Below are 72089 nucleotides of genomic sequence, written 5' to 3' on the forward strand. Positions count from 1 at the left end.
AAAATGGAGCAGAAAGTCTGGGCAGTGGCCTTAATTCTGGCCCTGCTAAAGACAAGATTGGACTTTTTCTGTGGCAAGACAGAGATGGGACGTCGGAGGGGAACCCCCTTAATTTTACATCATCAATATAACTTCTCATGAAACCTCATCCTCCCATGGGGGCCTCAGGAAATTCTTTTTCTCATGGCACCCCAAGAACTCCACTTCCACCGATATAACAGAGGCATTGAGTTTGGATAAAGGTCCTGTTCCAGAATCGGTCTGTATACAGTAGTTTATCATATTTTCATCTTAATGCTTTCTTGTATTCAAAGATAACCACATGCCCATGGCGGCTGCCCCTCTCCCTGCACACCCAAAGCCAGGTTCACAAGCCAGAGTCTCACTTTCTGAAGCTTTCTGGAAATCCTCCTGGAGGTTTTCCTGGCGATTAAAGGTCTCTGCATCTAAATTTCAGAAAACAGGAAGAAACTCCAGCAATCACAGGCCCTTCTTTCACTTCCACTGGTGTATTTTTGAGTTTGATAACCTTTTCCCATCTCACAATTAAGAGATAATAATTAAGAAATCATTTATTTTTAAATCCTCCCTACAGGCAGATTGTTTCCATTAAAATCATTTAAGTTTTTTTATTTTATTTTAGATATTCTAAGGATTATCACCCTTAAATTATTCCAATCACAAAAACATTCATTAATACTAAACATGGTTTTTAATATATGTTGTGTTCATTTTTCTTCTATCTGTAAGATGCAAAATGACTAACATTTTCCTTATAGATTTTATGAATTTGGGGGTAATATTGAATCACCCTTCACTGCTACTTTTTACATTTTCCAATCGCAGTTTGCTTGACCCTTTCTTGTCCATAGACCCTAAATTATGACCTATTTCTTCAGCTTTTCCTTCAACTCAATATTGAATAGTGACAAATACAGAATCTTGGCCCTCTCCTTTTACTTACTCTGTTGACAGTGAACAAGTTACTCAACTTCTCTAAAACTATTTTTTCTTAACTCATTAAATATTGGTAGTAAAAATTATTTTATAAAATTTTATAAGGATTAAAAACACGGTAATTGTATACAATGCACAGTACCTGGCACAAAGGAACTTGGTAAACACTATACTTTCATGGTCCCTACGCACTCGTGGGTCTGTAATTTACAAGATATTTGTCTTTTGAAAAAAGAAAGAAGCCTGCGAGGCGTGGCTCAGTGGTTGAGCATCGACCTAAGATCCAGATCTTGGTTCGATTCCCAGTCAGGGCACATGCCCGGGTTGTGGGTTTGATCCCCATTAGGGGGCGTGCAGGAGGCAGCTGATCTGTGTCTCTCTCATCACTGATGTTTCTATTTCTCTCTCTCCCTCTCCCTTCCTGTCTCTGAAATCAATAAAAAGACATATTTTTAAAAATGAAAGAAAGAAAACCACTAAATTAGCCTTTTACCAAAATTCATGTATTTTCTTCCCACTCTGGCCAATTCACAAGTAACTGCCGCCTGCCCTTTAACTATCACTGTGATGGTGTTAGCAGGGACGGCTCTGTGTCTGGTTTTGCGATTGGCCTGTCCAAATTAGGCTATTTCTTTGCAAATGTTTCCTCTGATTGCTTTACACCCATGTGTTCTGCCTGCTGTTCTCATTTCCCCAACTCCTGAGCTGATATTACTATTCTTCAAATTGAGGGCACCCTGAGGATGGAAACCTGCAGGGCAGCAGAATGAATTTAATCCCATTCTTAGTTTCTATTTTAAACTGCTCAGCAAGCAAAGAGCAACTCCTTACAGAAGGTGTTGCTCCTGAGACTGAAAGGGTAATGAACTGTAAAACCACATGGCTCAGTCCCCTAAGGCCATTACGGGGTTAACTTCCTACAAACATGGGAACAGTGAGAGTGCCATCTCCTGCTGGTCCTGTCCTTAGATTCCCAGTATAACCAATTCTGTGTCGTAAAAGAAGCCTCCTTTTATTGGGGGAAAATATTAAAATTAAGATGAACAGGAAAAAAGAAAAATTCAGTTATAGAAAACTGATAAGTACTGTTTAATTTTTCCTCCAAGTTATTCCAAAGAGTTGAAACTTTAACCTGGGAAGGTAGATGGAAGGTTTTGCCTGTGGATTGAAAGAGATTACAAATACAGGTTATGCTTTCAACATGTAAGAAGCTCCACACCAGCATTCTTCTTTTTCTTCTGATCTTCTGTTATCAGAGAAAAATGTGCCTCATCTTCCCCATTGCTAATGGGAGTGGGGTTCTTGGGGTACCACTAGAAAAAACATTTCCAGAGGCCCCCACAGGAGGATGCCATTTGGTAGAAAGCTTTATTTCAGTGGGACTTCACCCCTCGATTTACAAAGTCCCATTTCCTTTAGTCCAGTCGTAGAAGTAGTATAGCTGAGGTTTCAGTAAAGCTAGAAGCAAAGCCAGTGTCCAGAGTTTCCTTTCCATGTTGGAGCGGGGTCCAGTTCAGCACCAGGCTAATGGCAGTCCATTAGTCCATCGCATGTGGGGGTCTGCACAGCCGTGGGCCACATGGGAGAATGGCAGGAAGCCAAGCATGAGCCATGAGCCACACTTGTCAAGAGGAACCAAGAACTCCAGTTCCTTTGTTCCAGGGATTAAATATCCCAAATTTCCATGTGCTTGTAGTGGCCATGCCCGTTCTGGCCAATGGCCTCTGTTCCCAGGTGTGATTGACAGACAAGTATCTTCCCTGTGCCATTCTGACTTTACTGGGCATGCACCTGTCTTCCCTTTGCCCAGTCCCTTCCCCCAGTGATTTTCAGGGAACATACCTATAATGTCTGGCCCTACCTTTGTTCCTTTCCTATTATTAATATCTAGTTAATTACAATACTATCACTTTCTGTCTATAATTTTATTTACAGAATTCACCTTCAGTGCAGATACCTACCCTTTATAAAAGGCTAATAGGAATTGTATAAGCACATCAAAGGAAGACACGCCTCATGGAAAAAAATTAAAGCTTTTACTACAAATAAAAGAAAATTAAAAAATAATAGCTCTGGTTCTTTTCCTTTTCTGTACATTGTTTTTTAAATAAAATTTTAGGGACAGTGACAATGACCATTTGCCATGTTATTATGTCAATGTGGCTCTAAAGTCATCTTTTTTTCTCAGAACTTTATGTGCTTTCATCCAATAAAGGCAAGGTGAGAACAAGAGAAAGTTAACTTTGTTCGTTTGTTCTATGGCACAATTTTTGTTACCCTTTGGCTGTTTTTCAAATTGTAATACTGCAATAAATCAAACACTACAAATCTTGCAATGCTATTTCCATTATAGATTGTTCTCAAAGATAACTGTTTTGCTTATGACATGAAATTTCAGAATATTTCTTTTGAAATTTATCTGGGGGACCAAATGGTATCACTTTGAAGAAGTATGTATATATGTCTCATCTGGAAATCTTGACTTTCAGCTATAAGGTTCATTACCACAAGTCTCAGCAATCTCTTCATGAGAAATCCCCAGTAAATCACATCTTCTACTACAGGACCTAACCTGCAGTTTCATTTCTGTAAATAGAATATTTCGGAATATTTATTAGTCTTTGAAGAGAAACCTATTGCTAATGCTAATTTGGCTTTTAATCTGATTTTTCCTATTTCTTATTTATCACTGCTTTACCTGCATTACTAACATGTCATTCACCAGGTGTAAAATTTGTGCTACCTCTAGTAGCTAAATCTAGGTGTATAGCTGTATACACCACAACTGATCCTGTTTAGTCAGGGGAAAAAAGCTGTCTGCATACAAAAATCCATTTCGCTGTTTGATGGAATTAATTTGTCCTAAGAAATCCATAAACCATCAATCAGTCAGCATTTTATGAAGCAATATGCTATCAGTTAAACTGAATGTAAACTGAACATACGATCACAATACCAGAAAAGGCTTAAAATTTATATAAACTTTGAAGGCTAAAAAAATACTTTTCCTTCCACCTTCTAAGTTCTTTTAGCTGGGCTAGTAATTCAAATCATATATAGTAGATTAACAGAAGAAAATCAAATTTTAATACATAGGTACAGGGAATTCACATAAGCATGAAAATTCCAAAGAAAGGAGGTAAAATTGGGTAGATATGTCATTTGGCCAAAGGAGAAGTGGGTGGAGAGGAGTTGGGGGTCTGAGATTTCAAAGGGCATAGGCAATTTACAAGTAGTTGAAGAAGAGCAGAACATACCTGGTAGGGAAATTTTTTTAATAGGTTTAATCTTTATTGTTGACAGTATTACAGATGCTCCCCTTTTTTCCCTCTGACCCAGAAACAATGGGAGATGGGGGTGATCCAGTTAACAGGCCCCTGCTTGGAGCCTCCCAGTCTACCATACTTAGATAGATAGATATAGATAGATAGATGATGATAGATAGATGATAGATAGATAGATAGATAGATAGATAGATAGATAGATAGATAGATAGATAGATAGATAATAAGGCAAGCAAATGTGAATAAGCTAAGATTTCCTTTATGGAGCAGGTTTTTCCATATGAATCTCTTGGGTAGGAAAGGGGGAAAGTCAAACTTTCTTTCTGAGTCTTGTTTCTTAATAACCAGCTTAAAATCAATATCCCAAAAGACTGTTTTAGGGTGGCAAAACTTTGGTCCCCTTCAGACTAAAGAGTTAAGTCAGAACTATTCACAATTAATCAGATTATCAGTGACTACTAAAGTTATTTGTGAGTGAACAAAGGACATTTATTTGATTCCAGTCAATTAATTTAGAATACCATTTGCTAAATTCAGCAAGTCATGTGGGGGAAAAAGAAAAAAGAAAAAGGCAACTAACAACATTTGTTTTGTGCCTCAGCAGGTGTTTCACACATGTTAGCGCCTTTAATCTTCACAACCTTGTAGTGAAGGTATTATTATCTTCAATTTGCGAAAAGGAAACTGGAGCTAAGAGAGGTGAAGTAATTTGCCCAAGGGCATAGTGCTAGGAAATGGTAGATACTGGATTTGTAGTTACGTCTGACTGAAAAAGTTCACACCTTCCCTGTGGCCTGCTGCCCAGGCAGGAAGCAGTTTCGCATCCTTAGCTAATTTGTGGGGTTGCAACCAGGGTACCCTAAAGTGATGCTGTCATGAGTCATCTTGACGTGGTTCCAGCCAGTGTACAAATTGGCAGGTGAGGCCTACTTATATGCAGGAAAAAGATTAAATGGGCCCCCATGAATAAATAATATTTTAAAATATTGAGCTGGAAAATAAGTTCAAAAAACAAATTACTGTGTTTCATTGGTTTTTCTTTTTGAATTGGGGGAAAGATTCACTTGGTAAGTAAATAAAAAGTATCCAGTGACACAGTCTGCCTCCACCTTGGACCCATGGGCTCAGTCTTCACCCTCCTCTCGAATGTAAACCTTTGTTTCATGCAGACCTGTTTGTCATCTTTATTTTGCAAAAGGTAACATAAGATACACATTGTTCTGCACCAAGCTTTTTTTCTCACATGACAAAATATCTTGGAGACATCTTACTGTTAATAACTTATTTAATCAGTCTCCTACGTATAGACATGTCTTTCAAATTTCTTTCCATTTCAATTTTTGTTTCTTTGCTGTACTTTCATTTTTTGTTGGGTAAACTTCTCTTTCAATGAGTAAACTTGTGCCTTCCTCATTTCAAACATGTACAGGCATATCTGTAGGTAAACTCTCAAAGAGGGATTTATGGATCAAAGAGTAAATGAATTTGCAGTTTTCTTACCTAGTAAGTAAATTGCTTTCCTTAGGGATTGTAGCTGCTTGTACTCCCACCTGCCGTGTGTGAGCATTTGATTTTCTCGTGGACTTTAAAAAAAGAGGTTTTTAAAAAATAAAAAATTTGGGGATTTTTTGCCATTCTGGTAGACCATAAAAATGCCTGATAGTGTATTTCTCCCACTATATGCTTTACTGATTATTGTTTGTATATGTGAAAACTACTGTAAATACATATTAATTGTGTTCCTCACTACTTCATTGAAATCTCTCATTGATTACGGTGGTTTTCAGTTGATTTACTTAGACTTTTCCAAGTAGGTGATGGCAGTGTCTGCACAAAGTGATAACTTTACCTTCTTTACATACCCAGCCTTTGCCTTTTTCCTACCTGTGGTGGCGGCTAACTTTAGAGCAACATTAAATAACAGTGGTGACAGTGACTTTTCTTGACTTTTCCTGATGTTAATGGGATGTATCTCATATTTCTTCATTAAGCATTAAGCTGACTTTTATACTGAGAAACATATATTTTATCCTATTTCTATAGTTTTTATCAAGAACTATTGTTGTACCCTGGCCAGGTGGCTCAACTGGTTGGAGCATCGCCCCATAGGCCAAAAGGCGGGCGGTTTATTCCCAGTGGGCGCGTACTGGAGGCCACCAGTCGGTGTTCCTCTCTCACATGGATGTTCCTCTCTCTCTTTTTAGGTATATAATTTTTAAAACTCCTAACATTAATAGCTTTCCCAATATTAAACCATGCTTGAATTCCTGGACTTAGGAATTCAATTCATCCTTTAAACTAAAAGATGTGAAAGGAACTTCAGCTTGTTTTCTCTGTTCATCAGACTTTTTCAGCCTGGTTTCTACCATACTTTCATGCAAGCCCAGATCTCATCCCCGCCTTTGCTTTGCTGTTGCCATTTTCAAATCTTCTGATCACACTCAGTCTTACTCCAGCATCATTAATTTCCATGTCTTTGCTACGCTTTAATCTCTGTTGGCCAATTTCCGCTTTTAATTATCCATTTTTGTAAAATGTCACAGGGATTGATTACTGGGAGACAAGGAAACAGCACAATGACGTTTTGCTCTCCATGGGCAAAAGGAGACACAGATACTCAGTGACCGTCCCCAACAGGCTCTCTAAGAGTGACAAGATGGTCACTGATCATCATGCATGTTTGTATGTGCCGGCGAGTTGCGCACCCAAGGGCAGGCAGTGAAGCTTTCACCTCATGCTATACTCATAGTTAATGTATCATGGTGACTGTCACTGGAACCCCATTGTTGAGGGGCTAGTATTTAACTAAACTGTAATAATGAAATGCATGCATTTCACAACCATGTAATGCGAAGACTGCAAACAAAAGAGTTAAAGGATTTTTTCATAACATTTTAGAACAGTTTTAAAACAACAGAATTTTCTGCTCTATGAAACCATCTACTATTGCTTTTATTCTATTTTTTACATGATAACTATATTTCCTCTATAGAAATAAGCTGTTTAGATTTTTGAAAATCTTTTCTGGAGTCAGTAATGGAAAGTTATATTTTCCAAGAAAACTATTCATTTCATGCAGATTTTCAAATGTATTTGAGTAATATTATGTAGCCCTTGAGGTGTATGTGCATCAGATACAGGTCGGTTACTTCAGGACCATCCCTTTTCTGTAAAGGGTGTTTTCTCTGCTCTCTTTCCAACCCCCCCCCTTTTTTGGGTACCTGAGTGCTGCTGCCGTGGGGCCAGCTTGCTGTCGCCCTCCCCCAAACCACATTGGCTGCTCCTCACCCCAGAGGCTTCCGAGGGACTCGCACTGCTCACGGCACCCCCGGCACTTTTGTCTGTCTGTGAATTACGTCTGCCATCACATGTCATTAAAAGTGACGCATGAGGGTTTTGTTAGTGTCCATCTTGCTATTTTTGCATAATGTCCAGAAAGACTAAAGGGAAGTTGCTGCCTTGCTTTTCATGTTTATACTAGAAGTAATCACTGGCTTTTCAACACAAAGCTAAATGACTTTATCATTTAATATATGCATTTAGCTCAATCACTTTAGGTTTTTAAAACTAAGATATTTGTGAATTGTAGCTGCCAGGGACCTGGTTTGTGGGAGAAGTGTGATTATAAAGGGAAAGCATGAGGAATTTCGGGGAGGAGGACGGAACAGTTCTGTGTCCCAAGTGTAATGATGAGTCTGTGAATCTACATGCTTGATAAAATTTCACAGAACTATAAAAAACTGGAAAGAGAGAATATGCATAGAAACTTGGGAAATACAAATAAGGCCTATAGTTTTTTAAATAGTGTTGTTTCAATGTCAGTTTCCTGGTTTTAGTAAATGTACAATGGGTATGTAATAGTTTATCTCTGGGAGAGTCCAGACAAAGAATACACGAGAACTCAACATCATTTTTGCAAGTAAAATAAAAAGTTTGTGTGCATTTGTGTGAACTCTTGCTCTGATTGTTAGATTGATTTCTTTACATAGAAATTAGACCTTTTAGATATTAAGATATCCTTATGAATAGGAAAATTCAGTAATATTGTTTAGTTTGTGCACTTTCAAGGTTTGCGTGTGTTTCATATGTGTCATGCTTCTGTTTTCATACAACATTGTTATCTCTCTCCACTTGAAAAATTGGATAAAAAATTGCTCACAATTGAGATATACACTGTTGTTTCCTGTACTGATCTCTGGTAGGAAAATAGAGGTATCTCTTTGGTTAGTGTGACAGGGTGAAGAAGGAAATATGATCCACTCTCCTTTGAAATAATCAAACTTCGCTGTGGATTCCCTTGTGGGAAGGAAGAGTGTCAGGATAATCAATGTGAAAAGTAGAACATAAAACCTTAGAGGCTGAGGCAGGGATGGAAGCCCTTCAGCTTGGATTAAAAAGATCTGTCTATCCCATGACTGAGACTAAATTTTCTGAGTCATTCTGTTAAAGAAGGAAGTTGAACCAGGTGACCCAAAGTGATGCTTCACAACCATGGCTGATTTTCAAAGACTACAGGAAAGTGACCTGATGGCCAGCTGGGTTTGGAAGTCTACTGAGCCAAGATAACTTTTACAGCAAAAATTATTGTTTTAAGCAGGATTGTAACAACATTCATTGCAGAGATAAATGCTATTCCCAGCTAACAACCAACTGATTAAAAAGTGAGAGCTCTTACATGGCATTTCTAGACCTTAGAGAAAGTTATTTTTTAATTACTTTTTAGCCATTGGAAATGCTAAATCTTCATTCTTAAGCATTCCCTTAAGAGCAAATTTTACTGAAATAGATCCTGAATTGCAACTTTCAAGCAATGAAGTTAAAATTTTCTTTGAGATATTATGAAGAACTTCATTAATATGAAATAATTTGTTATTCAAGATTTGAATGGGGCCACTACAAAAAAAGGAGGAATACTTTACCTAAAGTTTGTTTAAGACTTTATAAGTGATAACACATATCTTGCTTAATGTAAGTTTTATTTTATATTCTTGCTAGCTTTTCATTGCTTAATTTTCAAAAATGACCAAGTAGTTTTTCTTTCCCTTAAAATATATGTTTTAAATTGTTTTGAGTAGGATAGTTTTAAATTATTTAGGTAGAAGAATTCACTTACATGGGACTGTTTGAAGTCCTGATTCTCACTTCAGTCTGTATTACCGGAAGCTTCAGTTAAAAAAAAACTTACCTTCAGATTGTTTTCTTTAATACTAACTTTTCCTTAAGCCACAGATATGTTTTTAATGCAGAAACCCAGAACCATTCCTTTGGATATTCCTGAGAAGCACATTACAGGAGCAGTAGATACAGGCAGAATGACGGGACGTGCCTACACTAGCCCATCTTCTTCCATTAAGGTTCTACCACGTCGCTCTTAGCTCCAGGCCCACACTTAGAACACTTTCATCACTGCCCCATGGGAGGGGCTGGGACTGGCAAGGACAGTTTGGCTTCTTTTGTCCCGGGAAGTACCTGTGAGCTTGGCCAGGGAAGGTGCCTATCTGTATCAAACATAATGAGGCTTGATGGGGACAATATTTCAAAACACGATGGCCACTCTTCTTCTGTCTCAGGAAACAGTAAAGGCCCAGGTGCTGTGGGAATTCATTTCAAAGAATAGCTCATCGCATGCAGTGTGACTGCTCCGTCACTAAGGTGATGTCATGAAGCTGGTCTCTTGGTTGAAACCCAAACTGAGCTCTGCCTGATTTCCACCTGTTCCTGCATTTTCTTTATAAGTCCATTTATGTAATTCTTCAAGTTCTGCCAAACAGATGGAGGCACAAACTGACAAAATGCCAACCCTGCTGTTGGTGTTGCAAGCCTGAACAAATGACAGTCAGGATTTGAGGTCTCCTCTGACACCAGCACCAGCAGCATCACCTGTTCTCTTTGAACCTATAAAACCCAACTCTCTCAGCTCTGTGTCCCTAATCTTATCCTCTAGTCCCTTTGAACTTGATTTCTGATGTTTTGGACATTGCCTTTTTTCTTTGTCTTTGATTTGAATCAGACATTCATCTATCAATGTCTCTCTGTCCCTCTCCACTCATCCTCTGACCTTGTTGGTAGACAATTCTCCATGGAGGTTTCATGTTTCTGCCTGTCTTGTGGCATCTTTTGTTCTGGACTACCTTCTCAAGGATTTTTTTGTGTAGCAAATAACTTTGGAAATACAGTATCTCTTTTCAGTGCAGAGGGCAGATATTTTGTGTGTGTGTCCAAGATAATAAGGACAATGGCTTTCTTCAGGGCAAAGATTGGGCAAGTTTGCTAGCAGCCCCTTTACAAGACTGAGTTTCCAGGCTCAGGGTTCCTTAGCTGTGATGAGCAATCACTGTGCATGAAGCATCCTTCTGGCCTGCCTCTGCATTGTTCCTGAAGAGCTCGTGGACAGAACTAACGCAAACATGAAGCTCATGATGCTAGCTGTACTCTGAATGATACAGTCCTTTGTTTCTGACCCAAGTCTCGTGTCTTCTGCTGGCATCTATGAAACTGTAGCAGGCTGACTTGTGAGCTTGTGAGTGAGGTGAAATCAGAGGTGTCACAATTCTTGATATGCCTCCATTGATGTAAGCAGTATAGCTGACACTTTCTAGCATTTATTTTCCTTTCCTGATTACACCCTGATTCCTTCTCAGGAATTCTGTATTTCCTATTGGCTACTATCTCAAGGATGTAATTAGATGGTCTTTCCTTTCCTAGGTAAGAGATGGGGCATGATATAAGCTAACCTCACTGGAACTTAAACAGAATGGCACAAAGACAATGGAAACAATTGGCATTCATTCATCCCAGCTCCCTAAACATACATTTCCCTCTGTTTCTGCACAATATCAAGTGTAGGTGAAAATGTTAAACTGGAAATCTCATCCATTGTTGGTGAGAATGCAGAATGGTACAGCTGCCTTTGAAAGTGTTTTGTCAGTTTCTTATAAATGTAAATATACATTTGCCTGTAACCCAGCAATCCCACTCCTAGTTATGTACCCAAGACAGATGAAATCATAAGCTGACACAAATTTCTAAACACACATGCTCATAAAAGTATTATTCATAATCGCCAACAACGGCAAACATCTCAAATGTCTATCACCATGTGACTGGATGAACATCGTGGTACAGCATTCGAGTGGAATACTAACTACTGCTCAGCAGTAAAAGCCAGGCCACCCACACATGCTACAACATGGTGAATCTCAAAGCCACTATGCTGAGTGAAATTAGCCAGGCACAATAGTGCCTATGGCAAAATTATTAAGAAATCAAGACCAGTGGTTGCCAGAGGCTGGGGTGAGAGGAGGGAATTGATTTTAAAGGGGCATGCATGAAGAAACTTTGTGAGGTGATGAAGATATTGCATATCTCAATTGTAGTGGGGTTTATGTTGTATAGATGTGTCAAAACTCATCAGACTATCCTTTAAAAATGTGTATTTTATTGTGTAAAAGTTATGCCTCACTTAAAAATAACTTTAGCAAGACTTCTGAATAATTGATCGATAAACTGAACCAAGCTATTTCTCTATATACCACCATATACAACATAAAAATACTATTTACAACAGCATCAATAAGAAACAGATTACCTAGGAATATATCTAATTGATGCACCTACCTCTACACAGAAAAATAAACGTAAAAACATTACTTAAAATAAAGAAGATCTAAATAAATGAAAGTTGTAGCAAGTTCATTGATTGGAAGACTAAATGTATAAACAAATCAACTCACCCAACTCCAAATTGGTCTATAGACACAATACAATCTCAAACAAAATCTCAGCAAGTTACTTTTTTAAATTGAGAAACCAATTTTAAAAATTCTATTGAAATATAGAATGCTAAGAAGAGCCAAGGCAATCTTGAGGGACAAAGTCGGAGGATTCACACTCCCCAATATTAAAACTTATAATAAAGGCACAGTAATTTAGTGGGTCTGATATCGGTTCAAGGATGGACAAAAAGACCCACCCATATAAGGGTACCTGGTTTATGACAAAGGTGATACTAAAAGACAATGAGAAATAGATAATGCTGGATTAATTTGATAATCCAGGTAAAACAATAGGTATTAGAAGAAAACAAAGGAGATCACCACCATGACCTTGGAATAGGCAAATATTTATACAACAAGACATAAAAAAGTGTAACTAGTAAAAAAGATTAGATTTCACTCAATAAGAACCGCTGTGGAAACATGCCATTGTGAGAGTGAAAGGACAAAGCTCAGAATCTGAGGAGATATTTGCACTGTATATATTATCAAAGGGACCTGTATCCAAAATGTAAAAGAATTTTTACAAACCAAGAAACCCAAGGAGAAAAAAGGGCAAATTTCTTCATAAGACAGGATATACAATTAGACAAAAATCTTAGGTAGAAGTGCTCAATTTCAGTAGTCATCTCAAAAATACAAATTCACACTTCAATATGAGTGCACAACCAAACAATTACAAAAAGAAAAAAGAATTAAAAAATACACAGTGACAAAATATTGGGAAAGATGTAGAGCTGAGACTCTTGTGCTGATGTGATAAAACTGATACCACCACCTGGGAAAACTGACATTATCTATTGAAGCTAATCATACTCATATACTAAGACTAAATAATTTCACTCATATTATTAAAAAGAAATATATACTATGGGCACCAAAAACATGTACAAAATTGTTATTGCCTGTGGAATTAAGAATCAAAACCTGGAAACAATCCTAATATCCACTAGTGGTAAAATGGATTTTTAAAAGTATTCACACAATGGAATACTATACAATTTAAAAAGCACAATCTATATAGCAATGAAAATGCGCAAATCATTTTTACACAAACATAATGTTCAGGGAAAGAAACCCATACAAAAGGAACATATTGTTTGATTCCATTCATATGAAGTTTAAAATAGTCGATACTAATCTACGGTGATGAAAGCCAGAAAAGGGGTTTTCTTTGTTGGAGTTGATGTCTGGGAAGGGGCAAGGGAGGTTTGAGTGTGGTTATGGCCTACATTTGATCAGGGTGAATGGTTAAACAAGTATGTTCAACTTGTAAAAATTTATAGGACAGTAGCTTAGGATTTGTGTATTTTCCTGTATATATGTTGTAGCTCACCATAAGTTTATAAACAAAATGGGAGTATCAGACACTCATTAAAAGTATAGCATCCATTATTTTGGGACACACCATTGTATCCATTTTCACACATGTAGACCAAGAATAAGTAAAATCTATAAATACTTAGGGGGCTTCTTCTAAATGTTACAAATACTTTTTTTTTTTTTAAAAGAATATGGTTCTCAGAACTTAACTAAATTTTGCCAGTGTAGTAATAACAGTGTGTATTTAAGAATAAAAACCTATCTTGGCTCTTGTAAACAATGCTGCAATGAACATAGGGGTGCATATATCCTTTTGAATTAGTGTTTTGGGTTTCTTTGGATATATACTCAGAAGTGGAATTGTTGGGTCATCAGGCAGTTCCATTTTTAATTTCCTGAGGTCCCTCTCTATTGTTTTCTATAGTGTCTGCACCAACCTGCATTCCCACCAACAGTGCACAAGTGTTCCCTTTCTTCCACATCCTCGCCAACACTTGTTTGTTGATTTGTTGATGGTAGCCATTCTGACAGGTAGGAGGTGATATCTCATTGTTTTAATTTACATTTCTGTGATGATTAGTGATATTGAGCATGTTTTCATGTCTATTGACCATCTGCCTACTTTTTTAATTGGATTTTTTTTGGTGTTGAGCTGTACAAGTGTAACTTGTATAGATGAGTGGATAAAAGTAGTGGTACATATATACAATGGAATATTACTCGGCCTTAAAAAAGAATGAAATCTTACCATTTGTGATAGCATGGATGGACCTCGAGGGTATTGTGCTAAGTGAAATAAGTCAGGCAGAGAAAGTCAAATACCATATGATTTCCACTTACATATGGAATCTAGTAAAATAAAGGAGCAAACTAAACAGAAACAGATTCACAGAGAATAGACCGATGATTGCCAGAGGGGAAGAGGTTGGGAGCTGGGTAAAAAAGGTAAAGGGATTAAGAAATACAAATTTATCAATATAGTCACAAAAATAGTCAAAGATGTACAGTAGAGCATAGGGAATATAGTCAGTAATATTGTAATAACTATGTATGGTGTCAGGTGTGTACTTGAAATATTGGTGGGGTCACTTTGTAAAGTAAATGATTGTCTAACCACTATGCTATACACCTGAAACTAATACAAAATAATACTGAATGTAAACTGTAATCGAAAAATAAAACCAAGAGGAGAAAGCTAAACATGCAGTAAATTTCAAATGACTTCATTTTACTTTGGATAATTTTAATTTTACTGTAATAGCAAGATAGGCAAGGAGGCCTTCTTTTGAAAATAAGATTAGTGCATATATTTGCATGATGACTGAAATTTTCCCAGAAATTCAGGAATCTAAGCCTTCAGTGTGTATCTTAGTCCCATTAATTGGAATACTTCCAACTTGAGCAAAGGAGTAAAAACATTAGTCATTGCCAAGTTCTCATAGTGTACTTCTTTGGACCACCAGCTAGAAAATTCCATGTTTATTTAGTCAACCAGTCTGTTTTAAAATTTTTCTATGTAAATCACCCATTTATGTTTAAACATTATTAAATCTTTTAGAATAAGGTTTCTATTAATTCAAAAAACTTATAAAGAATATAAGGTAATTACTGCAGAACCCTATAATTATCATAAAATTACCTAACAGAAAAGACCTTGCTGGCCTTTTTAGAAACCTCTCTTTAGAGTAATAGAAAACACACACACGCGCGCGCGCACACACACACACAGCATTGTGCTTTGGTTGGGGAAGCAGAAGGTCATGAAGAAGTGACTCAAGTTTACTGAGTGAAGAATATATAGAAATTTATTTGGAAAGTGAATGACCATGTTTGCAATAAAACTCCAAAATATCAAATGCAAGATGGCCATAATACTCTGACAGTCAAGGAGCACACATGCACACAATTTATTGGATTACTGCAATCTTCAAGGCATGACACCTAACATGGTAGGACATAGTATAAGTCAGGAAAAACAAATATTAAGACCTTACAGAAGCTTCAGATTTATAGGCTAGATCTTTTGCTCTGCCTTCTTTGGAAAGTTATATCTCATTTTTTTCTTTGTAAAATGTTTCCAAATTCATTTGCTCAGTGTTTATTTAAAATAAGTTAATAATGTAGAACAACTAACAGTTGTTTTACTGTAACCATGTCATGCATGTTCTGTTGGTTCAAGAATAAAATTAAAACAAGATATCCTCTGTAAAGCAAATATATTTATTATGCACTTTCATATACATAGGGATTTTTGCTTAATATAATACAAGGAATAAAATAAAACTTTTACATTGTGAAGTTCAATGTACATTTTAGGCTATTTACATACCCCAAACCAACAGAAAAATAAAAAGAAATATTTGTTTGCAACTACATTTGCTGAGACATGTAAATGGCGGACATTAAGCAAAACAAACATTTGCATAGCCAGACAATATTGAAAAAAGTATTTACTCCTGTTTTTTAAGTAGGAATTATTTTTGGTGAAGATTCCAGTAAAGTGGGGAGGGGGGATGAGGGACAAAAGACACTGTGTGCTATGCAGTATACCGAGTTCTGGTCAAGCCTTTCCTATAAGCATTCAATTTTGTTTTACATTACTGTATTTTTTATCACTTCCTTTTTCATCAACTCATGACTTTTAGGGATGGACAGATGGAACATTATAAAAATGTAATAAGAACATGGCATCATAGGTGTGTAGTGGCATCAGGTGATTTACAAAATTTAAACATTTTAATTCTTAAAATAGCTCTTTAGGAGTTATATTTGGGGGACTATTTTTACTCTTCTTAATGGATTAAAAGCCATTTTCAGTCATGGTATTAAATCCACACAGAAGGAAATCAGCCGAGTCTGGCATCTCAGTGCCCTCTCGGCCTCAGACTAACTAAAGGCTACTCCTGTCCTTTTTCAAACATAATGTGAAAACACCCAGAGGAACACTTATTTCTGAAAATCTTATTTTTCCAACAGATTCTCTTCCTACCAACTGTTTCAAGTGTTAATATGTATATGAAAACATTTAGCTCTTTGAAAAACATAAATCCCTTATGTAATGAGTCATATCTTTGCCCTTTGGCCACAAGGTGCACTTTTGTAAAAAAAACAATAAAATTAAATAAATACAATTCCAATAATTCAAGGTTAATAGAAAAACTGGCAGCTTTCAGGGTTCTCTTTCTAAAAAATAAAAATAAAAAAAAAATACACCTAATAAGACATTAGAGCTTCATCTTCTACAGTAATGTAAATGTACTGTATTTGAGATATGAGTAAGATTGGTTCTCATAATAGTGTGTGTTCATATTTATTAATAGAATCAACACTTCTAAGGCTACTTTGCAAGAGTCATATTAAGTGTATTTAATAAATGTCCCATAGGGACAAAAATTCAATACTTGAAACATTCACATTCGAGTTATCCATATTGCCATGTCACCTTAATAGCGATTGAATTTATTTGCATCTCCTACTCCTATTATGACTTGATGACATAAACAAAATGAGTTTTGCTGACTTTAAAAAACAAAAGCAAAATTAAAAGCCTTATACAAAAATTCAAGTGAAACATTTATCACAACCAATTCTACATTTCTATTTTTGTGAACAATACATCACATACGTATCCTTCATTTAAGATGACATTACTGACCTCTGTTACGAAGACATTTTCTAAAGATTCCTTTCCAATATTAACAATAATTTTGTGCTGAATCTCCAAATTCTCTTTCCTCATTCCTCTTTCTTATCAACAGAGCATAGAAAGAACAGAATTTCTGTATTTTGTAAGATTTTCAGGGTTTATTTAAATATCAAACCCACACCCTTGGCTTCTAAATACATTTAACCTTTCCAGACATATGCACACCCACCTAAGCTGGTTCCACTGGGCGAGAGTCCATCTAGGAGGCTAAGGGTCGCACGCTCATCTGAGCCACTCAACTTTGTTTTCCTTGGTCACAGACCTCACCCTTAACCTGCACGCAACTGTCCAAAGAAGAAGACAGGAAAGAGTATGTGGACAAAAAATTGTTGTTTATCAAATACCAATAAAAAATATACATGTGCTATGACGTTCAGGTTAGTGGTGTCATCTGTGAAGGACAGCACATATTACATTCATCAAGAATATTCACCCAACCATTAAAACTGATCCAATTGATTCTGAGTGGGGGCTATTTCCATCATGCAGTGATTTACCAAATAGAAGCAACTGAGAGAAGCCAGCATTAATTTGCACTGATAAATTGTATTTTATTCAGCTGGACAGTAGAGATAAGGGCAGTCAATGAATCATTCAGGGATCAAAACTCTACCCTGAGAGAGACAGGCATGTCTCCCCCCACATACACCCGCCTCGGCGTGGCTCTGTCCTGAGAAGTCCCGGCCTCGGGATGGCGGGCTGTCTTCTTGGAGGGGAGTGATGAGCGAGTGGAAGGTGACACTGCGCCCCAGTGAATGAAACAGAACTTTGTTCTGCCAAGAGTCTTTTTTTATTCTTGACACCTTTAGCCAGAGATTAGGAGGATTCTACTGGGAAATCCAAATTTAAACCACTTAGAGCAGCTCCCTAAATTACTACAAATTATTTTTAAATCTATGAAGAATCCATTTTACTTCACCTCAATGACATTAAATAGAAACTCATTTTGAACCAATGCTGAAGGTGTAGTGAGTATAAATAGTTGCATGATTTATTTTATTGAGTGACATTTTTAAAGATACAGGACAAAAGCCACACACTACAGCAATGCAAATGTGACTGAAACAGTAGGCTTAACTTTCGTTTGCCACAAAGAAAAAAAATAAATACAAGGAACACTGCCTTTTCATATATATTTGATCATGGCACATGCACATTTATCAAATCTTAACTTAAAATACTTTACTCAAAATTTTTTCAGCTTTTATCAGGGAACTGCAGTATGTATCTGCATTTAAAAAGTGCTTATTCTTGTGTAGAGAATACAAAGCACAGGAGTGAAATTTTTTAAGCACAGAGGGTTACACTGAGAAGGCAGCCTTGCTATTAGGCACGTGACAGGAATTAAGGTCACAGAACCGCAGATACCACGTTCTTCTTCTTTTCAGCAATCAACAGGCATTTGACGTTTCCATCCAGTAGCTGAAGAACCACTCCACTCTCGATGTCTTCTGTCTCACAGGACAGGAAACTAATGCAGAAGTTAAAAAATGTATATATTAATTTCTACATTTTACTTATTATATCAGTACAAATAGTTTTAAGACCCTATATAAGACTATATATATTTACCTTGCAAAGAACAAAGTAGACTATCAGAGATTCATTTTTTAACTTATAAATCATTTTTAAAGATTCCACAAAATGTTTACCTTAATTTGTGTTTTGCTGTTTAATATACATATTTATACTTTGCCTTTAGAAAAGATATCATGAGAGCTGGAGAGCAGTACCATCACAACTAAATATTTTAAAAATAAACAACACTGGAGAATGAATTAACTACTTTGTACATATTATTTTTTAATGTGATTTGACCAATTGTCTCTAGATTCACATTGCAGGGTGCTTATTATAAGAAGGTATAGGAAATTTATTTATAATAATGTGTTACCTAAAATACCCCCTAAAATAAATCTCCAAAGACTTCAAATGAAGCATGAGAGATTTCCATTTGCTAAAAGGAAAGAATACAATTTTGTCAGAGGACAAAAATGATTAAGCAAACTGGAATAAACATATTTATAATAAAAGTTAGAAAAGGTTCCTAATGAAATCTTTGATTTATCTCCAATATCAGAAATGTGCTTCTAAAAAAGTATCAATAATATAAAATCATGTATCTATTTTCCCATTAACTTCCCTTACATAATTAATGAATCATCCACTGAGGTAGGAAGAAGAGAAAAGTGTATTTATTTAATAAATATGACTTTATTTTTGAGGTTTAAATGTTTAATTCTTATGTCTAAATACTGTGGGCCCTAAAAACTCTCCTGCCAATACATCCGTCATCTTCCCACACCTATTCTTGGTGTGCGCAAACTTTACTTGGAGGAGTCTTAAGAACCTGTCATACTAAAAATTACCTTTTGCTAATTAAACTTTGACTTCTTCCAGGATGAAAAGTTAGGAAATTAGCATTTCCTACCTATTTACTAAGTACTATATACACTATTTTATTCAAGCCAAGCAGTATTACAGAAATAACCCCTTCCTCTGTTACCATCAAAGAACTTTTAAGAGGGAAAATGACTGTATAGGAAGGAACTCTTAATCTGAGATACATAAATCATTCACTCACTCACTCACTCACTCACTCACTTACTCAAAACATTTTTACTACTGAGAAACTACTATAGGTCCAAGCAGTATCCTGAGTACATGGAATATAGCAGTGAACAAAACAGATAAAAATCCCTACCCTCACAAAGGTTACATTTAAATTGGAAGGAGACAAATAATAAACACAGTAATAAATAAAACGTGTAAAGTATGTGAAATAGTAAGTACTTTGGACAACGAAAGTAGGAAAGGGGAAAGGGAGTTCTGGAGGAGGGAGAGTTCCAATTCCTAAGTGGAGGAAACTAGATTTTTGACATTTTATGCTTTATGTTGATGAAGTGTTACCTGTTACAATGGGGTTTCCTTCTTATAGTTGAAGCCAGGGTCAGAACCCTCAATCTGAAGCTTCAGGGCTTGTTTAAGGCTTAATTCCGTCTCTGATGAAGGGTATCCTTCCAGCACTTCCTGATGCCCTCGGTCTTGTATTGTTCGTGGGACTGAAACCCTACCAAGAAACACTTGGTTGCTCTGAAGATGGTAATTTGGGTTTGTCATTATTCCATTTCTTTTCTTCTGCTCCCCGCTTTGTTGGTGAATAAGAAACTGCTGCTGAGACCGACCGACTTCTTGTTGAGTGGACGGTATCATAATTTTGCACTGAGATTCTGCGGGCATTTGCTTAGGGGGCGCGCTGGGCCCGGATTTGGCTGCAGGCCCTCTTGTATCAAACTGAGTCATTTCATATTCTAAAACCTTCGGCTGTGAATTATTTTGTTTAGCTTTTTTCCCAGCTGACCCTGATTTGCTGGAATTTTCTGATTTCCCCCCTTTATTTGTTTTGGTTGACTTCAAACTGGGCTTTACTTGACTCCACTCAAATTCGCTACTCGGTGAATTATGGCTCTGTCCCAAGGACTGTGTCGTGGAAGACGGGGACACAATGGACTGCCGACTTCTACTGCGGGGCAGGGAGTGCTGTTGGATCTGCTCCGTAAAGGACAGGTTGTGAAAGCTGTCAATTGGCACAGTTTGAGCCGTGGCGGTAGACGAAGTCGTTCTCAAAGATGAATTCTTTGAGCTTTTTAGGGAATTATTTGACAAGGAAGACTTCTGACGGTCAACTGTAGAGTCTGGAGATTCTGAAGGAGAACTGAACGCATGTGCTGGCCCATTTGGTAAACTGCGCAGTGAAGGCTGCATGTCCCCTCCGCCAGTACTCCCGGAGCTGTTTGACTTAATTGTTAATGATTGCATTTTTGAAGACACTGATTGTAGAGGTTTCTGCTCCATCGTGTGAACAGGAGAGGGGGAACAGCCATTCAAACTAGATGCACCGTATTTTTCTAATAATTTAATTATCTGAGAGTGTCCGTTTTTGGCTGCCACGCGCATAGCAGTGCGTCCAAATTGATCTGCATGGTTGGGATCAGCACCGTGCTCTAGCAGAACCTGCACAACATCGATGTGCCCTTCCTGGGCTGCAATGCAGAGTGCAGTCGCACCTTGATTACAGGTGTGGTCGACCACGGCTCCCTGCTCAATCAGAAGCTGCACCACTTTCACGTGGCCCTGCCAAGCTGCAGACTGCAAGGCAGACCGCTTTTCATTGTCTGAGGCATTGATGTCAGCGTGGTAGGTTATCAGAACCTGCACCATGTCCAAATGGCCTTGCCAGCAGGAAACATGCAGGGCTGTCCTTCCTTCTGCATCACTTGCTTCTACGTTTGCACCATTTTCTAAGAAATACTCAGCCATTGTAAGTTGGTTTTCTAAGGCCAAAATATAAAGCGTAGGCCTACCATCAGCATCTTTGTAGTTAACGTCGGCTCCATGGCTAAAAAGTAGTTCAACAATGTCCCTGTGTCCTTCCAGTGCAGCAACCCGCAGTGCATTTCTACCATCATAACCTCTTTGATCAATGTTGGACTTATTTTCCAGTAATATCTGAACACAATCATAATGACCCTCTTGTGAAGCTAATATGAAAGGTATTCGTCCATCATTATCGATCTCATTTGTTCTAGCACCTTGTTCAATAAGTGCTTCACATATCAATCTGTGACCCTCAAAAGCTGCCATGTGCAAAGGTGTCCATCCAGCATCGTCTCTGTGATTTTCATCTAACCCTCTATCCAGTAGAGTGCGTACCACCTCAACATTGCCTTGGGCGGAGGCTATGCTGAGGACTGTCCTACCTTCACTGTCAATGCTGTCCACAGCTGCACCCCAAAACAAAAGTGTGTTCACGACTGAAGCATGGCCCATAGAAGCAGCTGCCAAGAGGGGGGTACGACCATTGTTATCTGTGTGGTCGACATCAGCTCCCCCCTCCAAAAGCAAGTCAACCACATCAACGTGTCCTTCATAGGCAGCCACCAGCAGTGGAGTCATGCCATCTTTATCACAATGATCTACTTCAGCACCTCGATCGATTAAAAGGCTGACGACTGATGCGTGTCCTTTACTTGCAGGCACACAAAGTGCAGCTACAGAGAGTGCAGTCCTGCCATCGACATCCTCATGATTCACTTCTGCTCCATGGTCCAGAAGGTGTTCCACAATCTCTCTGTGTCCCATGTATGCCGCTGCTATCAAAGCAGTCCTACCTTCGTTATCAGCTTTGTTAACTTCAGCACCATGCTGCAGCAAATTCAGTACAATATCCTCATGTCCTCCCCAAGCTGCTGCTCGCAAAGCCGTTCGGCTGTCAGCGTCTGCACAGTCCACTTTCACTCCAGCATAAAGTAGCGCAGAAACCACCTCTGTGTGACCACCCCAAGCAGCTGATCTTAACGCCGTCCAACCATCCTGATCAGTATGATTAATATTTGCTCCACACCCAATCAAACAATTAACCACCTTGGTATGTCCTTGCCTAGCAGCCAGGGTAAGTGGTGTGTGTCCGTGAGCATCTTCTATCTCTAAATCTGCTCCCCGAGACACAAGTAAATTCACTACATCAAGGTTGCCACTGTACGCAGCATTAGCCAGTAATGTTCTCCCATTTGAATCGCACTGATTTACTGAAGCTCCGTTATCTAGTAAGGTCCGAATGGAATCCTCTCTTTCTAAAGCTTGACGGACTATGCATGACGTGCGATCGTCTTCACTGTTCACGTGAGCACCAGCTTTGACCAACAGCTGCAGCACTTCTTGTTCCTTGGGTATCAACGTTGACAGGGAGTCTCTGACAGGTGTACCATTCCATATCATCCACAGAGCTAACTCAGCTGTCTCCAACTGTAAGTTGGAATTAATTAAGTGCAATGCAAATTCTTGTGCTTCCAATGGTGTTAGATTCTTGGCTTGGCAGGTATAACTCATAGCCAACATTCTGTGTCCTTCTGCTGCGTTGCATAAATATTTCTGCGTGCAGTGTTTCACATCCAGAAGCCACTCTGCAAAGCTGTAGTGAAATAAGATTTTAGTATCTCCTAGGCCATCAACGAGGAGTTTGGAGAGCACGTCTAACTTGCGTTGAAAGTCTTCCAAGGTTAATGACATGTTTTTGGTCCATACTGCATGGTATAATTCCGTTATGGTCAAAGGTCGGCAGGCTGCAAGAATCACATTCAGAATAGGCTGAACCTTTGCAAACTGCTTTCTCACAAAAAGTCTTTGACACAGCCAGAGATAGAGACCGTTTAGAGTCCCCGGGATGTCACGGATCTCTCGTAACATAATAAAGTTTTCTACAACTCCATCTAGAACCCGTTCTAGATAAAGAAAGCACCCACTGCTTTTAATGTGCAGTTGATTTAACATCTCTGCAGTTTCTTTTGTGAGGTGTTGTCGCAAAGCTTCTTCCTGATCTAAACGATGAAGAATGTACTGTTGAACATCCTTAACAATATATGCCTTTCGAAGGTCATCTAAACTTATTTTTCGAAAACCTAGAGAAGAGACAAAAAGTAGATGTCATCATTTGAAAATGATTATAGAAGTTGCCATATAATCAAAGAGAATATCTTCAGTATATAATAAATGAATAAGCAAATAAACCAATAATAAATCAACTAGTACTAAAAAATAGATACCGGTTAGTATATAAATCAGCTTTCTTTCTGTAAAACCACATTGATGGCACATAAGTGATTTCATTTTCAAATCTATAAATGGGACTTACTGTAGTGGCTCTGTGTTCCTCTCAACCTCAGTGATAAGCATTAGATAGTTTTACATACATATCCATAAAAGCATGTTAAGATTTTCTGAACTCTCAAATGATTAGAAAAAAAGAGTTGCAGGAAACAAACAAATAAGATTTGTTTGTTTTTACAGCTGATCTTTTTCATATGAAAAATTTATATATTTCCATCTACATAACTAAATGTATACTAGCTTTAATTAGGGGACTGAATATTCATATCCAATTAGAATATCACCTGTCATGGCCTTTAAATAACATTATTTTACATGTTATCAAATTAAAATAATTAAATGTCAGATTGTCAAAAAATAGTTTGAACCTTAAGATGCAACTTGGTCAAAGTATGCTAACAAAATTTCAGCATTGTAAAAATAAAGCAACTTAATAAACTTCAAATCAGAATAACATACTAGTTAAAGCTATTTGAAAGTCACTTTTAAGTTCTTTAAAAGGAACCATAATTTTATTTTTTAAAGGGAGATGACATCCTGATTTATAGACATGGATTTATTAGACAAGTATGAATTCATCTCACAGAAGAAAAAACTGCTGAGTGAATGAACTTCCTTAAAAGACATAACTCTAGAAATTCAGCAAAGATTAATGACTGTCAGTTAATACTGAAGTGAAATACTTTTATGCAACTTAATAAAACAAATATATATATATCACCTACTCTATGTCAGGTACTCTGTGAGGAGATGAGACTTTTATTTTGTGATGAGGCGTAAGTGAGGAATTCTGACCAAGGGAAAATGTGACCAGATTTGCATTTTGAAAGACAGGTCTAACATCACTAAGAGGAAGAGCTGGAGCAAGTCAAAACTATAGGCAAGACTTTTTAAAGAGCCTGTGATCCAGTCTAAATAAGAATCTCTAAGGCCTGAACAACTGCAGCAGCACAGATAAAAATAAAATAGGAGTTTGGGAATTTATTAGTAAGTGCTAGATGCATAGAGCTGAGCAAGTGTGGAGAAGGAAAGAGAGGAGGAGTTGAGTTGACATTAATTTCTTGGTTGATGGAACAGAATGAAAAAAGAGATCACTGCAGGATAAATAATAGGTTTGGAGAGAAAGCTGATAAATTCAGTTTGTGATACTAAGAAGCTTGAAGTACTTACATGAAATAAATTTATTGAAAACACAACTACTAAGAATAACATATGAAATAACAAATTTGCATAGCTCTAAATCTATATGAAAATGGAATCTAATTATATATATATATGTGAATATATACAACTGTTAATTAATTATACAGATAATAGATTATTTTCAATAGAATTAATTTTAAAAGATAAATTTTAAGTATAACAAAGACACTCTTGATCCAAGGAGAGTTTAAAACATGCATAGAAATTTATAACAATCTACATTTACCAATGACATGAGGTAATTTGCCTTGAAACTATTCTGTGTGTTCATTTGCCCTTGGCTTTATAAAGTCATTAAACAATTTAAGTTGGAAAGCACCTGGAATGTTGCTAATAAAAAAACATTTTAAAAAATAACTATCTTAGCATTTTAAAATTTCCAAAGTGATCTTGTAGATATTGATTTGCATGAAATATTATAGTACCTATTATGAATAAATATAATTTAAACCTAGTTAACTAAGATATCATGACTGAAACTTGAGATGATTAAGACAGAATCTAGGCTAAACCTCCATAGTAACAGGCTCGGTTCCTGAGAAACAAATAAAAGAGATCAACAATTATTAATTCAACTAGTTTTAAAGCAGAACTTCAAGTACTTATCAACTTAACTTTTTTTATGTCAAGCCTGTCAGATGTTTTTCTACTTTAAAAATGAAGAAGCTAAAGCTCAGAAAGGTCAGGTTAATTGCCCAAAGTAGCATGGCTGGTAAATCACAGATGCAGGATTCAGATTGTTTTGACTTTGAAGTTTGCTCTTTTCATTAAGATGGGGGTGGGCAGAGAAAGTTGTGGAAGAAAGTGCAAGTGCTTAATAGGGGTGAAGGGTAGAGGGTAGAGCCATAGGATTGATTCTAAAAGAAACCAGAGAAAATTTCATAAAGTATAGATATAAAATATTTGCAATTAAAAAATAAAGTGATCCCAAATCTAAATATACTTTAGTAATATGAATTTAGGTAGAATCAATTATTGTATTCATCATTAATGATAGATATTTAATTAATACAGAATGAAGAATATCTGTTAATTAACAATTTGAATATCTTGAGTTAAAGTTATTGAAAATAATTGCTTTTTTAACAGTGCAACTTCTGACCATTACATATGTAATTCCCTTCTTGGGAACATGCACAATTTAATACACTGCTATCAAAACACTTTAAACGATTTTCATAAGGCTGAAAAATGCTCAAAAACTTTAGGAGAATATAAACATGATTTACTGAAATGTTGTACCACTTTTGTATCCTTACTTCAGATATTTCTTAGGATGTGAGACTACTCAGTGCTGGTGAAAGTAGAGTGATAGAATGATAGGAGCTGTGCCAATATTTATAAACTGATGCTTGCTACGCTTACTTACTGTCCTGAGGAATCTGTGGGGATGGAGAATGTAATAATAAAACCTAAAAGCTCAGGAATAGGAAAGTTAAGTGAACTCTGCCCTACTGATGTACTAATAAATTATGTATCCATTAAAATAGTTATTAAAAAGACAATACAGTGACACTGAAAGGCTTATAAATGTTAAATCTACAAAGCAGAACTTGAATTGATATAAAACATGATCTGAACTAGGTAGGATAACATACACAGAATTTAACCCAAAGTGGTCAAGAGTGGTTAATTACTACTTTATCCCTGAATGATGTACTACTTAAGTATGTTGTTATTTAAAACATTACCTATATGGAGCATGTATTATTTTTTTTAATCAGATAAAATAAATATGTATAAAAATCTTTAAAAATCTTTGAGGTTTAGTTTTTTATACACAGAATGTTTTTCAAATGGGTTGCTATTTCTTTTAGTCCTATAACAATTATCAATAGCTAGTATACTTTCATATGTAGTCAAAATTCTGCTTAGTGCCAAAGGGATTTTTCATTAAATTAATCTGAAGCTGTTAACAAAAATGCTATTGGTCAGTATAGTATATACACGAGGAAAGAAATTCTCTTTACAAAATGTTACTTGCTCAGATATGCGTAGGTGATACTGATTTAGACATAGTAAAAACCTTAACGTTATTGCCCTATGGCCATGAACCTACCAATTTTAAATTTGAATGCATACATCTCAATCCAAAACCCATACATTTCAACTTAAAACATTAGCGATAAGCAGGAAGAGATGTGCAAGACATATATAAGAAAAACTGAAAAATCTAAGAAAAAAGCTGAATAACTGAACATTTAAGCTATGTTAATAGATGAAACAAAAGCATATTTTAAATATCAAACACTTCCTAAGTTAAAATAAAATTTAAACCAAATTTAATTTTTTTGGCTTATATCATTGTTATAATTTTTGAAAATATGCTATTAAACTCAGTCTGGCGGAATATAGGTAAAAATATGTAATTTAGAATAATAACATTAATGGCAAAGAGGTCTAGGAAGTCAGTGTACCAGAAAATTAAAAATAGTAAACCAATGTGACATTTGCACAAAAATGCCGACATTTCAGAAGAGCAGACAGTTTAGAAATACATCAATAATATATGCACATCTACCTGAACTTAATGTATGATGAAAGAAGCGTCACTAACTAACGGTAAAGGGAGTCAATAAATAGTGCTGAAAATAAATCTGTGGTTTGATAAGTTATCCTAGTAAAGACAATACATAGATTAAATATAAGACTTCAAAAGAATTACAGTGGTTCCCCCTTATTTGTGGGGGATACATTCCAAGACCCCCAGTGGATGCCTGAGACCATGGACAATACCAAACCTTATATACACCGTCTTTTCCTATACATATGTACTTATGATAAAGTTTAATTCATAAATTAGGCACAGAAAGATGATCAATAATTAATAATAAAATAAAACTATTATAACAATATACTGCAATAAAAGTTATGTGAATGTGGTCTCTCTTTTCTTGTGCTGATGTGAGATGAAACAATGCCTGTGACGAGATGAACTGAGGTGAATGACAGAGGCCTTGTGACGTCGTGTTAGGCCATTTGTTATAAGGGTTCCTTGAACACAAGCCCTTCAATACCACAATAGTCGATCTGATAACTGAGTGACTAATGGGTAGGTATTATACACAGCGTGGATAAAGTGGACAAAGAGATGATTCAGATCCCAGGTGTGATGGAATAGGAGGTGGGAGATTTCATTATGGTACTTAGAATGGCATGCAATTTAAAACTTATGAATTATTTCCGGAATTTTCCATTTAATATTTTCAGGCCGCAGTTTACCGCAGGTAACTGAAACCATGGAAATGCAAACCGCAGATAAGGGGGGACTACTGTATTACAATTTTACAAAGGTTAAGAAAATACTTACAAAAAATAAAACAAATTTTAAATAGACATTAGACTAGACATGCGAAGAAAATAAAACAAGATATGCAGAATGAGAGCATGTGATTAAGTAGCTGGGGAGGCAAGAATAGAAATGGAATAGAAAAGCACAGAGAAGCCTGTGTGAGACTGGTATCTGAGCAGAGACCCGAGGGCAGCCCAGTCAGACGGAGCATCGCGCAGGAGACCCTGCAGCAGGAAGAAGCAGAACTGGACACAGCGAGTGGTAACTGATGAGAATGCAGGGAAAGGGAAATCTCTTATGTTGTTGGGAGGAGTATAAGTTATTTCAAGCACAGGAGATAGCAATTTGGTAAAATTCACTGAAGTTGAGAATGTATGTGCTCTATAACCCAGCACTTCCATGTCCAGGTTTATAATCGTAAACTCTCAGGACATGTGCACAAGATGTACACAAGCAGGTTCAGGAGGCATTTTGTGTAATAGTGAAAAAGTGAAATAATCTAAATGTCCATGAATAGGACAAAGGAAAAATAAACTGGAGATTTATTCACGGGAAGGAATAGCAGTTAGAACCAATGAGTTATATTTCTGAGTAGTAATAGCAATAGGGCTCCAAAATAATGTTTGCTAAGAAAAGTGGATATAATGATAATAATAATAGCAGCAACACATTTATGAAGCACTTACTATGTATTAGGAATTATTTGAAGTGCTTCACATGTAATTTGCATTTAACCTTGCAAACACCCTATGAGGAAGATACAATCCCCATTTTATAGGTGAGGAAACTAAGGCACAGAGAGTATATGTAAGTTGCTTAAGGTCACACAGCCAGTGAACGATAAAAGCTAAGATGGTATATTCAGTGTTTCATTAATGTAAACTATAAAAATACACAGAATATAGATATGAGTTGAAAGGATATAAAATAAACTCATGATACTGGTTGTCTCTACTGACAGAGAGAAAGGAATGAGGTGACATGGACCTAAAGGGGTCAGCTTTATCTGTGCCTGACATAGTAAGTGCTCCATCAGCGTTCACTCTTGTCATTTAACTGCAAACTTTAATCAACTACGTTTTTATCAAACACAACAAAAAAAGAATACTATACATGGAAACTAAAAGTGCAGCAAGGAAATCTAAGAGACAACCTGATAGAGGGAGGGAATCATTTAAAAAAATTAATAAGGTTTCACCATATTGTAAAATGCATAGACCTACTTAAAACTGACATGGTTATTTAACCAATAATTTAATTATGTTCTCTCCAACTACACCATAAATCCTGTGAGTGGCCATTTGTTTTACACTCCTCTTATTTCATAAAGCACAAATAATGCTTTACATGATCTAACAGGAGTAGCCACAACTTTATTGTGGTAGTAAAAAAAAGTAGAACAGTTAAGTCAGAAAAAAAAGTTAAAAAAGAAAAAAAAAACTGATCATGTACTTTTATACATTATACAGATTGTTTTCTCACACACCAGAAAATGGTTTAAAAAAATGATACATTTCAAAAAGTATCCTAAAAAGCTGTTGACTGTCTCTCATCTCACACCAGGAAAACCATCTTGGTAACTGCCATTTTTTTATTTTTTTTTTAACATGTTTTTATTGACTTTGGAGAGAGAGGAAGGGAGAGAGAAGCATCGATGTGAGAGAAACACTAATCAGTTGCTGCCTGTAGGCAACCCAACTGGGGATTGAACCTGCAATCGGGCATGTGCCCTGACTGGGAATTAAACTGGCAACACTTCAGTGCATAGGATGACGCCCCAACTGAGCCACCCAGCCAGGGCTGCCACTGATTTTTAAACAGGTGTATTCACTACTCTCAAGATGCTCAGTGTAGTCAGAAGAAATACCATAAACCGAGAGTGACATAACAGCATAACAAATGCAGCCCTACAGATACATAGCAGTGACCATGGTAAGGAAATACTTCTAACATTTACTGAGAAAGTTAGGAGGAAAAGAATCTTGAAAAAGGTTACTTTAAAGGCCCTTGAAACATTCTATGGCTTATTTTTAATACAACTTTAAAAAGCACTGTTGTGAAGAGCTAATAGAAGCAACCACCAGATTTTCCACTGCATACTCTCCACACGGACTAGTTCATCAATGCAAACTACTGGAGGTGGCAGTAAGGAAACATGCTTACCGGTAAACATTTTAGTAACAGCCTTACTCTGTTTTCGGGCAGAACAGAGAAGCAGTAGCCATGGTGGAAAGAATTCATGGTGACCAGCTAAAAGCTCTGCCACAGTCCCAGATAAGCTGGTGGACGTCTGTTCACCTTCGGTGACGTTACAGCCTTCATCAACAGAATCCACAAGCAGGTACAGGCTTTGCTGGGGAGGCTTCATTCCCAAAAGCGGGAGCAGGACACACCTGTAAGGCACATCCGTAAAGCAGTGTGAGCGCTGTCAGCTGTAATGTCGACATTTATCATTCAGACATTGGTATTACTAGGTAAAAAATGCTTTAAAAAATGAATTAAGGTTTTAGAATAAAAATAGTGTGCAGGTTTCAATTCCTTACTTTAAGGAGAATACTTGTCCAAGATAGTTTGCACTGTCAGTAACATTTTCCACAATAAAGTGTGTGAGTGTGTGTGTGTGTGTTAGTGACTCAGCATAATTAAGGAGAATGCGAGCAGTAGGCACTTGAAACTATTTCAATATTATTTTTCTAATTTTCTGAATTGGTAAAAAGCTTGAATAGTTTATAACAAAGCTCAAATGTGTTGCAAGGTGGGGGGAAACAAATTTGAGAATAAGAAAAGTATCAAAGATTCTACAGAAGTTATGTTTATCATCATTTCTCTTACACAGTGACTGCACCATATACTAGCTTATCACACAAATTTTATTAGGAAAGACTTTAAAAAGGTAAACTACAGCCTAGGTCCTGTTACATGTACTCTCAAATTTCAATGTAAAGAATAGATTATTTGGGTATAATTCCACTGACTATATTTGCTACCCATATAATTTATACTTCAGTTGAATATAACATTTTCATAACTAAAACAATGCTCATTCATTTTCAACAGACATTACTTAAGCGTGCCATGTGCTGAATAACATGCTAAAATGTGCAGGAGCAAAGAGGGCACATACCCACCTAGTGATGAATACGGGAAACACTGATAATCCTTCCCAGACTCCTCTTAATCTCTCAATCCCACAGCATCCAAGACCCACTTATCGTTATATCCTATCAATATTTCTTTATAAAAATCTCTCAAACACACCGCAGCCTGTAACATCATCACCCTAGCCCAGTGCTTTCCAACCTTCTTCTTCTCATGGCGCACATAAACTAATTACTAAAATTCTGTGCATACCAAAAAATATATTTTTTGCCAATATGACAAAAAAATAGGTATAATTTTGATTCATTCACACTTGACATCTATTATTGTGTTGGTTGTTGTAATTTTTTATTTGACAATTTAAGGGAAAAGAGGTGAGTGCCCCTAAATAGTCAGGTATTGCATGTTTTAAAAATTCTGCAGCGGCACATCGGTTGAAAAATTGCTGCCCCTAGTCCAAACTACCATCCTCTCTGTCACCTGGGCCCCCGAATAACCACATGCTCCCAGTGTTCCCTCCAGAGTTCCTGCTGCAGCGAGGTACCCTTTTCAAAATGGTACTCCTGTCACAGTGGCCTTCTTTCAATGACTTTTATTAGATACAATTATACAAGGGCCTTTTCATTTACAGTTTCCTCTGCTGGTATGTGCTTTGTCTCTTATCATATAATTAACTCATTAGGGAAATGCAAATTAAAACCCCAGGAAGATACCACTAGACGCCTATTAGAATTGCTGAAGTAAATGAAAACCCTGAAAATACCAAGTGCTGTCATTGATGTGGAGCAATGATACAGCCATTTCCAATGGCACAGCCACTTTGGAAAAGTTTGACAGTTTCCTGAAAAGTTAAATATACACCTACCCCATGACCCAGTGACCCCACTTCTAGGTACTTACCTAAATGAAAACTGATGACTACACAAAAATCTGTACATGAGTGTTTATAGAAATTTTATTCATGAACCTACAATACAACAGCAATCAAAATTTCCAATTCCCATCTACTTGAAAGCAGCATATTAATTCAAGCTGCTTTGTTTCTAGAAGTTGGTAACAAAAATTCTCAAATACTAAACACTCAAAACCAGAAACCAAGATCCAGGTCTGAAAATGACTGCACTGCTAGCTATGCTAAGGCAGCGTGGCTTTCTGACGACAGAGGATGCAATGCACCTGCCTTCATGTATAATGTATGTTTATTTTCTATGGGAAACCAAATACTTAAAATATAAAAATGGAAAATAAACACAGTCATCCTAACGCTTACTGAGCGCTTACTAAGTATGAAGCATGACGCTAAGTAATCTCTATGGACTTACCTGTTTATCCCTCATTGCGATCCTATAACAGAGATACTATCACCTTGCTGACCGGTCACGAGCATGCACGTGTTTCTGTGTCCGAATGGTGCTGACCAGTCATGAGATAACTCATGTCTGCACTTACATTAAGTAATTTTAAATACCTTGCTGATCAAAGTAGCCGGCTGCACGGGCGAGTTCTGGCTCGAAATAGCCAGTCAGCAAGGTGCGATTATCATTTCCATTTCACAGATGAAGAAACAAAGGTACAGAGGAAAGTAGCTTGCAAAGTGAAACAAGTAGTAAGTGGCAGAGTGGAATAGAAGTTGATGTGTTTCAAAGTTCCTCTTCTTATTTATGCTAAACTGCTTCCAAAAATATCAAAATGTGTGTGTGTATGTGTGTGTGTGTGTGTGATAAGAGCTTGAGGTCCAATTTAAACAGGAAAGTTCTTAGAGCAACCTGACTAAATTAGTAAGTGGCTAATTTTTTAGCATTTAAATGGAAAACATTTTCATGGAAAAAATGTATATTTTAAGGTCTTCTGAATATGCTACTTTTCAAAATTTACTTTCCCGAGAGTATTATACATTCATGTTTGTTTGCTACAGATTCTGCACTATACGTCACTTGCCTCAATACTGAAATTCTAGAGAATTAGTAGATGGTAGGTCTTCTTAATAATTTTGCTACAATTATTATATGATTAACGTCAAGGGTCAAATATTTGTGGTGAAGAAATGAATTACCAACAGTCTCTTCAGAACTCTCAATCAAAAGCTTAGAAGGACCACATCAAAATGGTAGAAATAAGCCAGTGGTCTAAGACTACAGAGGAGCCTCTGGCCCAGCTTGATCCTGACTGTGTTGGCCCCTCAGCATGTCTACCCAGCAGAGGAAAGGGAAAAACCTCTGTGAAAGACATTGTCTGGAACTCTACAATCATTTACACACTGTCTGACATACCATCAAAACTTATTAGACAGAAAAAAATAAAACTGCAACACTTCTTGCTACCTCACCACTCTGCCCAAGTTCAAGCCCCAAGTGTCTCACCTCAGTTGCTGCACCAGCCACTTCTGGTTTCCTTGCTTCCACCTTCACCACCACAGGTCTCAACACAGTAGCCAGTGTGAGCCTTAAAATCTTAAATCAGATTACGTCACTCCTCTGTTTAAAAGACTTAACGGCTTCCAATCTTCTCAAAGTAAAAATAAAAATGAATGTCCTTCCCAGTCTCCAAAGTCCATACATTGTATGGCTCCTAACTTCTCTACTTGTCTCCTGCTACTCACCCCCTTGCTCACTGTTTCAGCCACACAGGCTCCCCTTGTTTTTCCTGGATAATATTAAGCCAACTCCCACCTCAGGACTGGAGTGCTCTAGCCAGAGACTTCCTTCAAAGCACCCTAACCTCCCCTGCTTAAATGGCAACCCCTCTCCCTCAACCAACCCCCCACCTCACGCCCATCCCCCTCCTTTCTGCTTTCATTTTCCACATAGCACTTCTGCTAAGGGATATGCTAACTTTTAATTTTTCTATCACCCACACCAATTCTCAAATTCTAACAAATAAACACAGGTTACATTTGCCACTTTCATTTACTAATATATCCCAGTATTAAGACTGGCATCTGGTGTATTCCTTCTATCTTATGTATATTTGATAAACCAATCAATAAACCAAAGTAGAATTCAGAGCTCAGAAATACATACAGACAATTGTGTGTGTGTATGTGTATGTGTGTGTCTTACTGTGGAAGTATTACAAATTAATAGTGAACGGTGAGCCAGCCATTTAAAGAATGCTGCTGGATCAGGTAGAAAACAAGTTTTAAAATATTAAGAACCAAAAAGGCCAAACCATAAAGGAAACCAGACAGAAAAAGATTGATATATTTGACTATATTCATTTACACTTCAAAACAAAAATTTTCACGAACAAAATGACCAGCCATAGGATCAGATATTTAAAATAATGAGATACCATTTCACATTTACTTTACAAAACAAAGAACTTTGACAAAAGAGCAAGTGTTGGTGACCTAAGTAGAGTCTGGAAATCCAAGTACACACTACTACGATGGTGTAACCTCATATAATTTCAAGGGCGGTTTGGTCCTATCTCAGAGCTGAAGATGAACATACCACCCTGTCATCCAAAATTTTACTTGTGAGTATGCGACTCGGAGTCAGTTTTCACTGCGCCTAGAATGCAACCATGAGGACACCCAAACATGTTCCCAGCGGCACTGTTATAAAGGTCAAAAGATGAATGCATCTTAAATGAGTGTCAACATGACAACAAAAAATGAATTACATACTCTGCAGTAGTTAACAGGAATCATGTAAACTCACACGTAAGAATACGGGTAAACATACAAAAACAATATTAGGCACAACATGTTGCAGAACAGTGATCGCCAAACACACCATTCACACAGAACAGTGGTTTTCAAAGTGTGGGCTGGGGATCCCTAGGAGTCACCTACTCTCTGGACCCTTTCAGGGTCATAATAAAACTAAGATGTTATTTTTGCCTTTTTCACTCTGGTTCTCCCTCAAGAATACAGTGGAGTTTTCCAGAGGCTGTGTGTAAAAGCAGTTATGATACTCCAGCTGTTTTTTATTTAGCCTAATATTAAAAAGATTTGCAAAAAAAAAAAAAGTAAAACAATGTCACCCTTTTAAGTGTTCTTTTTTTGTGTGTTGGACATTGTATTTATTCTTTCATTAAAATGTAATAGAGTTATTATTATTCAACATATTAATACATATTTTAAATTTTATCTGTTTAATTTCAAATAAGCATATATTGATATAGCCCCCACAAAAAAAGTTCTTTGAGGTTCAAATAATTTTTAGGAGTGTAAATGGGACCTAGAATAAAAAGGTTTGAGAACTGCTGATATGGAACCAAAAGTATACAAAACTAGAGCAAATCACAAGTATGTGTGTAAACACACACATCTACCTGTGTAGTCAAATTGCATAGATTATCAAACCACACAGATACAAACTCACAGGAGGGGCCATCTATTGGGTGTGAGTAGATCAGAATTAGGAAGAGAGACCTGGGGAGCTTCCAATGTGGATTATCTTTCTTTAAAACAAAACAGAAAATCCAGACTTAAAGCAAATGTGGCAAAATGGGTACATGCATGTTTGTTTTCCTATTTACTTTCCTGTGTAGCTGAAACACTTTGGGCGTAGGAGCAATTCCTACATCCCACAAAGTTTTTTCTACGATTGTTTCTTCCCCTTTGGTGCCATTAGCTTTCCCCTTTCAATTCCTGTGACGTCCATGATTTGCAAGCTGCTTGTCTCTCTAAAGAGGCAATTTAGCAAACATATTAACTGAGACTTAAGCTACAAAAGTTTTTTCTCCTAAGTGAATATGAATTTTAAATAAAATACGAATTACCAATGTGACAAATCATAATGTTTTAAATGAAAATACTGTTACTCATTAATTCAAGAAATAGTTACTGAATCTTTACTATATTCTAAACTCTGGAGATACAAAGGGCACAATTCAGGCAAGTACTCTGCTCATTCCAGTAAGTAGGCAGAAGTCCCATTAAACAAATGCAGAAAATAATTCCAGATCACAGACACTGAAAATTAGGAACAAAGAAAACAAAGTGTGCTGATGTGATTTAAGAAAGTGACCAGGTGTGGAGTCTTCTAGACTCAGTTTTCTGAGGAGGTAACAGTAAAGCTGATACACCTAAGTGACACCAGAGCAAGTAGCCACACAAAAAATCTGCTGGCCAGAACTTGACCGACTTCAGAATAGAATAAAGGCAGTGTGGATGACAGCGATGAACCAGGGTGGAAGCTGTGCGCGCTGAGGTCAAAGGCTAGGCAAGGGGGGACGCCGCAAAGCTTACACTCTATTCTAAAGGCAGTGACAAGCCGCAGGCAAGTTTTAAGCACAGGAGGTAACATGATCTGAAACTAACTGCTCTGTGAAGAGGGACCACAATAGCAACAAGAAGACCAGTTTGGAGGCCACAGCAGGAGTCTAGGCAAGAGATAATGGGAGCAGCAGCCATGGAGGTGAAGAGTGGAAGTGTTTGTTTCATCTTGGGATAGAACAAAAGTAGCTGATGAATCAAGTGTAGGGGGTGAGTGAAACTGAGGAATCAATGAGGACTCCTAGATTTTTTATGAAAATTAACGATTTCCTATTTAAAATATTATCTCCTTAGTTTTTTTATTGTTAGCTATTTTCACATTATTGGTATATCACAAACCACCCCCAAACCCAGTGGCTTGGCTTAAAATAACAATCATTTGTGCTTTCTCCTGTGTCTGTCTGTTGATTTACTCTAGACCTGGAGTCACACTGCAGGTTGGGTCTGGTCTACTCCACATCTCTCCCCCCCCCTCCTTCAACCAACAAGCTTGCCAGAACACATCCCCTCACACCACAGCAACACAGGGAAGCCAGGCCCAACCACTCATGTGCATGTTCAACCTCTGTTTGGATCTTGTCTGCTAACATCCCACTGACCAAAGCAAACCACGTGGCTGAGCCAAAACAAAAAGGCAGAAAAGTACAACTCTCCTCTACACAAGGACCAAGTAGCGTATGGCAAAGAGCAAGGGTGCACGGAGAGATGAAGAACAAAGGCAGTGAGACCAGGCACTGGAGCTTCTACATATGCAAATCATGAGTCAGAACTGTAAAAGGTCACCAGTTTCTGGAAAGCTCTAAATCGTTTTTTCAAGATAACCACAGGTAAGACATAATTAGTGCTCTTAATCCTTACCTTTATTAAGCAATTACATGAGCATTTTCAAATTCTATTTTATTACCAAAGACTATATATTTAGCTACACATGTGTATAATAGAAAAAAATGACATTAGCAATATTTCTAAAATTAGGACAAGGTGAAAGAGAGAAATTGGTTTGAAATTTAAGACAATTACATATGGTCAAAGACATCACTAAATCAACCGGAGGGTAAAGATAGGCCGCCAATCAGAATACACTTCAAAGATTCTTAAGGACAGAAAAATAAGTATTTACTTATTTTACTTCCTAAAACCAAATTACTGTATGAAAAAATTTTACTTCATAAAACTTTTTTAAGAAAGCAAAATTGCTAAAAACTAAGTGAAGGGCCAAAAAACAAACCAAAAAATCTGCAACATACATAACAAAAGGCCAAATCCTTACTGTGTATATGAAGTTCTTACTAAAGAGTAAGAAAACTAAGAATATTCTACTTAGTCATATCTTCCTATCTACTTTAACACTATCTCCTATGCTTAGAAATATTTCTTGAAAGAATAAATGAGCTTAATGTGTTTTGATGAAGTTTGGAAACATGATACATACTTTAGATGGAGCAGAACCAAATTATCAAGAGCTTTTAAAGCCAGGCAGAGAAATCTGAACTTGTGCAGATTATCACAGGCTCCAAGGCGTGACCTAAAGCAAGCACTGTTCCACTGCGGTAACTGTCCAGCTGTACCAAGTGAGGCAGAATAGAAGGGCCAAAGTTAAGGAGGCCAGCTAGGGGCAGGTGAGTAAAAATTCCAGACTAGGGCAACAGAATTCAAGAATCATTCCAAGAAGAAGATTAAATATCTGAAAACTTAAAGTAATAGAAGAGAAAATCTTGAATCTAGCCCAGAGCAGTGCTTCTCAAACTTCAAGGTGCACAGGATTCACTCAGGGACCTAAGCTGCAGACCCAGTGTCAGTAGACCTGAGGTTCTGTGTATCCGAAAGTAAATTTAACAGTTAACAGTTGTAAACAACAGACATTTCAGTGAAAAGTAACAATCTTAGACTAAAGGAAATGTGGAATTATTATGAAAAGTATATTAATTCATTTATTTTATTCAAAATGTGAATAATAAAGACGCTTTAACAAGATCTTTTAATCTGACAATATTTAAGAATGGATAGTAACAGTTATCTTAAATAGTATTCATTATACAAAGCAGATAATGGAAAGGGAATATTTTGCCTTGAAAATACCCCACAACTGAGGGTAAGAAGGAAGCACCTGTTCCAGTCCCACTCTGTTCTTTGTCCTTTTATTGAGTTTGCCCAAAGTACCTGGAGCCAGCTGAGGCAGCAGACAGACATCTGGACACTTAAACCTACCTGGACCAATGCCATATACATACGTGCTAAGGAGCAGACAGCAGGTTAATAAATTAATAATCACTACACCAGTCTGGTCTGCATTGAAAATTGACCTAAAATGATAAAACGTTTCAATTTCCTTTCATTTGTAAGAGCTTCAGCTGCCTTTCAATTAGATTCAAACATATTCTAGATAGGTAAGTAGCATTTATTCAGTCATTCAAATGATAATCATTTAGCAATTACTCTAGGAAAAGTGCTGTTCAAAGCACAATGATAAATATAAAAAATTAATCAGTCATGAATAATGTCAGGAAGAAGCATCTGCCTCATAGAGGAGATAACAGAAGATATATGCATATATAACTATAAAAGAAGCTAAAATCTAAAGAGATACGAGTGAACAGTTATAAATGTTCAAGGAAAAGGAGATATATAGAAGACTCCACCATTTAAGGATTTCTATTCAACATCAAAAACAAATTGTCAGAGTTGAGACTTCTAGTTCCAATCCTAACAAGCCACTGTTACCTTTCACCATTTACACAGCTTTTCTGCTAAACTCTTAAAGTTTAGAACCATTCGTCCTTAATTCTTCATCACAATTTTATTCCATTTACACTTAATTTGTGGTAACCCTGAAGATGTTTAATGAACTCCTATCAACATCACACAAAACAAAATCTTTTTACTCAACATGGGGAAAATTGATATCATACATAGAAAACTCACACCTGGTCTTGCAGATTGTTAAACAAATAAGTTAGGAATGATATCCACTAGGAGCAAAGGTTTGTATTTCCCACGCCCATCTAAATACCCAAAAAGGCCTTTGGGATTAAGGAATATGACAGTAGGGACAGAAAGTTCAGAAAGGAGTTTCTGGTTGAATGAATTAAATAACCATTTTCAGTTGTGCTTCTAAACCAGGCACAGGACCCAAAACCACTGCCCCACCCCTTCATTCCCTAACTCTGCTGCCTTGATCCTTCTGTTATAATTAGCTACTTTGATCTACATCTCCCTCAAAATACTGTTAACTCCTTGAGAACAATGATCTTCTGCTCACTGTCTACCTGTTGAATTACCTCTATCCTACCTAAATAAAATACATTCCAATTAAAATTCTCAAAAGGACCTATTTAACAAGTCAGTCGTAGTCACTAACAGTGCCTACAATAAAACCTTGACTAGCCAAAAGTAGAGGCGCAGATCATCTAATGCAGGGGTGGGGAGTGTCCAGCCCTTGGGCCCTGTACAGCCCAGGAAATCATTTGGTCTGGCCCTGCCAAGGCCTCACCAAAGAGCAGCAGTTCTAGCCATCACATTAGGGGTGGGTTAATGAAATGTTTGACCAAATATAGCAGGCTAATTTTTAAGTTGATAATTTTGTATGGCCCCCAAATGATGTTATAAATATCCAATGGCTCTTGGCAGAAAAAAGGTTCCCTGCCCCTGATCTAAGGCCATAAACTATGCAAAAAATACTTCTTTTTAACTTTGAAAGTGTTCTCATGTTTACATTTGACTATGGTTATATTACAGCTTCACAGTCATACAGGAAATATATATCTAATGAATAATCAGAAACAGCTGTTCCAATATCAAAATTACCTTATTTAATGACTTGATTAATTGCTTTAATTATTTTTTAAAAAGTGACCCAGGCTTTTGAAAGATCCAGTAGAAGATTAAGTTAGAGCACCACAATGGTCCAAGTAGAAACACTAGGTTTTCTCAGTACAACTGTGGATTTTACACACACCTCCAGTTGCTTCTTATTTCTCTCCAATTAGCTAATAACCAAAATCCACAAAGCAAAAAAAAAGAGGAGGATGTTCTGAGTAGAAGGATCTTTTTCAGGAAAATCTGTGGTACTATAAAGATCTGCTCAGGATCAGAATATATCAAAAACATACAGCTACCAGACATGGTTTCAAATATTTAAAAGTACTAGAAAATTAATATGAATTTCAATAAAATACATTACATAATTGGTTAGACTAAGTTAAACTTAGACTGTACTCTTTGAAAGTGATTTTCTAAGGTGTCAATAAATCCAAATAGCTTAAGAAATGACTTACAAGAAATGCAAATCGGCTCTTCAACTAGCGATAGTATCTTCAGAAAAAGCATTAAGTCAAGAGAAAAGAGTTGCTTATATACAGAGACTTGAAGCCTCTTAAAAAGTAAAGTTTTATATTAAAGACTACATTACTGATTCCATACGGGACACAGTGATTCCATGAACACTATCAAGCCAGGCATCTCATATTTGTGCCTCAGGCATTGCCTAGCAGATTGCCTCATTGATTGAAGAATGATATAATAGTTTTAACCCAGTCTTTGGATTGCCAACAGCAGAAGATAATACATTTGCCCTGAGTTTTATTGGATGGCATTTATACATTAAAAGGTCTACAAGAATATCACACCTCTTAGACACAATCCTTTGCTGACTTTCATAAACCCCTTACCTGTTGGAATTCTGTACCACTATTCATATCGATCATTTCAGACTACCACTCATTCCAGACAAGGGTAATCTGAAAACTACACTCAAACCACAACTATGACACATACCCATTCTCCACAAACTTCAAAACTATTCCTCTTCCCCTTAAGTCCTCCAAAGAATTTCTATGATTACAAACCTGTATATGCCTTTCAAATCCCACCTATGCCCTTTAATAGCCTGTAACCTTGGACAAGTTACTTAGGCTGTGCCTCAGTTGCCTCATCTATGAAATGGGACTAATAACAGTACCTACCTCACACAACAATTAAGATTAAGTGATTTAATATTAGTACAGCACTTAGAACAGTGACTCACACAAAGTGCTTGCTACTATTATTATTTTCAATATCACACCAAAATTCATAGATTTCATACCATTAGATCTGAGAACATCAAAAGAACAAAATCATTTTCACAGCAATTCAAAGCCTGCTCAAAAAATTCCTAGAGACACACAGACATACACAGACACACACATACACATTCTCTCACACTAACTTTCAGTGCAGAGTATACCTGCATCTTTGGGAAACAAACTTTTGCCTGCTAAGAACTACTTATTGTGCAGGGAATAAAAGTATGTGACAAATGACTAAAGCAGCAGTGAGGCAATAGCAAGCACAAACTAACAGTTTGTCTCCTCCTTCTGCAATGAGCAGAGGAGTAATATGCAAAAAATTACTTTCAAGGAATCATATTTTTAAAACAAATTTTGTACCTGGAACTTCTCTGAAAAACAAGTTAAATCACTTCATAGACCAATCCTTTTACCATGGGAAAATGCTTAAGATTAGGAAAATTGTTTTTTGTATCACTCGCTAAGTACTAAAATGATGCAAATCTTCATTATTTTGTAAAGATCACGTATTTCAAAATATTGCTCAATTTTTAATTTACCTGATAGGCGAATAAATCTCAAAACACATTAGCAAATTTTCTTCAGATTCTCAATGGCCAATGGTGTCTTTCAAAGAGAACTTTTCTAATTTAAAGGAATACTAAGATAGTAGGTGCTCTGCTCAGAGTTCCTCTAAATGCAGAGCCACATATAGTTTGCCCTTCCTAAAAATGCAGCCCAGTTTCCAGAGAGCGTCTTCTCCATCAATTATAGGTAAAATTAGAAAAGCAAATAAATAATTGGCATACATTTGAAAGGCAATTTGTTTCTACAGTGCTTCAAATTCTGGTATAAAAGATATACTTTTAATCCATAGCCTGTGCAAACAAAGCTTAAATTTCGTTTCTTTTAATATTCAAATAAACAAGTTTATTCACAACCACAGATTATCCTGAAATTTACAGCAGTAGTACAGGCACTCCACAAAGTTTTTTTAAAAATCTAAAACCATTTTAACTTTTGCCTAGAAACTGGAACACCATGGCATGCTTACTGTTACCTTTTAAATGCTTCAGCTGGGTTCCTCTCACATTCCCCAGGCTGTAGGAGGCTTTGGATTGCTGGATCCCTTAGCTTGTCCTCATATCCTTGGAGTAGTCCACTGTGGCAGATCTGTGCGACTAGGCCTCTAATAAACCCTCCAACACACAATGTGTCAGAGTCCTGGGCTTTGCAGAAATGAAAGGCCAGAGCCTGGCGATGTAAACCTCTCTGCAAGCTTGTAGGTGAACTTGGCCACAAGAGCTCAGTACATAGGGCTGTCTTGCCACTGCCAGGCCCTCCTACCAACAGCACTCCCCAGGCAGCTCCTTTTCCAGAGACAACACTAGCATTGCTCCCAGAATTCATTAAGAGGGGCGGTGTGTTGACAGTGCTGTTGCAGCAGTTAGTTTTCTCCTGGAGGCAATGCTGAAGCTTGTGGAAAACCCACTCCCTACAGTAAAACTGCTTCCCCTGCAATAAACTCGTTTGAGCCATTTTACAGACTTTCTCTTCCCAAGGATTAGTCATAATAGGTTTTTTATCTTCAACATTTGCTAAAATCAGAATACATCAACACAGGTCTTTACATCCATTAGGATGCAACTTGCATATTAAGTTGACTGAATGACAGAGTAACCAGTTATAGCAAAATTCAACAGCCACAGAGTCCATTTGTCAATAGAATGTGCATGACTTTATTTGACTCTATATACTTGATTATCAGCAGAGAATATATTAGCTTAATTGTTGAACTGGTGAACAATTGCCTGGTTCCCAAGCTCAGCAGCACTTTTTCTGTATCTTGATGGGTCACATAGCTCCATGGTTACAAGCCAGTTTATGTGATTGTGGATCCTTCAAGTATGCAGATGAGACAATACATCTGGAAAGCTAAAGAGAAAGCCCAATCTTTCAATTTGCACTTCTCCAGATTCCAAGTGTTAATTCTGTATCTGAAAATTAGATCAGAAAAGATGTCCATTATAGTAAATGTCATCAAAGAGATTACGTTTATACAGTAGGTAGGTAGCTCTATACTTCTTGTTAAAGGATAGCCACTCAAACTACTAGACCCTGTCACTTTCAGGCATAGGGACATCTGCCAGGGACATAACTGTTTAGATTATGGTCTCTTATGTGACAGAAATGACAGGCCACTGTTAACACCTCTTATTTCAAAGCATTCATAAAATGCATTTTTCAAAACAGATTCCTAATTGAACCTGTTCAAAGGTTCCTCTTATAAAATGTCTGGATAATCAACAATTTCCACAAGTAACTGGAATAAACAAAAATATCTTCGTGCAAAACATATCTTAAAAGCTTACTTATCAAATGATACAATTTACCAGTTAATCCCAACAATCCATGTATTTCATTTTTGGCACTTTCAAAAAGTTGGACAATTACCCTAAAATCATGATTACATTTTCTTTCTGTATTTTTCCTCCTCTATGGTTATGCTTCCAAAGAACTACAATTTCATCAAGTTACCCTAGATTTTTAAAACCTCATTGCTAAAGAGGGGAAAAAGACGATGCACACATGCAGCAACATCCTTAAGCCCAGCCAAAAAGCTCTTTCCATTAGCTTGGTAGAAGAGCGCCAGCTAAGGAAGCTCGATTAACGCGCACAGCCCAGCCAGCCAGTCAAGGGCTCTGTTTACTCCACTAGCCACACTTCTTTGTTGATAGTTAGATTCTAGGGGCTGATTGCCAGGGCGGAGGCTGGATGGCAACGGGTTAAAAAAAAAAAGAGGGGAGGAGGGGGATGATCTCACATGAATGATAAACCCAAACACAGGTACAACGTGAATCCCTCCTCGCTCGGTTCCAAAGGTGAAGCTTTCGGATGGGGGTGAGGAGCGCAACCTACTAGTGTGGACGGAGGCAGGCGGCCGGGGAGCGTTCCCTCCCGGGCAGAGCAGGAAGGCGGGGAGCGCCTCAGCGCCGGGGTGTTTGCCCAGTCCCGCCGCTGGGTTCAGCCGACAGACAAAAGGAATCCGGGATTCCCAGCGACGGAACCCTCTCGGTCTAAGCAGCCCCGAAGATCCACAGGGGGGCCACCTAGGATGGGCCGCAGACCGAGGTGCAGCCTCCACACCGAGGTCTTCCCTCGCGGAGGCTGGGAACGCCTGGGCTGCCCGCCCCGCCCTGAGATTGGGGTGTGTCTTTCGAAGGGGGAGGGGTGCCCCACGTCCTTGCCAATCCCTGCCGAGGGGTCGCCTCGGGATCCGCGTCCCGCTCAGCGCCCCCACCCCGCGCGCCGATCCCGCCCCCGCCCCGCTCTCGGCTGAGCGAGGGGATCAGCGGCGTCTGGGGTCCCAGCCTGGAAAGTGCGTGGGCGGGTCAGGTCTGCGCCCCGGCCGCAGCCCCCGAGCTTCCGACCCGAGGAGGAGCCTCGCTTCCACCGCCGCCGCCCTCGCCCGGGTTACCTCGGCCCCAGCCGCCGCCGTGGCCGCCGCGGAATCTCAGCCCCAGACACTTGCTTCGCTGAGACGCCGCCGTCGCCAGCGCGCCCGGGGTTCCCGCCGCAGCCGCCCGCTCCGCCCGGCCCGGGGCGCGCGCCCAGCGCCGGGTCCTCCGCTCGGCCCGCGGCGACTGCCAGCTCCAGCTGCGCCGGCTGCCTGGGTCGCGCTCGCCCCAGCCCCCACCGGCAACCGCCGCCGCCGCCGCCAGGGCAGTGACTGTCTCCAGCAGCCCCGGACCGGCCGGCTCGGCCCCGCCCCGCCCGCGGCCCCGCCCCGCCCGCGGCCCCGCCCGCCCGCTCAGGCCCCGCCCCCGCCCGCCCGCCCGCAGTCTCTCTCCGCCCCCGGCTCCGCCCCTCCCCCACGGTGCGGGCGGGTCGCCGCCCGTGCGGGGGCGCGTGTGGCGGCCGGGGACCCGCGGCTCGCGCTGCGGGCAGACCTTTTACGGGGTGGCCTGGGGCCCCGCCTTTCTCGGGGAGGGGGCGGGGAAGGGGCGGGGGCTGCGTTCTCACGTCCCCGCGCTCACGCGAGTCGCCGCTCCCACCCACCCCGTCACCGCTGGGCCCGGAGCTTTCCTTTGTCTCGCAGGCCCGAGGGACCCGCGGGCTTTCGGGGCCGTGTCCGCCGTAGGAGGGGCGGCTGCGCTGGGAGAGTTGCCCCCCGCCTCTGCCTCAGCGCCCGAGCCCCGAGGGCCCCTGCAGACTCGTCCTCCTCGGGCGCCCGGGTTCCCTTCCAGTCCGTCCAATTCCGGTGGTTCTTTACCTTCTCAGTCTGGGACTAAGAAGAAAGGCAGAGACTGGGAAGAAGGTTGTACAAATAAAAATCGCCGGGGTGTGGGGTGGCGTCCCCCCGCGGGAGAAGGACGTGGCCTCCGACAGACGGGGGTGGAAGCGGTCCCTGGGCCGTAGGCCCTGCCGCTCTGCCCAGTTTGATGACTGCGGGGCCGCTGAGGGGAGAAAGGCCACGGTCGAGGTCAGGACACAGGCGGATGAGCCGCCCTAGGGGGCCCGGCACAGGCAGGTACTGTTGAATTAGATGCGCCAGTTTGCGCCCGTGGGGACCCAGATTATTTAGATTTCAGGTTTCTGCTGGGAAAGTAAATGTGCTTTCAACTGATAGAATATGTACTATCTTTATTAGTTTGCTAAAACCATGAGCGCTCTCTATCTCCTATTCTCCATTAATTTGAATGTGTTTCTTTCCCAAATATTAAGCTAATTTCCCATCTGGTTTTAGAAATTTCAAAGTATAGCTATCACATTTAACCAGAAAAATGGATAACGAAGTGGATTGTGCTGTGCTTACTTTTCCATTTTCTTTACTCCCATCTTATCCATGGCATTTGAGTCTTACGAACATTTAACTTTCATTCATTCATTTACTGTGAATTTCCAGGTTGTTTTCCAAAACACAAGCAAAAAAGGCAGAAAAGCATAAATTCTCTAGAATTAGTATGATGAAAATTGATTTGATTTTTAAAATCTGCAGTTTTTATTTACGTTTGCTTAAGCAATTTTAATTACCAAGTCGATTATTTAATGAGATATGTACATCATATTATCATTTCCATTCAAATATTTGCTAATATAATAATCAAAATAATTTCTGCCCAATAGAAAGAGAAGTTACAGACACTTTTGGTTTAGTGGATCTATTTTTTTTTATGGTAACTATCATGGAATGCTGTTCTAAACATCAGCAACAACTAAGCTGTAATTAATCTTCAGACTCATTTAGAATTTTTGTTTTCTTTAAGGTTTGTTTCACATTTCATTTTTATGGCTTTTTGTTTTCCCTAATTCCTTGTCTGTTAGGTGGAATCATCATCGCAGCATCAGAGGTTCATGCTTCAGGAAAGTATGGTTTTGGTCAGTCACCACATACAGCTGCATAGGCTTTGCCCTGCACAAAGGCAGGTGACACCATTCAAATGGCCTGTGACGCGCTGCACAGACCAGAATGCCTCAAGGTGGTGGGTGCAGTTACAGATTGTGTTTGAGCACATTTAACAAAACCGACTTCCAACGATCTGGTACGTAAGGGCTTATTTCTCTTACGTGATAAAAAGCCTGGATGTCATGGCTTCATTAGGAGTTCTACAGTGCCATCAGGCTTCTACCTTTCAGACAGTAATAGAGCTGAGCAAATATACTTGCAAAAGTGGCTGCCTAACCTGAAGAAATTGAACATGAATTTAGACCTGTGAGCTCTTGTATTGATAAAATGATCCTGGACGTTTTTACATTTTCCAAAGATAAAATCTCTATATAATTTTATTTAATAAAAGTTAATTCAAAAATATTTTTTAAAAATTAACAAAAATATTGTAAAACAATCCTTTTTTAGAAAATCAACATTACCACATTTTGACTTAGTAGTAGAAGAGAAATATCATTGAAATGTTGACAAAAGTCTTTTCTAGCACATTTGCCAAGAAGGCTCTGTAGTTTTGAAAGTTAAACTTGTTTTTTACCTCTATATCAGCTTCTTGTGGGGTATTAGGTTTTTGGTGTGCCAGTTATCTATTACTACATCATATACCATATCCTAAAGCTTAGAGGCTTCAAACAGCACTGACATTGTTTCTCACAATGTGCATTGGCTGGGCGGTTCCGAGTGGTCTCCCCTGTGCTCCCTCCTGCGCTTGCATTAAGCTGGCTTCACTCCCGTGTCTGGATCACCAGCTAGGTTGGCTGCAGAGTGAGGTGTACTCGCCTTCTCCCCATGGCTTCTTCAGTGCAAGGTGGTCTCAGAGCTCCATGAGCACCAAGGCAGAATCTGGGAAGCCTCCTGAGGCCTTGCTCTGGAACTCACGTGGTGTCACTTCTGCCAAGTTTATAGGCCAAAGCAATTCACAAGGACAGGCCAGATTCAAAGGGCGAAATAGACTCCGCCTTTTGATGGCATGAAGTGCAAAATATTATGTTCATGGTTCAAGGTACCACAAATGGAAACCTTTTAGAATTTGACACCTAATTTAAACTTTCTGCCAGAAAAAAAAAAAAAAATGCAAGCATATACAAAATCTGTGTTATTTAAAGGAATAATGCTGTTCTGTGTCACGAAACTCCAGATTAAGAAACCCTGACTTAAACAGCTTCCCTTAAATTCAATGAGCCACTTAATGTGAATAAATAGGATTACAGTCCAACTGTAGATAGATAGATAGATAATATATCCATCTACACTGACACTTTTCTCAGTACTGTGTTTATCAAAAGTTACTTTTTTATTTAACATAATGGGACTTTAAAGCATTAAGGCTCAGAAAACTTGAATATCATAGTTGAATATTGATAATTTGTTTGATTTTGAATGAAATATTACTTTATAAATCAATACATAACAAGACAATATATTCTCTTTTCTAGTTCTATAAAAAGGTTCTGATTTTAACCAGCCTGTCACTCTATCTCTGATTATATTCTTTGAATTTAAGGAAGTTAACAAATTTTTGCCTTCTTTAGTCATTGGTGGTTCTTTCAACCAGGAAAGTGAAGTGGAGTTTTTGCTTAGTTTGGTTAATTACTAATAAATGAACTAGTAAATTAACTGGTGTGTATTGAAATGTACATCAACATGAACATTTTTCAAAAATAACTTCACACTTAATAACTGACATCCGTAAAGTTTTCTCAAATATATATATCTTATTTAATATATCTTTGTAATGTGAACAAATATTATAATACATGGTAGTTTAATTTGGCTAAATTCCAATTAAAATGAATGAAATCTATTTTCTTTTATTACTTGTATTTATTTATGTTCATTTATTATTTGCTTCCAAAAGAATTTAGAAATTTCACATAAGTGCCTGGCATTTCAGTCTATAATCTGTCATTGATAAGATAAAAGCAAGACTCTCAGATATGTACACAGGTTGCATAAAGGAAGCCCTCATTTGGTTCCTGAAACTTGAGAGGAACAAGGTGCTGCCATTTGATAACAAGAGCCAGAGACTGGAGAGAGAAAACTATCTTAAGGTATGCTCTCAGATCAAGGCAGAAACGATTCTTCAAAAGTTCATTGTAGGAACGTTATATCAGAATCAAAGTCCACAAATTATACACTTAATTGAAATGAAAACTCCCAGTTTGAAGAATTGGATGCACCATTGCTGACTTTGAAGATGGAAAGAGCCCAATGCAAGGAATGGAGAGTGGCCACAAAGAGCCAAGTGTGACCCCAGGCCAACTGCCAGCAACAAAACGGGGATCTTAGTTCTGTAACTGCAGAGAACTAAATTCTGCCAATAACGATTCTGGAAGAGGACTTTGAGTTCCAGATGAAAAAGCAGTCAGTACACACCTTCATTTCAGCCTTGAATGCATGAACCCACTTGAGCCTGCCTGGACTTCTGATGTGCAGAAACTGTGAAATAATAAGTGGGTGCTATTTTAAACTCCTGTGTTTGTGATTATTTATTTTGTAGCAGTAGAAAACTAATACATATTTTGGTAGGGAGGGAGTTAACATAAAAGATACCCAAAAATGTGGAAGGGGTTTTGGAATCGGAATGAACTGAGGCTGTTAGAATTTTGAGGAGCATGATAGAAACAGCCTAGTTTGCTTTGGAAAGACTGTTAGAAATAAGGATACTCCAAAAGCTGCTGGTGAGGGCTCAAAAGACAGTGAGAACATGTTACTGGACACTGGAGGAAGGGAGATTCTTGTTAGGTCACAGTGGGAAGTTTAGGAAAATTGTTCCCTTCTGTAGTGAGCAGAACTTGTAAATGATGAACTTGGATATTGAGTTGAGATGGTTTCTAAGCAAAGTGTTGAAGGTGAGGCCTGGTTTCTTCTTTCTACTTATAGTAAAATGTGAGAAGAGGGGAAGAAATTGAAGAAAGAACTGTTACACAAAAAGGAACCAGGACTTGATGATTTGGGAAATTCTCACCCTTATACTGATGGCAAAAGATGCTAAAATTAGAAGATTGCTCCTGAAAGTGTGGCACAGAGTAAAAGCTGTGGGGTGGCTGTGCAACCTTTTGCTGCAGTGCTGGAGAGATTTTTTAAAAAGTCAGAGGTATTCAATCACAAGAGGTTTAAGCCCTGCCTCAAGGCAGGCAGTCTCAAAAAAAGCTTGTTGGGCCCCGCCGGGCATGGCTCAGGGGTTGAGCATTGACCTAGGATCCAGGCGATCGGGGTTCGATTCCCGGTCAGGGCACATGCCCGGTTGCGGGCTTGATCATTGACTCTCTCATCATTGATGTTTCTCTCTCTCCCTCTCCTTTCCTCTCTCTGAAATCAATAAAGATATATTAAAAAAAAACAAAACAAAACAAAAACTTGTTGGAAGTGTCCCTCAGCCACCTCACCTGAAGCCCAAAATAGAAAAGGAATTATTCCTGACCCCAAATCTGTCGATGAGCCTTTTGTCTAATGGAGTGAACTCCCCTGAAATCCACATAAAGCCACCAGGTACTTGGTAATACTTTGTCGGCAGGAGCACTGCCAGCTGTGACCGAAAGGGACAGAAAGCCTATGACATAAAAGGAGACTCAAGGCATCCCACAATCTCCTGCAGGAAGCAGGGGCTGATAACACCACCCAGCCACAGATAAGATCCACCTTCTGTGGAAAAGGATTACCTGCGTTCCCAGGGTCACCATCTGGGCCATCTCTTTGGATGCAGGTGATGGTGTGTGCAGCTCACCGCCGCTCTCCCACGCTGCGATCAGTTCCCGAAGGGCAGGGGCGAGGCTCACTGCTTATGTCCCGTCCACCCCGCCCAGCACCCTGCCTTGGCTTCTAACTCCTCAGCAAGAATGTTGAATCAATAAACGTACCATGACTAATACAACCACAAAACTACTTCTATAAAAAGCCACCTCCTTTAATATACCCAGAACATGATATTTTCATTTCAATTCAAATGGACATATCTCCCCATCCCACACAAATCTGTTCCCCCTCCTGGATTTGCTCTGACTGTTTGGCTACATTATCCACTTGGTTGCCCGAGACGGAAACCCAGGAATCACCCTACATGTCTCCTTTTCTTTCCTCTGCATACTAAACTCTGTTTTTCCCCCTTGCAGTCTTTTATATCTGCCCTCACTTCTCATCGTTACTCCTGTGTGTAGTTCAGATTCGCATCTTCCCTGGTCTTCCCCCTTGAGTCTCACCCTCAGGCCTTCCACCTCCCACACTATCGCAGTGACCCGTGGGATTCAAAGAGCTGGGATCGTGCCCCTCGGCGTCACTGTTTCATTGGCTGCCCCTGACTCAGGTATAAGCGGCTTCTGCAGCTCTTCTTCATAGGGCACCTACTAGCAGGCCGCATTATCTCTTGGCTTTTTTCCATGTATGCTTTGCACACACTAAATTACTTGAGCTCTGGACACTTCCTTCCATACCTTTGGAGGCAGTCTCTGTAGAATACTTCCTTCTCACGTCTCCACCTCACCAGACAAGCTCTCATACACATTTCAGAACTTTCAGCTTCCAGTTTCTTTATTAAACCTCTCCCGATTCCTTCAGCAGTCTCAGCTCTTCCTTCTTCTGTGCTCACGTTGACTGTGTTATGCCTATTCCATTAAAGCAGTCACACTGTGTTTATCTACTTTGCTCTTAGACAGACCCCTTGGGGACACAGATTTTTTTTTTCCATATGTGTTCCTTTAGAATCTAGTGGCATGTATTTCACACAGCCATTCAATAGGCACATGATAAATTCTTGTGGGGAATAATTGAGGAATAACTTAATTTGAACAATAGGAAATGATCCTCTTTATTTCTTAAATTTCAAGTCATATAATCCATTGTCAAATCATCTCTTAGGGTGTAAAAGGCATTATCTTTGTTCACGGTAAAGGAATAGTCATGAATAACAATGAGAAATCAACAATAATAAAGCCAGAATTTTAATTTCCTTTAGTAATTAAAAGTAAAATTAGTAACAAACACAACACAGAGAATGCTAAATTGTGTCTAAACTTACTGTTTCATGAAATTAAAAAACACCACCACAACATTCTGTAGTTTCTCAATGTGACACTGTGAAACATATTTGTGTTTATTTTCAATGATGAGGACAAATGAGTTGGCTTTTTTCAACAATGATTGCCATCATTTTTGTCATCTCAATGCCCTTAAAATCTGCATCTGTTAAAGAGAATGGATGAAGGAGTGTCTGTCCTTGGGATGGTATGCAAATGTTATGTTCTTAACAACAACAACAAAATCATAGTAGTAAGAAGTATTATACTTCAATAAAAAGTGAATATATTTTATACCACAACAGTTGGTATAAAATTGGGCAATATCCTATCTGTGGCCCCCACCTTATAGACCAAAAATACTCATAAGTAATTTTAGAGTATTAATAAGCTCCATATATCCTACTATCATCAAGTTATAAGCTTTATTTCTCCACAATAGCTAAATTTATGTTCATTTCACATTCTACTTTTCTTCGGCAACATTTAATATTGGACCTCTGACTACTACTTTGTAATTTCTATTCCATAAAGTTTTCATCCTGCTCGAGCACACCCTGCAGGAAATGGGGGCCCACCATGGATCAGGACTGGCCTGCTCAGGGCGGACACCTCCTGTGCACATTGCTATGCTAATTCCTATGTGTAAAGGATTTTGTAAAGAACGACTATCATTCCTTTTTTAAAAATAAGCCCCATTTAGCTAATAAAAGATTCTGGGGTCAGTGAACTGTGTTGACTGAGGAAAAATTAAAATTTCATAATTCTAATGGACTTAAGGACAGCCTGTAGGAACTGTTCTGGTGACCCATTTCATATGGTGCTGAGCTTTGTTGTGACAGTTTTGTACAGAGTACATGCCCAAAGAGTATGTTATTACAGATTTTCTTAAGAAATGTGTATTTCTATTGTGAAGAAAAAAAGGATAATTTCTCAATAAGACTTTTGAAGATGAATCATCCAGATGTGGTTTCCTTTTCATAAACTCACTATGTGGGGGAAATGGCAAAATATGCTTGATGAGCCATTGGAGTTTCAGCATTATGTGTATTTATAATTTTAAAGTTCCCTTTAGCTTGCAGATGCATTTAATTAAATCAGTGGGTTAGAAAATAAAACAATGAAAGCTGCTCTTCACAGGAAAGACTCTGGGTAAGAAAATGTATGCAAGGCGCAGCTTGCTTTCAGTTACAACTACTTTTAAAAACATTATAGCTAAGTCCACGCTACCTATTATTGACTCCTTTGGAAGTTTTCTGACTTTTTTTTACTTAATAGGAAAAACAGAAATTCAGTATTTTTTTAGCATTGCATTTGAGCTCTCTTTTCTATGTAGTCAATAAGCATAGTTTTGTTTTCTAAAGAAACAGGTTAAATATGGTCCACACACTATAAATACAACTAAAATTTAAAAACACATTTAAAGTGACATCATCATAAACAGCACAACCACCCAAAGATAAAGATGTGATGTGTTCCCATTTGGTCTTCATGGCTCTCCTTCCTCTTGGCCCAAGCAACTTCCTGGGGTGCTCTGATGTCTGCAATCTTATCTTCCTATTCTAGGCCAGACATACTTTTCTGTTAGTGTTATAAACAATTTTGCTTTATAATTAATTTCTCTAAGGTCTGATGTCTATAGTAAGAATAGCATTTAAACTATTGCTGCCAATGTGCTAAAAATCGAGGGCTATCCAATATCTCTAGGGTTATCATATTATCTCTCTCTCTACCCCTGTACAGTGTGTCTGTTGGTATCGTGGCTTCTGGAAGCCAAAGGGGAAAATGAAGCAGACAGATATAAGCAAGCCTCTGTGCCAACCTCCATTCAAATACATCAGTCTCACACCAGGGCTTTCCCATCATCTCAGCTGTTTGGGGGAACCAGGGAAGATAGTGGGGAAAATAGCTTGAGGTAGGTGGGAATTATCAAAGACTACAATGTGGATTGCCATCTTTTGCCAAGAGAAGGATTGGTTTACTTTATGTTTAAAGTAGTAGTAACTACTTTACTACTACGAAATGATGTAAATGCAGATGTACAATCATTTTTTTGATGCAAGTTGTACTCAGATTATTCAATATGGTTTAGCATTTTATTTACAAGGTGTGTGTTATAAAACACCATTTCCCATCTTAAATTTAGTGAGGCTCCGTTCCTGGTTTCCAGCAGCTTATTTCACTGTTTATAAGTGATATGCCATTGAGGCTTCCTTTTACTCCCTTTTTAAATTGACCTGATACATAGTGGAGAAAAGGCCAGAGAGGTTAAAATGGTGGTTTGTGTTTTATTTTCTCTTGTTCCCACTTCACTGCAAGCAATTTCCATGTTATTAGAGAAATGTCTTCACATCGGGTGACCCTGTTTTGTAAAATAACACTTACATTTATCTTATCATACTTTAGAGCTTCACTGAAAATATTTCAGTTACATCATTGTTAAAGACCTCTCATTCTCTAGATTAGAAGAGAGAAACCCAGCGTCCTTTGAACATCACATCAAGAAAACACTTTAAATAGGATTAGTAATGGGGTGAAATGAATGATGCAATGTGTTTGGAAAAGGGAAGAAAAAAAAACACCAGCCAGTTCCCATTGACTTCTCCTTTTAATTTCTAGGGTACCACACTGCAACCTGGAGCAAACTTTTCCTTTCTCCCTGCCTTTAACTCCAATTTTGTTTACAAGTACAATTAAACTTATTATTTTTCGAAATTATTTTCATTATAAAATAAATGGGGCCATGAACACACTTTAAAAACTTGAACTAGGCAGATTCTATTAAATTAGATTTCACAGGGTATAACTTCATGGAATTTTTATTTCCACTCGTGAGAAATGTAAATACCAGGTGGAAGCTCATGATTATTAAGCTTCAGGGCTCTTTGCTTGAGTATGGTCCCCTTCTAAGGCTTAGTCCTTACTTGTTTTTGAGTAATATTGACTATTTCTATGAGGAGAGCTACTATATTGAAAACATGGTTTGTATCAAGGGAAAAAGTTTTTTTTTTTATCAGTCCCTTATACTTTAAAATTTTCTATTATATACTATTTATTCAAAGAGTATCTACCTCTTATCTCACAGAGGCTATTAAAATTTTCTTCACTTGGCAATTACATATTTTTACTTAAAAAAAATCAACTTTAATAAAGTATAATTTGCTTATTATAAAATGCGCAAATCTTAATTTACTACATTGACAAATGTATATACCCGTGTATCCATTACCACCATTAAAATATGGAACAAACATTTCCATTACTTGGAAAGGTCTATCATGCCCCCTCCATGCAATAATACCCCTGTCTCAGGCAAACAATTTGATTTATTATTTTATTTCAATTTATTTTTAAAAAACTATTTTTTAGAGCACTTTTAGGTTCACAGCAAATTTGAGAGGAAGGTATTTCACATAAACCCCTCCCTCCAACATGCATAGTGTCCCCATTATCAACATCACCCACCCTAAGTCCATAGTTTAGGGTTCATTCTTGGTGTCGTACATTCTGTGAGTCTGGACAAAATTATAATGATATGTATCCATCATTATAGAAATATATAGAGTAGTTTCACCAACCTAAAAATTCTCTCCAATCTACATATTCATTACCTCCTTCCTGCACCCTTGGCAACCACTAATCTTTTTACTTTCTACACAGTTTTGCCTTTTAAAGAATCAGACAGCCTTTTCAGATTGGCTTCTTTCACATAGTGATATGCATTTAAGTTTCCTCCATTTCTTTTCATGGCTTGATAGCGCATTTATTTTTAGTGCTAAATAATATTCCATTGCTGATAAGCCATAGCTTATTTATCCATTCACCTCCTGAAGAACATCTCAGTTACCTCCAAGTTTTGGCAATTATGAAGAAAGCTGCAATAAACATCTGCATGCAGGTTTTTATGTGGCCATAAGTTTTCAGCTACTTTGAGTAAATACCAAGAAGTGTGATGATGGGTTGTGTGGTAAGAGTACATTTAGTTTAGCAAAGCCTCTAAACTGACTTCCACAGTGGCTGTGCCACTTTGCATTCCCACCAACAATGAGAGTTCCTATTGCTCCACATCTTCATCAGCATTTGGTGGTGTTGGTGTTTCAGATTTTGGCCAATCCAATAGGTGTATAGTGGTATCTCATTGTTGTTTTAATTTAAATTTCCCTGATGGCATAACTTGTGGAGCACCTTTTTATGCTTACTTGCCATGATTTTTCCTAGGCTTTGATCTGATAAAGTGAGGGGTTGGATTGAAGAATCTTTAAGGTCTCTTCCTACTGGCATGTTTCTGCCTTTTGGATGGTGACTGTGGTGGGCAGAGCCATTTGTCCCCGGGGGGCTGGCTGGTGCCACTGCTCAGCCCTCTGCCCCAAGAGAAGTGAACAGAGGGCATTGCCCAGGTTGGTGAGCAGAGGAAAATGCAGGTAGCTTCTCCATTGTACCTGGAAGAATTCCTGGTAGGCTGTATTTCTAGAATCCTTTTCTAAAAGTTGTTCTCTCTGCAAGAGGTGAAGCTTCACTCTCTGCTTCTGACCTTTCCCTTTAGCTAAAATTTCCCAGTGAATTCAATTTCTCTTTCCTTCTTTGAACTTGGCTTCACTCACATCATAATGCTGCCCATTTACTCCTCTGCACTGCTGGAGGAGATCATGTCAGATGATCCAGCTCTTCTGGAAAACATCTTGGCATGAGGGATCACAATGCTTAAAAATGCTTAAACTTAAAAATACAATGCTTAAAAAATAGCCTTTTATCTTTCGTTTCTTTTCTGTTTTTAAAATTTTATTGACAGAGAGAGAGAAACCATTTTGTTGTTCTGCTTATTTACACTTTCCTGGTTGGCATTTGTATGCGCCCTGACCAGGGGTCAAGCCCTCAGCCTTAGCGCAGGGGAGGATGCTCTAAACAGCTGAACTGCCAGGCCAGGGCCATGGCCTTTTATCTTACAATCATACTTCTGTAAACCTAGCTCAAGGAAGTAATTCTAAATTTCATTAACGATTCAGGCATCAAGTTGTATAATTTATAATTGTGAAAAATTTGAAGTAACCTAAATGTCCAGAATAGGAGAATGGGTAAGGCATAGTATATTGAGATGATGAAATACTACGTTAACAAATGGTATTAAAGGGTTTAAATAAAACTTGGGGACTGCTTAATTTGTGAAATGGCAAATAGAGAAAGTGAGATACACAATGGTATGGTGTGATTTCAACTCTGCATACAAAAAATATATAAATATTTGATAAGATATACATCAAAATGTTAACAGTGATATTTCTGAGTGCTGTCATTGCTTTTTTGCTCATATTCATCTTTTTTTTATTGGTAAGCTTTTATTATTATCAGAATAAAAATATCATTCAAATCTAAAAAAATAATGCAAATCAAGGTTGCACTCCCCTCGGTATTCACGGGATGTTTCTGTAGAAGCTGTTCATGGCCATGGTTTGTTGAGCTGCACTAATACGCTTTTCAGGTTTCCTGCCAAAGATTTCTTAAGATTCATCAACTTCTTCCTCCTGACATTGACGCTGACTAGAGCTTTCCCTATTGTAACGCAAAACAACCATCAGCTCTTGAAGTTTTAATTAATTTTAACACTTTGCAGCTGTTACATGAAGCTCTTTCAAGCATCAAAGTGCCCAGGAAATCCAGAGTAAACTCCAGGGAAAATTGTGATATGGGTGGTTTTTCTTCAACGCCCTGCCTCTCTCTCAGGACTCACCCAATCTTCTTCCGCAGCTTCTTTCTCAGCCTCTTCCTGGGCCTGTCCGGCGCCTGTCGGCCTCTTTCTGAGCCTGTTCCTCTGCCCGTCCGGCTCCTGTCGGCCTCTTTCTGAGCCTGCTCCTCTGCCCGTCCGGCGCCTGTCGGCCTCTTTCTGAGCCTGCTCCTCTGCCCGTCCGGCGCCTGTCGGCCTCTTTCTGAGCCCGCTCCTCTGCCCGTCCGGCTCCTGTCGGCCTCTTTCTGAGCCTGCTCCTCTGCCCGTCCAGCGCCTGTCGGCCTCTTTCTGAGCCCGCTCCTCTGCCCGTCCGGCGCCTGTCGGCTTCTTTCTGGACCTTCCGGAACCCTCCCGTCTCTAAGAGTAGTACCTGTTTTCCAGCTCTTCTACCTTGTCACCTCTCCAGTTCATCTCCCGCAAAAATGATTTGTCTCTTTCATTTCTTCATTGTCTTAATTTTTGCTAAGGTAAATGTATACATATATATACATAATCATCTGATGGACTAGATGCTATCTGCTCCAGGTCATGGATTTATAAATTAGTATTTACTCTGCAGTTTTTCTAAACGAGAAAATACACTTAACTTCACTACCGTGGCCCTGACCCCCCACCCACAATTTTCCTTTCTGCAGTCGCGGTTGCAGCTGTTAGCCACGGTCGGAAAACACACGATGGAAAGAAAGTTCCCGAGATAAACAGCGCCCGAGTGTGAAACCGCAGGGCGCGCTGGGGGGCGTGATGAAATCTCGCGCGACCTGGCGGCCGTGGCCGTCCGTTTGCCGGCGTCCCGCCGACGTAAACACGCGCCCGCGCCCCATCGGCCGCGCGGCGGCTGCCTCGCTCCCGGAGGCGCTGTGCCGGGGTCGCCGCGCTTGTGGCCGCCTGACCCTTGTTTTACTTCCTAACAGCCCCGCGCAAGAGCAGTGGCGCCGGGAACCGAATGTGCCGAAGGTCCAGCGCTTCCGTCACGGGAAACGTAAAGAGTTTTCTGCCACTAAGGAAGGAAACGGCCTTGTGCCGAGGCTGCTGAGCTCTGCGGCGGGAAGGAGCCTTCCGCCTGCGAAACTGCCCGTAAAGAAGAAGAAGCCCCTGGTACCTCTGCTGTCGCGGATCCGACTCCCAAAGTCATGGCCACAGTGCATGCCGCGTGCTTCGTGAAGACGGAAAAGTCACCACGGTTGCGGGTGGAAGACAGGGACAGAAAGTGTGATGGGCCGCGAGGCTGCACCTGCGAGCGCTGGGCCTGTGCGGAGACGGGCCAGGCGCCCGAACCCGGGGCCCAGCCCTGGCCGCACCTGAGGGCGGCTCCGCAGGCCGGGCAGAGGTTCCGTTTTGCATCGTCTCCCAGCAGCACGAGAAGAAGGGTGAGTACAGTCCTGTGAGATACTTGAGGAGAGAGAAACTACATCCAGATAACTGTTCTTACAGTGTATTGCTAAAATTGTGCTATTTATTATTAATTGTTTTTAATGTCTTACCGTGTCTAATGTGTAAGTTAAACTTTGTCATAATTGTGTACGTACAGGAAAAAACAGTATATGTAGGGTTTGGTACTATCTGCGGTTTTAGGCACCCACTGGGGATCTTGGAATGTATCCCCCAAAGGTAAGGGGAGATGACTGTACCTAAGTTTTTTTATTTATAAGAATTGTTTTTCTAGGGCCCTGGCGGGGTAGCTCAGTTGGTCGTCCTGATACACCAAGATTTCGGGTTTGATTCCCAGTCAAGGCACATACAGGAATCGGCTAATGAATCCATAAATAATAGAAAAATCGATGTTTCCTCTCTCTCTCTCTTTAAAATAATAATAGAAAATTCTTTTTCTAAAAACTATTATTAAGGAAAAAAACCTCAGTAAACACTTTATCTTATTACTCCTCTGCTCAACGTTTTTCCCTTTGATGCTGTCATGGATAACAGAGGTCAGCAAGCTTTTTTTCTGTGAAGAGCCAGATAGTTAATATTTTAGAATTTGCAGCCCATATGCTCTCTGTCGTAACTACCAACCCTGTGCACAGAGTGTGAAAACAGTCCATGGGCATTACCTGAGTGACCATGCCTGTGCTCCAGTAAAACTTTTCTTACAGAAGCAGGAGGCAGGTCAGATTCAGTCCATGGGCAAAAGTTTACCAACCCTAGTCCATAAGTTAAATACTAATCCACCTAACATGTAATTAATGGCCCTTACACATCTGTCTATAGCCTTCTCCCTGGACATGCTCTTTAACTCATTTGTCTTTTTGTTCTAGATGTTCTTTAATTTTTAAAAATATACTCAAAATTCTCCTTTTCTGTTCGTTCTGACAACTGGCTATCAAATACTCAAGTTTAGGCAAGATATCATGATCTCTGTGACACTCTGTACTCTCTCCTCTATTTCCTTATGACCATTCATGCCTATTCATGCCCATATCACAGCAGTTTCTTTTTACAGTTACTATCACTTTATTCTTTCATATTTTCCCCAGCTTCATTTAGGTATAATTGATAAATACAATTATATATATTCAAAGCGTATGGTGTAATGATTTGATATACATTGTGAATTGATTACCACGTCAGGTTAACACATCCATCACCTAACATAATTACTGTGTGTGTGTGTGTGTGTGTGTGTGTGTGTGTGTGTGTGGTGAGAATGCTTAAGATTTACTCTCTTAGGAAATTTTAATATACAATACATATTGTTAATTGTAGTTAGCATGCTGCACATTAGATCCCCAGAACCTATTCATCTTAAAACTGAAGGCTTATGTCCTTGGACCAGCATCTCCTCAGTTACTCCCTTCCTGCATCCCTGGTCACCACCTCTTTGCTCTTTGTATGAGTTTGACATTTTTCTTTTAGATTTCACATTTAAGTGAGGTAATACAGTATATGTCTTTCTCTGATTTATTTTGCTTAGCACAATTCCTCCAGGTCTATCCATGTTGTCACATATGGCAGGATTTCCTTGTTTTTCATTGATGAAGAATATTCCTTTATGTATGTGTGTGTATATCCATATAAATAATGGGTATCACATTTCCTTTATCCATTCATCTGTCTATGCATACTTTGGTGGTTATATCTTAGCTACTGTGAAGAATGCTACAAGGGACAAGGGAATGATGATATCTCTTAGAGGTACTGATTTCATTTCTTTTCGATAAATACCAGAAGTAAAATTGCTGGATCATATGGTGGTTCTATTTTTACTTTTATGAGGAACCTCCACACTGCTTTCCATTCTGGCTGCACTAATTTACACTTCCACCAACAGTGAACAGGGTTTCCTTTTCCCACAACCTCACCAACACCTGTTATCCCTCCCCTGTTCATTAACAGCCTCCTAACAGATGTGAGGCGATGTCTCAGTGTGGTTCTGATTTGCTTTCTTCTGATGATTAGTGAGGTTTGGGCTATGTGCCCACACCTCCCTAACCCCCAGTCACCCGGGTCTCCTCAGTATTCTGGATGGGGTGAGAAAGAAGTGGGCCTCTTGATCAGCACCCTGCGCAGTGGGAAGCCAGATGCTCACACACTCACTTCCCCACTCAGGAAGATTGTGGGCAAGGGGATCTCTCTTGGCACTGAGTTGTGTTGCCTTGGTGGGGTGACATGAGTAAAGTAAAACTCTACTTCCTACCGTCTTCAATGCGTCCAACCTCAGATTTTTCCCCCTCCAGTGAATGGTGTGCTGGAACTTCTTAGCTGGACTCTTAGGCTCCTGAAAGGTAGTCTTGCTTGTGAGTGGTTGTCAGGTAGGTGTTCTTTGGGTGCAAGAGGGTAGAAAACTCCTATTTCATCACCTTGCTGATGTCACTTTACATTCTTGATCATTCAGGGACAAGGAGCTAACTTTCAGATTAGACAAAGTCTAATAGTTCATCAGTGAAAAATCTCAAACTCCCATGAATCAGTAGGAATTGTATTATTTTGCATTACAATAAGCAAAATATGCTATGCTGTAGCTAATACAGAGTGGGGAAGCTAATCTCTCTTGCTCATTAACTTTATAGCTCAGTAATTAAAATGTTTGATTCAATTAAAAATATCTGGTACTCTACATTCAGGAAAGGAATGTTAATAATTTAGAACAACTGTAGAAAGAAAGGACTAGAGGACAGCTTGAATTAGAACATGAATTAGGGATTGCTTGATTTACTCTTTACTTGAAAAAGATAAACAATCAGTTTATTTCTTCTGCATTTTTGTCCAGTTTTGTAAACAGTTTAAAGAAATGAAAAACCATGGAAAGTTAGATAACATCTCAAACATATCATTTTGGCAAACTGATGAAAATAACTTCGATGAGTAACTTGACTCTTATGTGCATGAATCAGTTTGGGGAAGCTGAGACTAGCCATGGTCAACATAAATTATTTTATAAATCCTGATAATAATAGAAAACAATAATATAGTGTTAGACATTATTCTAAATACTTGACTATATTAACTCATTTAAAACCTCAAGTAACCCCATTTGACAGTTAAGGAAAGCACAGAAAGTTTAACTAAGTAGCCCAAGATCACACAGGTCCCAAGAGGCAGAGCCAAGACAGACCCTGTGACAGGGAGTCTGGCTGCAACACTGTGCTTTGTTCTGCAAATAGGTAAAATGTGCTGCATGCTTACAGGAGTTAATTTTAATTAAATATAGGAAATCAGTTTTATACTTGCTGAAATCTCTTCCTGTCCTCATTCTTCATTGATGAGTTAATTAAAATTTGACTCTCTTTGATATTATTTAGTAGCTTATGGTAGTTCTTCTTTTTTAAATAGACTCTGGAGCTTCAGATTCAGTGGAAGTTCTTATTTCAGTTCCAAGTGTTTCGGTAGTCAGAGCTTTTGAACAGTGCTTGGAATTGAGTAGATGTTCAATAGAATGCTTGTTGCATAGATGGATAAATGATAAAATGCAATACACATATTAAGATGTTTGAGAGGACTCTATAACTAGAATCAAACTTCCCTGCTCAAATTCTGAAGTAATGACAATAAATACAAAAGATTCCGTGTTTGGAAGGTAAAATTTCACCCCTGATATTTCAAGCCAGTACTGGAGAATGTAGCTTATGTCTGCTAATAGATGTCAAGTTTAAGAGCACTTACTCTCTTATATTATCTATTGCTGTGCAAACATCTCAAGACAGCAGCTTAAACAACAATAAACCCTTATTGCATCACATTTTCTATGCAGGAGGAGTTCAGAAGTGACTCAGCTGGATGGTTCTAGCTCAGGGCCTCCTGTGAAGTTGCAGTGAAAATGTTGGCTTGGGCTACAGTGGGAAGCTTGACTGAGGCTAGAGGATCTGCTCCCAAAAGAGCTCAGTCATATCTCTGACAAGCAGATGCTGACTATTGGCAGTAGGCCTCAGTTCCTTTCCATTGGGCTATTTGAATGTCTTCATGACATTGGCAGTTCGCTTCCCCCAGAGGGAGTAACCCAAGAAAATGCAAGATAAAAGTCACAATTTCTTTCATGGCTTTGCCTCTAAAGTTACACAGTGTCATTTCTGCACTATGCTATAGGTTTTACAGATTCATTGTGGGAGGGGACTACACAATGGCAAGAATACTAAGAGGCATGAGTCCCTGGTGGCCATGTTAGGTGCTGGCTACCAAACCTCCTCCCATCACTAGCAGTCTTGACCTGGGGCAGGCCTCCTGGGTCAGTTCCTGAACTTATTGCTGGGATAACACAGTAGAGCATAGATTTTCAACTGGTGTGCCACAAGAATTTTTAAAGCATGCAATACCTGACTATTTAATCAGGGGCAATGGCCTCTTTTCCCTTAGATGTTCAAATAAAAATATGACAACAGCCAACACAATAATAGCCATCCAATGTGAATGAATCAAAATTATACCAATTTTTTTTTTTTCAGATTGGCAAAAATATTTTTGGTGTGCTACAGAATTTTAGTAATTGTTTATGTGTGCCATGAGGTGAAAGATTGAAAATTATTGCAGTAGAGAAAATGCATGACTTTCTATAGAACTCACTACCAAAAACTATGTGGGCCAACTTTCTTTCACCAAACTCAACAACCTGATTAGTGATCCCAATTCACCTGAAGCAGATTGAGTGCAAGAGTAGCAAGAGGTCAGGAGTGTCATAATGGGAGAATACATTAGAAATGGGAAGTAATAGTTCCATTACTAACGCTTCATGCAATTTTATGAGCGTAAATCCTTTAAGCTAGCGCCTTAATCCATAGTGCTTTGGTGAAAATAATCACAATAGTTGCCTAACTTTGTAAAGTTCTCTGCATTTGAAGAGCTCCTTGTGTTAATTTCCTCATTTAATTTTATCAATGTATTATTATCTTCATTTTTTAAGTGGGTAAAAAGAGTAAAGTTAAAGTAACAGATTTAGTTTATAAGATGTGATGATACTAAAGATAGAATTCATGTCAATTAAGCTCAATACTTCTGCCATTATATCTGAATGTCTCAGAATCTTTGAAACAGATGTTTCTCTCAGTGCAGGTAATGGAGGCTGTCTGAGATAAATTTGAAAAAAGTAGCCTTGACTTTATTGGTAGGACCAAATAAAAGTTGACTGTAGAACTTCAAAATATATTAGGTTGAAATTTTAGTATAAAATGGGGAGATAAAACACAAGAGTGTTTTGTTAAGCTCATACTGGATATAATTGATGCCACAAATCCCTCTCTTCAGATGCTGCTTAGATCATTTCTGTGTTCTGTGGCTAAATAAACAGCCCAAGATAATTAGGTTAATTTTTGAGATATTGATTTAATCAGTACTGTTGATTTTCCATGTTCCTCTTTATAAGAATTATTTTGACTTTCAATAACTTTTTATTTTTTAATTACAGTTGACATACGACATTATATTAATTTCAGGTGTACAATCCAGTGATTAGACATTATATAACTTACTGATTACCCCGATAAACCTAATACTCATCTGACACCATACATAGTTATTAGAATATTATTGACTATATTCCCTGTGCTGTACTTTATGTCCCTATGACTATTCTGTAACTACCAATTTGTACTTCTTAATTCCTTCACTTTTTTTTTTATCCATTCCCTCAAACCCCCTCTCATCTGGAAACCATCAAAATGTTCTCTATATCTGAGTCTGTTTCTGTTCTGCTTGTTTGCTTGTTTTGTTTTTGAGATTCCATATGTAAGTGAAATCATATCACATTTGTCTTCCTCTACCTGACTTATTTCACTCAGCACAATACTCTGTAGGTCCATCCATGTTGCTGCAGATGGCAAGACTTCATTCTGTTTTATGGCTGAGTCATATTCCATTGTATATGCGCCACTTCTTATTTATCCATTCATCTATTCATGGACACTTAGGTTGCTTCCATATCCTGGCTATTGTAAATAATGCTGCAGTGAACATATGGATGTATATGTCTTTTCAATTTATTGTTTTGGGTTTCTTTGGATAAATACCCAGAAGTGGAATTGCTGTGTCCTTCTTTGTCTCTTGTTATGTAGCCTTTGTTTTAAAATATAAGTATTACTACCCCAGCTTTTCCCCCCCATTATCACAAAATATAATTTTCTACCCCTTCACTCAGTCTCTGCGTGTGTTTTGATATGAAGTGAGTCTTTTGAAGACAGCATATGTAAGGGTCTTATTTTGTTATCTATTCAGCCTCCATGTGTCTTTTGATTGGAGCATTTAATTCATTTTAATTTAAAGTAATTGTTGATAGATATGTATTTATTGCTATTTTATTATTCATACTTTTTATCTTTTTTTCTTCTTGAAGATCTTTTAACATTTCTTGAAATATTAGTTTGATAGTGATGAGCTCCTTTAGCTTTTTCTTGTCTGGGAAGCTTTTTATCTGTCCTTCAATTATAAATGATAACTTTGCTGGGTAGGGCAGTCTTGGTTGTGGCTTTTCACCACTTTGAATATTTCTTGCCAATCCCTTCTGGCCTGCAAAGTTTCTGTTGACAAAGCAGCTGATAGTCTTATGGGAGCTCTCTTGTAGATAGCTAATTGCTTTTCTCTTGCTGCTTTTTTTTCTCTTTGTCTTAACCTTTGACATTTTAATTATGTGCCTTGGTGTGGGCCTCTTTGGGTTCATCTCTTTTGGGACTCTCTACACTTTCTGGATATGTATGCATATTTCCTTCACCAGGTTAGGGAAGTTTTCCATCATTAATTGTCACATAAATTTTCAATTCTTGCTCTCTCTCTTCTCCTTCTGGCATCCCCATGATATAAATGTTGGTATGCTTGAAGTTGTCCCAGAGGCTCCTTATACTATTTTCATTTTTTTTGATTTTTTTTTTTTTTCTGTTCTGATTGGATATTTTTTGCTTACTTATCTTCTGAATCTCTGCTTTGATCCTCTGCTTCATCTACTCTACTGTTCTTTTGCTATAATGTAGTCTTCATTTCAGTTCATGTATTCTTCATTTCGGACTGGTTCTTTTTTATGTTTCTATCTTTGTTTTTATGTTTCCTATCTCTTTGTTGACATTCTCATTAAGTTAATCTCTTCTTCCCTTAAACTCATTGAACATCCTTATGATAAGTATTTTGAACTCTGCATCTGGTAGATTGCTTGTCTCCATTTTGTTTAGTTTAGTTTTGTTTTGGAGTTTTGCTCCCTTCTTTCATTTGGGACATGTTTTTTGTCTCCTCATTTTGGCTGCCTCCCTATGGTTTTATATACATATTAGATACTGCTGCTATGTCTCCTTGCTTGGTAGAGTGGGCTTATGTAGTAGGTGTCCTATAGGTTTCAGTGAGACAGCCTTCCCCATCACCTGAGCTGGACACTCCAGATGCGTTCCTTGTGTGGACTGTGTACACTCTCCTGTTGTAGTTGAGCCTTGATTACTGTCAGTAGCTCAATGTGAGGGATTTACCCCTAGGCCAGTTGCCTGTGAGAACTGGCTGCTACTATCATGGAGGATCAGCTGTACCGGAGCCAACCCCATGGAGCAGGACTTACTTTAGTAGGGCCTGGTGCCTGCTGAGTCTGCCCCTTGAGTGTGTCACTTGTGGAGATGGTTGGGTGGTGCTTCAACTTGGTCTGAAGCTTTCCACCAGGTGTGCTGTTCTGGGGCCTCTAGGTGTGCAGGCCAGGTCAGTCAGCACCTGTGCTCTGCTCCAGGCCACCTAGCATGAGCTACAAAGCAATGTACAGATGGCTGCTACTTGTGTGGGCTTGGAGGTTCTTAGGAGAGACCATTCTGCTAACTGAGGCCAGCTGCCACTAGAGCCAGGCCTGGGGCCACTAAGCAAGAGAGGTATGGGGCACACAGATGCCAGATGCTGTTTGTTTGAGAGAGTCTAGGAAAGTCTAAAGAATTAGCCAAGATAGATTGTTTGGGAAAACCACAGGAGACAGCTTGGGTGGGCACGCAGATTGGGTAGGGTGGGGTCTCGGAATCAGCACACAGTGTGAGCCAGTTGATGGAGACTCAGATATGGCACCTGCCTGTCAGCTCTGGGGGCGGGGCTCAGCAAAGGAACAATGAATGGCCTCTGCCAGCATTTCTGTCTGGGAGAAAGCTGCCCCTCCAGGTCTTGCCCTGATGCTAGAAATTTCAGTTCCTCCCCATATGAGCTTCTGGGGAGCTCAGAATGAGTGAATCCTAGTAAATCTGTGAGCAGGCCCTTTAAAAGGAATTTCCTGGAACTTCCATCAGTCCTCCATCTCACTCAGCCACAATCCCCACTTGTTTCTACAACTAGAAGTAATGGGACCCTGTCATTGGAACCCTGGGCTGGGGGCCGGGTGTGGGGCTGGGACCCCTTACTCCTTGGGGTGGGGGAACCTCATAGTCCAAATATCCCCCCTAATTTTTATCTGCTATGTGTGGGACCAGCCCATTTCATGTCTCTGTTGCTCCTACCAGTTTCTATGTGGCTTCCTCTTTTATTTTCTTTTTAAATTTTCATTTATTTATTTTATAGGGAGAAGGAAGGGACAGGAGAGAAATGGAGAAACATCAGTTTGTTGTTTCACTTATTTATGCATTCACTGGTTGATTATTGTATGTGACCTGACCAGGGATTGAACCTGAGACCTTAGCATATCTGGATGATGCTCTAACCAACTGAGCTACCCGGCCAGGGCTGTGGCCTCTTCTTTAAATCCTTAGTTGTATGACTTCTGTTCAGCTAGATTTCAGTTGGTTCTGAATGGTGGTTTTCTGTAGTTTAGTTGTAAGTTTAACATTGTGGGAGGATTTGAGTACCATATTTACCTACGCAGTCATCTTGGACAGAACCTATATAAGAATTATTTTGGGATTTTCTAAACATGAGTTTTTGTTCATCAATCAAAGATGAATTTTGCCTACTACTGTTTCTTTGTGCATACTTTTTACTTTCAGAACAGCTCCCACATGAAAAAGATTTAAGTTTGACATTATTAAGGATGGTAATATGTGCATTATCAATTTGCACTATATTCTTTTAAAAGGTTTAAATAGGGGAAAATAATATATGCTTAGAGGTATGTGTAGAAAATAAGTCCTGAAGCTGCTGAAGAGTATACTTCAGCAACCAATGAATTCCAGAAACTTCTGTGTGAGGATGCAGGTCAGGATCACATTTATTTGTTTATTCAAGATTCAACCAGAGCGTATTATCCCAGGTGCTACACTGAGTGTTGGACCTTCAGTGGTGCCCCAGGCTAATGGGTCCCTGATCCCTACAGCCTATAATTGAGTTGGGGAGGGTGCAATCAAATAAATAAGTTATTAGATGATAGAAAAAAACTGTAGTGCTCACTGTGAAAGGAATTTGTGCTATGAATGCCCCTCTTAAATTCATATTGTTGAAGCTTTAACCACCCCCCACCATCGTATTAGAGATAAGGCCTTCCAGAAGGTGATTAAGGTTAAATGAGGTTATAAGAGTGGTGCCCTAACCTGATAGAACTTGTGCCCTGATAAGAAGAGAAAAAGACACCAGAGCTCTTTCTTCACCTTGTGAGGACACATGGAGAAGACAACCACCTGCGAACCAGGAAGAGAGCCCTCGCCGGGATTAGATCATGCTCGCACCCTGCTTTCAGACTTTCAGCCCCCAGGACTGTGAGACAGTACATTTCTGTTGTGTAAGTCATGCAGGCTCTGGTACTTTGTTACAGCAGCCTAAGCTAACTAATACAGTGCTAAACAAGAAAAGCACAGGTTTATTTGAGAGAATATGTATGAAGGGCCTGCTTCCGATTGTGATCAGGGAAGGCCTCTCCAAAGAGAGTGTGAGGCTAGATGTGCAGAAAGTGCAGTAACCAGCTGTGAGCATGCAGGCGGAGGCCGCAGGATTAGCAGAGGTTTCCTCCCTTAGTGGTGCCCTGCGCGGGTGAGTGTATGGGTAGACAGAATAACATGCTCGTTACCTCTGTTTCCAAAGCTTTCCAGCTCTTACCATGACATCACTACATTGTCCCTGTTTTAGGGATGTGGTTACACTGAGGAATCATGTGTGAGTTTAAAGAGGCACAAAATCAAAACATCAGTCTATCACAAACATCCAAAAAATGCATTGTTTTCAACATACCCGACTAAAATTGGATGATTTTCCATAGAATTTTCATTTGAATAAATTGCTCAAATGTGTTAACTCGGTTAGTGAAGTTGTTTTTCTAAATGTCTTTAACCTAAACTTGGAAAACAGTCTAAATCTACAAGTCCTTCCATTTTAATTTGTATAAGACCTAAAAGAGAGTCTGTATGTGCTTACATCCTTAATTAAAATAAGTGCTTATGGTTATTTTATCATTAAAAATATACACTAAACTCGGTCTATTATGCTTTTAATACAAACAGACTCTTCACAAAAAAATAAGCCTTGGCTTACGTTTAAAGGTTTCTAGAATAGACACTGGGTTTTAATTTTTCTGTCTATGAAATATCAGAGGCTGGGCACTACCTTGTTCATCTCAGCGTCCCCGGTCCCCAGTGCAGTGACTGGCATATGGTGAGTGCTTCGTTAAGGGTTATCGATACATCCTTGTTAACTTGAAAAGGTAAATGATACATGATTGTCTTTTTAAGTAAAATATGATATATTGATGCTGAAAAGGTGACTTTTAGGTTTCTATACCAAATAACTGAATGACATATAAATTTTGATGCCATGATTGTTAGATTTGGGTCAGTTTTCCTTTGGATCAAATTTGAAGTACTTTTAATTTATGGTATGACATTTTCTGGTTATGCTGTGGTATTTTTTGTGCAAAGAGATTGGGTGACAGTGGCAATTAAGAAGACAGATGAGGAAGTGAGGGGTTTGGGAATTTGTCCAATTTATCCTGTAGCACTGTTTCCACGAGAGATTGTTAGGACAAAACTTTAATTAGGAAAGTAAAGAAAGCCACATTATACGATCTGGATATCACAGAGCAGCATCTCTTTTTTCATGGAATAAGCTTTTCCTGTTATACAATAGTAATAGTCCTATGGAATCTGACTGAAAAACTATTAAGATTATGTTGTGTTTTGGGACATTTAGTTAGAAACATGTTAAGACCGTTAACTCTATAGCTAGACTGCAAGGTTAGAATCCTGGCTTCGGCATTGACACGCTGTGTAGACTTGCACAAGTCACCCTTTCTAGACCTTAATTTATTCACTTACAAAGTTATGTTAATGCTAGTGCCTGCTTAATAGAGTTTACCGAGGATGCAAGCACTTTATATATGTAAAATACTAAGAACAGAATCTCCCACATAGTTAGCTCTATGAAAAGTGTGCATTCAATAAATAATAATGAACATTTATATTTAAGTATAAGTGTATTACTATTAATTATAGATGAGGGAATGGAAGAATCTTTGTCAGCTGCTCCACATCATTGGGTGGAGCTCACAGGAGACTAGTGCAAATCCAGAACTTCTGATTTTCAAAGCTGGTGGTCTCTTGTGCACCTGCTTCTTTCTAGTCAAGCCACACAGGTTTAGAAATTCTCTGCTACCCAGGGCTGCAGTATAAGAGGGATTCTCTATAGCTCCGTAAGGATTAAAATCAAAGATCTTTCAGAAAGGCTGATATACACATATACATGACATAAAGGATACCCCCAAGACTGTGATGGGCTCCCTCACTGAGAATCGCTGTGAGCCACATAGGAACACATATGACCTTTACTCTAAGAAGGAACAAAATACGTTAGGGGAAAAGAATGTCCAGCTCGTAGGAAAAGGACATCGAATAGATTGTCATTAAAATAAAAAGTCATAAACTATTTGCCACTTAAAATTCCTTTTGGAATGAGCAAGGTATAAGTCGATGACAAACAGATTAAAATATTTATTGCAAAATTCTTCACAGAATACCTTTTGAATATATAAATTAATGACGACTTTGAAAAGGTCAGAACAAAGCAAACAAAGAATTCCTTGGGCAATCTCGACATCTGTGAGGTAGTGGCTGTGCTGATGTTCAGCCCTCACATCGTGAAGCTGAGAGAGCCAGAGCCGGTGCTTGGGGCCTGCTGAGCCAGATGGAGTCGCTGAGGCTGAACCTCAGGCAGAGAGGCTCATCTGACTGAAGGAAAGACAGCTTCCAACTGCTTATCTTGGCTTCTGGTCCTGTTGATGATATTGTGAAAAGTATACCTCTATATTTCAGGAATGTATTAGAATTTGGGAGCTATCTAAAAGACCTTGAGGTATTGACTATCATCAAAAGAGTGGAACATGTAAAAATATTTATAATGATTCTTGACATGAGGCATGAACATGTTACCTTCTGGTATGTGGAAGTGAGCATGGGATTGGGTCATATCTATGTCACCTCAGCCAGTTCATAGTTTAGTGGATTTGGGTAATATTCTCTTTTTCACTATTAGCCTTGCATTATTGAAATCTGTATTCTTTAAATATGCTTTAGTGACTTTGTGTTTTAATGGCCTCTGCAATTTTACAGGCTAGACAAACAACAAGGAGACACAATTCCGGCTAAGTGTTGAGCAGTTGTTTCAGTAAAGGTATCCCACACATTATTGGACTAGAAACATTAGAAAGTGGATAATTCTAAGGGCTGGCAGAGATGCAAGGATATGGGAACCCTCAGCCATTCTGGAGAACAGTCTGGAGTATTTGGAAAAATTAAGTATAAACACAGTATATGACTCAGTGGTTCCACTACAGGGTCCATAAACAAAGTTCTTACATGTTCATAATGGAGCATGTAGAAGCATTGTCATTACATCATTTGTGCCTGTGTGAGGTGAGTGTTTATGTGTGCCTGTGTGAAAGTATTTGTGCATGTTCGTGAGTATTTGAGTGTGTGTGTATGCAAGCGTGTATATGTGAGTATGACTGTGTGTGTGTACACGTATGATAGCAGGTTTGTGTAGACCACCCAAATGGCCAGCA

At 38.7% G+C, this 72089-nt stretch overlaps 1 protein-coding gene across 2 annotated transcripts; it reads right to left on the minus strand.

Moving 5' to 3' along the window:
• Positions 1-15540: 15540 nt before the first annotated feature.
• Positions 15541-45139, minus strand: ANKRD50 (ankyrin repeat domain 50). 2 transcript variants are annotated; one of them, XM_087816475.1, is made up of 5 exons: positions 45053-45139; positions 42635-43571; positions 30370-30599; positions 19956-23503; positions 15541-18516 (listed from the first exon to the last, which is right to left on the minus strand). In XM_087816475.1, the coding sequence occupies exons 2-4, from the start codon at positions 43144-43146 to the stop codon at positions 19959-19961; spliced, it is 4287 nt and encodes a 1428-aa protein (XP_087672601.1). In that variant the 5' UTR covers positions 43147-43571; positions 45053-45139; the 3' UTR covers positions 15541-18516; positions 19956-19958. The 2 variants fall into 2 exon arrangements, with proteins under 2 accessions (XP_087672601.1, XP_016058806.1); XM_016203320.2 differs by lacking the exon at positions 45053-45139 and adding an exon at positions 44494-44645.
• Positions 45140-72089: the final 26950 nt, after the last annotated feature.

This window comes from Miniopterus natalensis, chromosome 4 (genome assembly GCF_054644295.1).
Source record: "Miniopterus natalensis isolate mMinNat1 chromosome 4, mMinNat1.hap1, whole genome shotgun sequence".
In the NCBI taxonomy this organism is placed as follows: domain Eukaryota; kingdom Metazoa; phylum Chordata; class Mammalia; order Chiroptera; family Miniopteridae; genus Miniopterus; species Miniopterus natalensis.

Excerpts from the sequence above, each read along its gene's own strand:
- ANKRD50 (XM_087816475.1), bottom strand. The coding sequence starts at position 43,146 with ATGACTAATCCTTGGGAAGAGAAAGTCTGTAAAATGGCTCAAACGAGT. Across the intron at positions 30,600-42,634 it reads CCAGCTGAAGCATTTAAAAG|GTGTGTCCTGCTCCCGCTTT; the intron begins GTAACAGTAAGC and ends TGTGCCTTACAG. Across the intron at positions 23,504-30,369 it reads TGTTACTAAAATGTTTACCG|GTTTTCGAAAAATAAGTTTA; the intron begins GTAAGCATGTTT and ends TCTCTTCTCTAG.